Raw genomic sequence first — 72,089 nt, 5'->3', positions numbered from 1 at the left:
GACTTCCTAAAAATCTCTGTAATTGTCTTTTATCCTTGATTTCATCAGGGAATTTATCAGCAAAAGATATAACTCGTTCTATAGGTATTATAATACCTTTATTAATATTATGACCAAGGAATCTAACCTGGGTTTGGAAAATTTTCATCTTTTTTGCAGATACCACTAATCCAGCCTGTTTTACTATCTTGAGGAAGATTGATAAGTGTTTAAAATGTTGTTCAATTGATTCAGAGTATATTAATACATCATCAATGTAAACAATTGTAAAAGTTGAATAAGAATTAAACATATTATTCATAATATGTTGAAATATTAATGGAGCATTTTTCAGACCAAATGGCATGACATTCCATTCATAATGTCCAAAGGGAACCGTGAATGCAGTTTTATACTTATCTTTTTCGGCGATTTGAATTTGCCAATATCCTGATTTTAAGTCAAATTTTGAAAATATGACAACATTATGCAATCTATCTAAAAGGTCTTTTTACTAGGAATTGGATACCTAATCCATCTTAATACTTTATTCAAAGGCTTATAGTTGATAACTAATCTCGGTACTCCTCTTTCTAATTGAGCTGCTTTTTCTACATAGAAGGCAGGACAACTCCAAGGAAAGTAGCTTTTCCTTATCAAGCCCTTATCTAGTAAATCTTTAATTTGAGATTTACATATTTCTAACAATCTATTATTCATTTGAATTGGTCTGGCTTTTGTTGGAATCATTTTTTCAGAAAAATCTGGTTCATAAGGTAATTCTACTATATGTTGTTTTCTTTCCCAGAATGCATTTGGGATTTCAGCACAAACTTCTTTTACCAAAAGATCATTAAAATCATTGATTTGTTTTTGAAGTTTTGGGCAGTTTAATTTTTCTTCTATTTTCTTATATTGGATCTCCTCTTTTAAGAAGAACAAAAAATTTTCTTTGTGCCTGATTTTATCTTGAACTTGGTTAATAAATTTTTGTCTAGGTTCAGAGACAAACTTAAATATTATTTATGTCCCTGAATAGGGCTTCAATGCCCGTAGTATTAATACTTAACGGGTATAACATATTCAAAATGGAGTCCTAATATGCAGGATTGAAGATAATTCTTTACCATGATAAATGGTGTGCTAGACAAATACCATTATTACATACTGCAGCATCAGACAATTTGTAATTAATTATCAATTTGTTTCCATCTGCAGTATTAAGAACTTGGGTTGTTTGCTAAAATATTTTGGGAACTAACCTTCATTTAAGCAGTTTAGATCTGCCCCGAATCTATGAGTGCCATGTTTCAAAACGGTATTCTTTCCTATGATTAGGTGACTAAGGTGTACCACTTTTGAGTGACCACTTTATCTATTATATTAATAATTGCATTTTTCGATATCCTGATTATCAGTAGGTGATTCTGGTTTGTCTATATGTGTAGTAATATGAGTGGTAGTTTTGTAAAATTTCATCAAAGAGTTTTCTTCTTGAGTCATAATCACAGTCCACTGGTTTATGAAGTTCCAATATCTGGACCTTTGTTAAGACTCGTAATTCTTCTTTAACCTGATTAACTTATGCCCTAAGATCATTGATGATGGTTCTTTTTCTAATGTATGATTTTCACTCTTGCCATTATTCCTTAAAACTATAAGGTTTGTAAGAAGTTTCATTTTTCTCTTGTTTTGGTGCTCGTTTAGCTACCTCAATATATTTTTCCAAAGCTATTCGCTTTGATTCTGGATTTTCAATTTTATCAATTAATCTAATATGAAATTTTCTTCATTTGAGGACATTAATTCCTAGACTATATATTTGTTTATGAAAACAATTTTTACAAAAAACCATTTATGTACACTCATCCTCCAATCCTGAAATTGTCCTGAAATTTTTCTGAAGGATGATTCATCCTCTTCAGATAGATCAGTCCATTAAGAGGACTTGTCTAATTGACGTTTGAGACCTTCGTCTAGATTAAGCTCATTTATTTTTTGTTTTGTACGACACTTATTGCTATAATGCCCAATTTTCCACATTTAACAGACCGGAAGACTTATTATCTTTTTATTAATTGTTGTGTCTTATTGTTGTTTTTCTAAAATTGGGTCGTTTAGATTTCAATGGATACCTATTAGGATACTAGTAGTCTTAGGATTGTTATGGAAGGTGGTCGAGTACCTTTCTCCTAGACAATAATGCGATGGGTATTAGTGTAACCAAATTGCTCACAAAAATCACCAACTCTTGCTTGTTAGATAATTTATTCTTTTGTATTTGTCTATGCTTTATGTCTGAGCATAAAGCTAAACCTTCACATACAATTTCGAAGATAGTTGGCCAAAAGTATATTCGCCATACTCAAGACGTTGTTGAATTTTTTTTTTTATTAGTCTATTTCTAACCCTTTCAGCAACAAGGGGGTAATCCTGAGAGAATTTCTCTTCCAAAAATCAGAATTAGAGGAACAATCTTCTCTACTAAACAATTTTGAGAAGAATACATCTTGTACCATCTATAATGGAGAGGGTAGGACATTTAAGATTAATAAGTAATTCCTAGATCTTTCCATTTGTTGGCTATTACTTCCTACAAAGTGTAGGCCAATGGTATAAATAGGGTACTAACAATATCTTCCTGGGTATTCAGTACCATCTTCTAGCTTATGGTCTTTTGCCATATAAATGCTATATTTTGCCTGGTCGACATATGGAAATCCCACCATCCTTAAGTTGGAATAAGATGTAACTATGGATTCAGCAATTTGTTTTTCTGGGTTTTTAGAGTCTAGAAGCAGAAGCATACATCGAATTTGTCTTATGATATTTACTATTTGGTACTGTCATACCACACTCAACTATAGATCTTCCATCAAACGAAGTCTGATTCCAATTATAATCTCTTCCAGTTGTAAATCTACTGGTGTTGGTCTAGGGTAATAATTTCTGTAGGAGTGTGGTGTATATTTATTTTTTCCAAAAGATATTTTATTATGTCATCAGAATTTTTATTACCAGAATTTGCTGCATGAAAAATTTCTTCTAGTTCTTCTATATCTATATCGTTGTTTTGTTCTTGTTTGGAAAGAACATTTATTCCTTGTTTGGAAGGTCTGGGTACTTTAGATGTTCCTGGAGCAGATAAGCTTAACTTTCCTGGTTTATCCACTAGTGAATCTATAAAGTTATGGTCTGGGTTGGACAACTTAAATACATTTGGATCTATTACCGGATTTTGTTTAAATAATAGTCCGCTGGACGGTGCCGGATTAAGTTTAGGATCGCTAGGTTGTATACCTTGGCTTTTGTCTCTATTTAATAATCCTTCAATTCTTATTGTTTGTTTCCCTATTGAATGTAAATATAAATTGGTGTAATTATTCTGTTGTATTAATTGACCAATATCTTTCTGGTTTGCTACTTTATCAATTTCCTTATGTTCTAATTTATATGGGGCTTCTATCGCACCTGTGATATCAAGAACTACTTCTGGTGGATGGATTGAATGAATAACATTTCCATCCTTTGTCGCGTAAGATTGAAACTGAGTTTCCAACATATTAAGCGATCTCTTATATCCATCCAAATTATAGGTTTTGATAAAATCTTCAAACCAGGTAAAGAATGGGTTTGGATCCGTACTATGACTTAAGTATAGACCATAAGCTTTATATATTTTTGCTCTTCGATTAGAACTGAAGTTGGATTCAAACCAATCCCTTTTAGATGTGTTCTCTAAACTATGATACTCTTTTCGAAGTTCTTGTAGACTTAATAGTGGTTTTTGGATTACATTTATCTCAAATTCTAGATCGGAGAATGTCGGTTCTACTTGTTCTGGAATGTTTCTAACAATAGATTTTGGTGTTTCTACTCTATAGTAAGGTTTATTAACCTGATGCGAAGTTTTTCTAACTCCTTCTATAGTAATATCATTTGGGTCATTTATAAAATTATGGATAGAATCTGTATAAGAAGAAGATGCTACAGATGGTCTTGGTGCACTTCCCTCATCTTCTGATATCTTAAGCCTAGTTTTTCTGAAAGATGTAAATTGTATTTCTACATCTCCATCTTCATATTCAATTATTTGTTGAAGATTTTGGTTTTGGCATGGTTTCGCTGGAACTTCTACCTGTAAAGTCCACTTTTCAGGGAGGGTGACCTGATCCCACTTTATAGTTCTGGGAATAACTGTATGGGTTTTTCCTATATTGGTATGAAAAAGAGTAGTTTGACATTTTGTATCATAAACTTTAGCATTAGGAAATAAGGTATTCATAACCTTATAATATATTCTATACACAACTTCTAAGTTTCGTGACCCTGCGACCATATCAAACCCCTGAGTTCTAACATTTAAAGTCAGAGTTTTAAGGAGTCCTGCATCAGACAGAGATACAAAAAAGTTTGGGAAACAATTAAAATAAATTGGACCTTCACATAAGGTGGATTCAATAATTCCTAATAACGAATTGGTGAATTTATTATGTCTACAATCCCTGACACATAGGAGTACAAAATTATTTAATCCTGTCATTGTCAATGGTTTTACGGCTATTTGGATTAAGCCTATATGTAGATAATTAAATCTTTTTTGTTTATGATCTTTTATCATTATTGGAGAGAAAAGTTCAAAATTATCATTCGAATCAATTATAGATATGGTTTTTTCAACAGTTTTAATTGCGTAATCGCTCTTAAATTGAATAGATCCTTTATTATATACTTCGTTAACTGGAACTTTAGGAATATTCCAATTCTGTAATTGTTTTTCAATGTCATGCATTATAACCTCTTCGGAATTAAGTGTTATTTTAATTTTCAAACTATTTTTCTTTGAAAACGATCTGACAAAGCTAGCCATAATCAGGGCTAAAAAAGACTAAATGGTCAACATGAATCAGTGCTCTACCTATTTAAAGAGTTCTTAAATATAATAGGTTTGTGAGCTCACTGCGGCTAATACTTAACTCTTTATCTCCCCATCTAAATGGCTTTGATACCAAAACATTCCCAGGTTTTATATATTTATTTTTGTTAAGAATAATAAACTATTAAATAGAAATTACGACTAATAAATAGAAAGATTGATTAAAAGATAATTTAAGAAATGATTAATAGAAAATTAAAAGGAATCTTCATAATTAAAAGAAACTTAAAACATAGATAACGAATATAGATACTTACAAACTAGTCTTTTATTCCTTAATAGATAGCACACCAAACAACTTCAAACTCACACTTAGAACATGAAAACACTCACAAACTATCACTCTCAAAGTAGGAAACACTCAGAAACTTTCACTCTCATACTCATATACAATGACTCTTGAAAACTAAAAACTTGCTCTTTCCCTTTCACTTAACAGATATTTATATAAGGGGAAAGTTTGCAAAAAACAAAAGAGATAAGATTTTCTTTTTTTTGAGAATCCTATCTATAAATAAAACAACCTATAAGTGGTAGACAAGTGGGAGACATAATCCAAGGTGGCAATCTTAGATAAGATTTATCTTTTTCCCTTTTTTGGAATAATAATTAACTTTTTTCTTTTTTTTTTTCTTTTTTCCTTTTACTTTTACTTTTTTGAAGCAAATACGTGTCCTTGATGAATAGTGAAGTCGATCCTGCTTCCTGTTGATAAACGTTGGCCAATAAATTTTCTTTAAATAATATAATTAGGATTTTCCTAATTACTTCCAACCAGTTAAACCTTAGATTATTCCAAAGCAATCATCACCATTTGCATTCGGGTCTTCTGCACTTTCCGATTTTATTTCTTCTTCGTCACAGGTTTTTGACGAGGATGGTTGGGAACTCAAATATTCATTATCAAGTGCCTCTAAAATTTGTTTCTTGAATTCCTCCTTTGAAAAACTCCCGTGCCTGTGCTTCAACGCGAGTATGTGGGTTGAGAATTCCATCGACATTGAGGAGGTCGATGCCGATACCATAAGCTGGGCTGCAACAAACTGTATGTTAAATGTAGTTGGTTGTAGATGTGCAACATTATATCTATCCCACCATTTGATATATAATTGCTTTTCCAAGTAAGGGATATAATCCCATTCAGGATCATTGTCTTGTGGAATTGAATAATTCCATCTTAGAATCCATGGGATTTCATAGAGTATAAAGAACCACTGCATTAATCGTCTTATATCATATGATTGGCTATTAGCCTTGATAAATTTATTTAACATTTCTACAATATATGCAGGTAAAATCTCCGGGCACGGTCCCCAGATACTCAGCTAAGCTCTGAACTAATTTGGTAGCTCTTTGATTGCATTTAGTTTAAAACCAATATACCATGAATGAGAGAATCTCTGATTTTGATAGCAGAATGTATGCGTCCAAGCTTTAATATAATCAGTATAACTATATGATCGAGGTTTGATATGGGGATGATCATTAAATTTTTTCAACGCATGAGGGTTCATTCCCCAATTTCGGTATGATAATACCTTAAGAATAACAAGCTTGGAGAATTGAGAAGGACCATTACCATTACCATCTCTTGTATTATGTGTTAGAAGGATAGATCCTGTCTCTATGAGTATGGTTTCATAAAATTCTCTAGTTTTACCATAATGTGGTAAAATATGATCTTTTAAGTACATGCTTGCAACTTCTGCAGGATCTCTGGTGGAATGCTATGTTTCTACCGCCAAAAGAGGTAGTGATGTGGACATTAGAAATGACAATTTTTCTTCTGATGCAGAATATTGTTTCCCCTTATGTGGGTTTCCTTTAATCGTAATAGGATTATTTTTATTCCTTTTATTAGGAGTTGGGTAAGAAATTTGAGGAGCTTTTCCCCTAGTTATCTGGCAGTCCATGCTTCCCCTGCAAAAATTCACGAGTTAAGAAATCGGGTAGAGAATTAGTTTCACCTTTTATATATTCAATTTTGAAATCAAATGCTGATAAAATAGCTTGCCATCTTGAAAATTTTTTCCTAGAGGCTAAATTTTTAACATCCTTTACCAATACCTCCTTAGCTGCCTGGCAATCCACTCTAATAAGAAATTCCTGGTTTAACAAATCACTTTCAAATTTAGTAACACAATGAATTATTGCCAATATTTCTTTTTTAATGGTTGAGTAGTTTTGTTGTGCCGCTTTCCACACACCCGATGTATATCTAACTAATTGTTCCTTATTATAAATCCTTTGTTTAAGGATTCTTCCATACCCGACATTTGAAGCATCAGTTTCAACTATTTTATAGGTTGTTGGATTGCTATAGTCAGCATGGAAATTCTTTGGCTTTAGCTTGATTTTTATAACACTTGTATGTTCATTGCTCCAACACAGGGTTTTTCCTTAACCTTGCATATAGAGGTTTGCTATCCTTAGCTAAATCCTTATAAAAGTCTGCTATATAATTTGACTTCCTAAAATCTGTAATTGTTTTATCCTTGATTTCATCAGGAAATTTATCAGCAAAGATATACTCGTTCTATAGGTATTATAGTACCTTTATTAAATATGACCAAGGAATCTAACCTGGGTTTGGAAAATTTTCATCTTTTTGCAGATACCACTAATCCAGCCTGTTTTACTATTTGAGGAAGATTGATAAGTGTTTAAAATGTTGTTCAATTGATTCAGAGTATATTAATACATCATCAATGTAACAATTGTAAAAGTTGAATAAGAATTAAAATATATTCATAATATGTTGAAATTGATGGAGCATTTTTCAACCAAATGGCATGACATTCCATTCATAATGTCCAAAGGGAACCGTGAATGCAGTTTTATACTTATCTTTTTCGGCGATTTGAATTTGCCAATATCCTGATTTAAGTCAAATTTTGAAAATATGACACATTATGCAATCTATCTAAAAGGTCTTTTTATTAGGAATTGGATACCTAATCCATCTTAATGCTTTATTCAAAGGCTTATAGTTGATAACTAATCTCGGAACTCCTCTTTCTAATTGAGCTGCTTTTTCTACATAAAGGCAGGAAACTCCAAGGAGAGTAGCTTTTCCTATCAAAGCCCTTATCTAGTAAATCTTGAATTTGAGATTTACATATTTCTAACAATCTATTATTCATTTGAATTGGTCTGGATTTTGTTGGAATCATTTTTTCAGAAAAATCTGGTTCATAAGGTAATTCTACTATATGTTGTTTTCTTTCCCAGAATGCATTTGGGATTTCAGCAGAAACTTATTTTTACCAAAAGATCATTAAAATCATTGATTTGTTTTTGAAGTTTTGGGCAGTTTAATTTTTCTTTTATTTTCTTATATTAGATCTCCTCTTTTAAGAAGAACAAAAAACTTTCTTTGTGCCTGATTTTATCTTGAACTTGGTTAATAAATTTTTGTCTAGGTTCAAAGACAAACTCAAGTATTATCTTATGTCCTTGAATAAGGGCTTCAATGCCCGTAATATTAATAGTTAGCGGGTATAACATATTCAAAAATGGAGTTCCTAATATGCAGGATTGAGATAAATTCTTTACCATGATAAATGGTGTTGCTAGACAAATTCCATTATTACATACTGCAGCATCAGACAATTTGTAATTAATTATCAATTTGTTTCCATCTGCAGTATTAAGAACCTGGGTTGTCTTGCTAAAATATCTTGTGGGAACTAACCCTTCATTTAACCAGTTTAGATCTGCCCCTGAATCTATGAGTGCCATGGTTTCAAAACGGTATTCCTTTCCTATGATTAAGGTTACTAAGGTGTACCACTTTTGAGTGACCACTTTATCTATTATATTAATAAATTGCATTTTTTCGATATCCTGATTATCAGTAGGTGATTTTGGTTTGTCTATATGTTTTTGTGTAGTAATATGAGTTTGGTAGTTTTGTAAAATTTCATCGAAAGAGTTTTCTTCTTGTGAGTCATAATCACAGTCCACTGGTTTATGTAGTTCCAATATATGGACCCTTTGTTTAAGACCTCGTAATTCTTCTTTAACCTGATTAACTTATGCCCTAAGATCATTGATTGAAGGTTCTTTTCTAATGTGATGATTTTCTACTCTTGCCATTATCTCCTTAAAACTATAAAGTTTGTAAGAAGTTTCAATTTTCTCCTGTTTTGGTGCTCGTTTAGCTACCTCAATATATTTTTCCAAAGCTATTCGCTTTGATTCTGGATTTTCAATTTTATCAATTAATTCTAATATGAAATTTTCTTCATTTGTCAAGACATTAATTCCCAGACTAGATATTTGTTTATGAAAAGAATTTTTACAGGAACAATTTTCTGTACACTCATCATCCTCCAATCCTGAAATAGTCTCTAAATCATCTTCTGAAGAAGATGATTCATCCTCTTCAGATATATCAGAATACATTAAGAGAACTTGCTCTAATTTACGTTTGAGACCTTCGTCTAGATTAATCTCATTTATTTTTTTGTTTTGTACGACACTTATTGCTATAATGCCCAACTTTTCCGCATTTATAACAGACCGGAAGCGACTTATTATTCTTTTTATTAAATTGTTGTGTCTTATTGTTTTTTTTTCTAAAATTAGGTCGTTTAGATTTCACTGGATACCTATTAGGATACTTAGCAGTCTTAGGATGGTTATAGGCAGGTGGTCGAGTACGTTTCCTCCTAGACAATAATGCAGATGGGTTATTAGTGTAACCAAAATGCTCACAAAAATCACCAAGCTCTTGCTTGTTAGATAATTTATTCTTTTGTATATGTCTATGCAATTTTATATCTGAGCATAAAGCTAAACCTTCACATACAATTTCTGAAGATAGTTGGCCAAAAGTATATTCACCATAATCAAGACGTTGTTGAATATTTTTTGATTTTAGTCTATTTCTAACCCTTTCAGCAAACAAAGGGGGTAATCCTGAGATGAATTTCTCCTTCCAAAAATCAGAATTAGAGGAAATCCCACCATCCCTTAAGTTGGCCTGAAAAGCCTGTAACTATGGATTCAACAATTTGTTTTTCTGGGTTTTTAGCTAGTCTAGAAGCAGAAGCATACATCGAAATTTGTCTTATGATATTCACTATTTGGTACTCCTTCATACCATCTATGTTCCACTCAACTATAGATCTTCCATCAAACGAAGTCTGATTCCAATTATAATCTTCTTCCAGTTGTAAATCTATTTGTGTTGGTCTAGAGTAATAATTTCTGGTAGGAGCTGTTGGTGTATATTTATTTTTTCCAAAAGATATTTTATTTATGTCATCAGAATTTTTATTACCAGAATTTGCTGCATGAAAAATTTCTTCTAGTTCTTCTATATCTATATCGTTGTTTTGTTCTTGTTTGGAAAGAACATTTATTCCTTCTTTGGAAGGTCTGGGTACTTTAGATGTTCATGGAGTAGATAAGCTTAACTTTCCTAGTTTATCTACTAGTGCATCTATTAAGTTATGGTCTGGGTTGGACAACTTAAATACATTTGGATCTATTACCGGATTTGGTTTAAATAATAGTCCACTGGACGGTGCCGGATTAAGTTTAGGCTCGCTAGGTTGTATACCTTGGCTTTTGTCTCTATTTAATAATCCTTCAATTCTTGTTGTTTGTTTCCCTATTGAACGTAAATATAAATTGGTGTAATTATTCTGTTGTATTAATTGACCAATATCTTTATGGTTTGCTACTTTATCAGTTTCCTTATGTTCTAATTTGTATGGGGCTGCTATCACACCTTTGATATCAAGGACTACTGGTGGATGGATTGAATGAATAACATTTTCATCCTTTGTCGCGTAATATTGAAACTGAGTTTCCAACATATTAAGCGATCTCTTATATCCATCCAAATTATAGGTTTTGCTAAAATCTTCAAACCAGGTGAAGAATGGGTTTGGATCCGTACTATGACTTAAGTATAGACCATAAGCTTTATATATTTTTTTCTCTTCGATTAGAACTGAAGTTGTATTCAAACCAATCCCTTTTAGATGTGTTCTCTAAACTATGATACTCTTTTCTAAGTTCTTGTAGACTTAATAGTGGTTTTTGGATTACATTTATCTTAAATTCTAGATCGGAGAATGTCGTACTACTTGTTCTGGAATGTTTCTAACAGTAGATTTTGGTGTTTCTACTCTATAGTAAGGTTTATAAACCTGATGCGAAGTTTTTCTAACTCCTTCTATAGTAATCATTTGGGTCATTTATAAAATTATGGATAGGATCTGTATAGAAGAAGATTCTACATATGGTCTTGGTGCACTTCCCTCAACTTCTGATATCTTAATCCTAGTTTTTCTGAAAGATGTAAATTGTATTTCTACATCTCCATCTTCATATTCAATTATTTGTTGAAGATTTTGGTTTTGGCATGGTTTCGCTGGAACTTCTACCTATAAAGTCCACTTTTCAGGGAGGGTGACCTGATCCCACTTTATAGTTCTGGGAATAACTGTATGGGCTTTCCCTATATTGGTATGAAAAAGAGTAGTTTGACCTTTTGTATCATAAAATTGAGCATTAGGACATAAGGTATTCATAACCTTATAATATATTCTATACACAACTGCTAAGTTCTGTGACCCTGCGACCATATCAAACCCCCCGAGTTCTAACATTTATAGTCAGAGTTTTAAGGAGTCCTGGATCAGACAGAGATATAGAAAAATTTGGGAAACAATTAAAATAAATTGGACCTTCACATAAGGTGGATTCAATAATTCCTAATAACGAATCGGTGAATTTATTATGTCTACAATCGTTGACACATAGGAGTACAGAATTATTTAATCATGTCCTTGTCAATGGTTTTACGGCTATTTGGATTAAGCCTATATGTAGATAATTAAATCTTTTTTGTTTATGATCTTCTATCATTCTTGGAGATAAAAGTTCAAAATTATCATTCGAATCAATTATAGATATGGTTTTTTCAACAGTTTTAATTGCGTAATCGCTCCTAAATTGAAAAGATCCTTTCTTATATACTTCATTAACTAGAACTTTAGGAATATTCCAATTCTGTAATTGTTTTTCAATGTCATGCATTATGACCTCTTCTGAATTAAGTGTTATTTTATTTTTCAAACTATTTTTCTTTGAAAACGATCTGACAAAGCTAGCCATAATCAGGGTTAAAAAAAACTAAATGGTCAACAGGAATCAGTGCTCTACCTATTTAAAGATTTCTTAAATATAATAGGTTTGTGAGCTCACTGCGACTAATATTTAACTCTTTATCTCCCCCTCTAAATGGCTCTGATACCAAAACGTTCCCAGGTTTTATATATTTATTTTAAATATTAGTCGCAGTTAAATATTAGTCGCAGTGAGCTCACAAACCTATGCAGCTTCAACATTCTTGTCATTCCCCTCTCTTTTATGATCAGTTTTGTAGAGTCTTCTTGTTGTGTTTGCTTTTCAGCTTCTGGAGAATTTTCCAATTATTTTTCTTCTAACACCTCCAAATCATCATTTTCAGAATCTTTTGACTCTGGAAATAACCGAGGCAACATATGAAACCATGTGATGTTTAAGTATAAACAAGTAAGTACAAGGTTTCACACATTACCTGTTAAGTCTTCAAATCTAGCAGTGTGGAGCATATCTCCACCATCTCGTCATCTGATTGTACAATGTCATCATGACTCTCATCTAAATCCATCTTTTCTTCATCAGAATCCCCCTCAATATATGATTCCCTCCATTGGTCGTAATCATCATCTTGTGCCATGAAAAAAGCTGTGTAGGTACGTGCATCTCAGTTAGGAATTTGAGCTTATTTTGGAAAATATTAGCTAAACCTAACAGGATAGGCAACATGTGTTACACCTATTTTCTATTATATGAAAAGAAAACAAACATGAACTCAGTGATGCATGTAACTTGAGGCTAAAACATCACTGCAACACACAAAATCTCCTCATGATTATTGTGTTATCCACAAAGAGAAAGGTATCGGTTAAACGGTCTTATGTAACTTTTTGTTACAAAAGCCAAGATCAATAAAGCACCAGATAATGATTATCCATTTTTATCTTGAAGATATATTCAAATTGGCCAACCAGCAACATGGTATTATTAAAAGTGGCAACTTAACATACAGACGTTACAGGCTCGCCAAGTAACAGAGACTCAAATGATTAAATCTTGAGAAGCCTTGTATATAAATATGATTGACACAACATCGTCGATCAAAGTAGAGTTATTAACTCTCAATCAAAATCCAACCCAAACAATAACAAAAACCCTAGAAAAAAATTAACATCGTTAAGTTTTTTATTTTATTTTTATTTTGTAAAACCTAATTAACTAGTAAAGCCTAACTAAGTAACATGAAAGAAAGATCCTTACCTAAATCTTATAATAGTTCATGCATGTAAATTAAGCCTAAAATATTATTGTTGTAACAAAATGAAATCACATCTCATCGTACAACCCGTGATTGTCATTAACCTGTTCTTTGATATAGCTGAATAAAAACCCTAATCATGCTTTAACAAGTAAACCTATAAGATCTAACATATGATTCCATGAGATCAAACAAAAAATCTAACATAAATTTAATATTCATTCGATAATGGGTTGTAGAAATATTACCAGCAACAAAGATCGAGTTTAAAGAGGTATATTCCTTGTAAAGATTAGAGATAGTAATAGAATAAAAACCCTACTCATGCTTTAACTAGTAAACCTATAAGAAGTGATAAAATAAAAACCCTAATCATGCTTTAACTAGTAAACCTATAAGATCTAACATCTGATTCCATGAGATCGAACAAAAAATATAACATCAATTTAATATTCATTCGATAATGGGTTGTAGAAATAATACCAACTACAAAGATCGAGTCTGAAGAGGTAGGTTCCTTGTAAAGATTAGAGACGATAGTAGTAGAATTATGATTTCATAGAGAGAATGAATCGAGTAATAAAAACTGAAAAAGTAGATCGAACTCATCTTTCTTTTTCTTTTTGGAATTTAACCAAACCATCAGGAGGGAATTGATTTTCCTTTTGAAATCATCCCGCCCAGTAAAATCCATTTTCATCACCCGCCAAACAAAAGATTTTTGGTGTTTTTCTTTTTTTATTTCCAAATTTTTGATGTGTAACCAATATGGTTAGTTTCCTTATTTTATGAGAGAATATATCGTAAACAGTTACGATAAAACTGTTTCCCAAAATTTTCGAAATTTTGTTTCCTATCTCTAACCAACTCGAGAAGAGGCTATAGAAAAAAAGTACTTTCCTATTTCGAATAATATTTACCTTAATAATTTTAAGCTGGGTTGTCTCCCGTATTATTCTTGGTTTAGGGAGGAAATGTATGAATTATTAGTGGCACCTATGTAGGAAACGTATTATTCTAATCATACATTAAGCTAATAAAGATAAATAAACTAAACCCATCCATTTTCATGTTCATCATTTCCAGAAAACATAAAGTTCAGCGTGAATCATTCATCACATAAATGTCAACTTATCTATCAGCGTAAAAAGCCTCCATCTAGTGCAATACTTAAAAAATAAATAAAACCACCATTGAAAACAAAATGGTCATCAAAAACCCTGTTTAAAAAGCAAAGAACTTGTTAGATGAGTCTGGTTCTTTGTCAGATTAGTCTGGTTCCTCATTCTCATCCAATTCCACGGAAAGATCATTATCATTAACATCGTCGTATAGCAGTACTTTACTTTCAATAGCACTTTACTTGTTCAAACTCGTATTTTTGTTAAAATTATTGGCAAGGAGATAATAAGATCAGACCTAAAGTGATAAATTGATTCTTATTGTTTACAGGGGGGAAAACTGTATTTTTCTACATTTCCTGCGTTCTTTCAGCTAATTATATTTATTTTTCCAAAAGAACGCACACCTCATAAATAAATAAATTTGCAAGAGTATATTGCATTCTGTAAACTCTATGAACTTGTAAATAATTATCTGATTTATTTCATGATTCCAATACCTAAATAATAAAAGAATTCATAAACATCACCTTCTTCTAAATGACAAAATTAGCAAACGAAACAAGAAATGAAAACAACTTTCAAAGCGTCCACAAAATGAAATCGATAGATCAAACCATATCATCAAAAAAAAAACATATCAAATGAACCATCCCCCATCTTCAAATAATTATTCTTGCAATGCTGAGGTGAACCTGATCACTCCAACCAGCAGGCTTGGGTGCCTTGTCATCCTCAGATTTGTCATTTTCTGCTTCATCAGGCTCCATATGCTTGTTAAGATCATGCTTGTTAACTTTTGGATTATCTGCCATATCCGGAACATCGGGACGATCTTCATCAATAATTTAAATAATAGAAGCAGGAGCATCATCATTTACAGTAGGAACATCAGCATAAGCAGGAACATCAGCATCCTCAACGCTACTGATTACAGCGTCCAGAGGAACACCTGGAATAACATTAGCATAAATAGGAACATCATAATTGTCAACACTACTGACAACAGAACTAATTACAGCGTCGAGAGGAACACCAGGAACAATAGTTATTCCGTCCACAGTAATGATAATCCTCAATTTACGAGGACCAGCCATCAGTCGAGGACATTTTTGGATCCTCTCTTCAGTTTTATCTCTACAGTCCCTCTTAGTAGAACTCATTATCTTAAATCACCTATTCTTTAGTATTTACATCGAATATTCTATCAATATAAGGAGATATGGAATGAATATTTTCATGTTTATCCAATTTCGTTTTTAATCTAATATACATAACGAACATAACAAACTAAAATAAATTATTATCTCATGAGATATATGGAATGAATATTTTCATATTTATCTAATTTCCTTTTTAATTTAATTACCTAGGTCGGTTGGGATGGACCGGCCGACTGGACCATAGGTGTGACGCAAGAAAAGAAAAAAAACCAAATGTTGGCTAGTTAAACAATGACCCAACATTTAGCGGCAACACTTTCATGTTGATGCACGAAATTGAACATTTCAACATAGAAAATAATCCAAACACCAAAACAAAAACAAAAAAATACAAGAAAAAAAAAGCAACATAAATAACCCCAGGAATAAATTGTACATTTCAGCATAGAAAAAATCCAAATACCAAAAAAAAAAACACAACTGCAAGAAAAAAAGCTACATAGATAAGCTTAGGAATGTGTTAGTGGCATGGACATCATGAGTACACGTTTCCGATTGTCCACCAAAATTCTTCAACGAAACAGCTCTCCTCATGTGAGGAATAATTTCAACCCTTGTTTCCCACGGTAGTGCCCCCAAAATTTCCGTCCAAGTTCTGGTGAGTGTATTGTAACGCAATAAACACCTATTCTGCCAAAATAAGAGTTCCTTGTTATTTATAAAGGCTATCGGGTTATGAGTCGGCCATTCATCCTCTTTAAAGAAAATGCTTATCTCATAATTCCAATTCCATTCCTCGCCAGGTGCCCATGTATGATTATTTTCTTTGGAAATGGGAGCCCAAAAATCTATCCGGGGCCGATCAATTCTCTCATGGATGTAGTAAAATAAAATGCGAACTCCGAACATGACCATCCCAAGTGATGGGTAAGTATTTATCCAAAATTCACTCCCAGGAATATGATGCGGGGGTGGAAAATGTTGATGGAACGTCTCGGTGTCCAAATTGAAAGATATTATGCCAATGTCTTGCTGACAACAATCTATCCAAAAAATACAACCGTGTGCGTATACACCTGAACTCCGAAAAGTATAAGGAATCTCCCATGCTATGTTCCTCCATCCCCTCTTATCTCCTAAAGTGTATATTTGGACTTTACCATCCATGTGAATTCGAACTACCTTGTACTCATTAGTACGTTGACAGTATCCAAAACCCCCAATTACGTTGTATCGTGGATACCACTAAAGTACTTGATCCGTTGCAATTGGGATGCATAGTTGTGGCAGATGGAGGTGGTCACCAGTTTCTGGATTCATAATATATACAGGATCTTGTATGCCGTGGTGTGAAACATAAAAACAAACCAGACCATTTCAAGATCCAACTATTGGGTGCAACATAGTCCAATCATCATGGGTTCCATCATTCGGGGCATCATGATTGTTGGCTGTTACGATCGGGATGAAATCTTCCTCCCTATAAAAGAGTTGGGTAACTTTATCTTTCCCTATTCTTGGTGTGACACCAAAAAGGAATCCAATTCTTTTGTCCCCAAGGATAGTATTCCATTCTTTGCATACACATTTGCTTGCTAAAACGATTTCTGTAGTTTGGAGGCGCTGAAGTATCTCGGTACTTAATTCCGGCAACATATCCATCACTATTATACTGATGAAAGATTATAAAAAAACAAAAATTACAAGCTTTTAGGATTTTCTTATTGTGAATGCTACAAGCAAATACGAGTATAAAGCTTATATATATATACATAAACATCCAATATACCTGTTGGCGAATGGTCGCGTCAGTCTAGGACGTCTTTGGATCCTCTCGTCAATTTCATATCAACAATCCCTCTTAATACTCTATGTTAGTTTTTTTTCTATGCTTGGTGTAATTTGAAAACTCAATTTTTTTAGGTTTTCCATCATTATCTTAAATCACGATTCTTTGGTATTTACACCGAATATTTCAATTTCCATATTACTAAAAAAATGAGATATTGTAGCAGTATAATGAGATATGGAATGAATATTTTCATGTTTATCTAATTTCCTTTTTAATCTAATATATACACTCCGAACATAGCAAACTAAAATAAATCATGATCTCTTAGGAAATACCCAAATAATTTTTCTACTTTTCGACTAATTACCTAGGTGGGTTGGGGTGGCCCGGACGGCTGGACCATAGGTGTAACGCAAAAAAAAGGAAAAAAAAAACAAAGGTTGTCTAGTTAAACAATGACCCAAACTAAATTGCACATTTCAACATAGAAAATAATCCAAACACCAAAAAAACAAAAAAACACAACTACAAGAGAAAAAAAAGCTACATACCCAAGAAATAAATTGTACATAGGAAAAAATCCAAATCCAAATACAAAAAACAACACAACTACAAGAAAAAAAAAGATACATAGATAATCCAAGAAATGTGTTAGTGGCATGGACATCATGAGTACATGTTTCCGATTGTCCACCAAAATTATTCAACGAGACAGCGCTCCTCATATGAGGAATAATTGCAACCTTGCTTGTTTCCCACAGTTGTGTCCCCCAAATTTCCGTCCAAGTTCTGGTGAGTGCATTGTAATGCAATAAACGCCCATTCTGCCACAATATGAGGTCCTTGTTTTTTCCAAAAGCTATCCGGTAATAGGCCGGCTACCCTTCATCCTCATCCTTTTCCAAGAAAATGTTTATATTATGATTCCAATTCCATTCCCCGCCAGGTGCCCATGTATGAATATTTTTCTTGGAAATGGGTGCCCAGAAATCTATCCGGGGCTGATTAATCCCCTCATCACAGCAGGCCTCATGGATGTAGTAAAATAAAAGGTGAACTCCGAACATAACCATCCCAACTGATGGGAATTCACTCCAAGGAATATGATGCGGGGGTCGCGAATGTTGATGAAATGTCTCAGTGTCCAAATTGAAAGAAACTATGCCACTATCCCACTGACAACAATCCTTCCAAAAAATACAACCATGTGCGTACACACCTGAACTCCGAAAATATAAGGAATCTCCCATGCTATGTTCCTCCATCCTTTCTTGTCTCCTAGAGTGTGTATTTGAACTTTACCATCCATGTGAATTCGAACTACCTTTACTCATCGGTACGTTGACAGTATCTGAAACCCCCAATTACAGGATACCAAGAAAGTACTTGATCTCGTGCAATAATTGGGATGCATAGTTGTGGCAGATGTAGGTGCTCACCAGTTTATGGATTCATAACATATACAAGATCTTGTATGCCGTGGTGTGAAACATAAAAACAGACCAAACCATTGCAAGATCCAACTATTGGGTGCAACTTGGTCAAATCTTCATGGGTTCCATCATTCGGGGCGTCGTGATTGTTGGCTGTTACGATCGGGCTGAAATCTTCCTCTCTATAAAAGAGTTGAGTAACTTCTTTCCCTATTCTTGGTGTGACACCAAAAAGGAGTCCAATTCTTTTGTCCCCGAGGATAGTATTCCACTCTTTGGAAACACATTTTCTTGCTAAAATGCTTTCTGCAGTTTGGAGGTGCTGTAGTATCTCGGTAGTTAATTCTGGAAACATATCCATTACTATTATACTGATGAAAGATTATCAATTTTTTTTAAAGCATTTAAGATTTTCTTAATATTGTAGAATGCTACAAGCAGATACGAGAAATGCTTATATAGACATCCAATACACCTGTTGGCGAATGGTTGCGTCCTTGATGAGCAGGCATTATTTGAAAGGTCATGTCTTTAATGAGCAGACAAGTAACGCATATTTGCATGTTTTATCTTTGAAAGGTCGCGTCCTTAATGAGCAGGCAGGTAAAGCATATTTTCCCGTTTTATCTTATAAGCGGTTATAGCTTAAACCTATAACTGAGTTTTTATTTAAAAGGAAACAAAATCTAAAGGATAACCATTACGTCATGAAGTAGGTATGAAAAGACACCAATTCACTAATGATGACCTCCTGGAATTAGAATGCCCGTCACGACAACATCTTAATATTTACAACGACATTGGTTGATAATATAAAACAGGAACTATCCGTAAAATACAAAACGTGAATTTATCACTACAAATATGGGCTAATGGTACCATAATTTCTGTATCTCTCTTTTTGCCCATTTATGTTCTGGTTTTGTGTTTTGGTGCCAAACACCAGTTTCAAATCAATAATTCGTCTACAAAAAGAATCCCGATTAGTCACAAAATCTTTTTCATTCGTGTGCGTTTTCAAGAATATCATCATTGATTTGTCTATCAATCACTTATACCATTTGCATCTCAAATTCTCACTTCTTTTTACATTTTTCTTTTCCCCTCTCGGATTTTATTATAATTGTTGAAGAATAAACCAAGATACTATGAAGAATAAACCAATATGGTTGAGTCAACTGGTACAGTTGACATGAAGAATAAACCAATATGGTTGAGTCAACTGGTACAGTTGACATGAAGTGAATGGATCAACAACTCTTGTTGACATGGTACGATTTATAGAAGTTTATTTGGGTTGCAAGTATTACTGCTTTTAAGAGTTTATTTACGTGAGAATTTTCTAGAAGTTTCTTTGTTAGAGTTTGATTATGTTTGGAAAGTTATTTTTCTTGAGAGTCAAGTTTGTTACTCATATAAATAGGTTGTTGAGCCATGAGTCAAATACATCAATCCATGAGTCGAAATACATCAATCAAGAGAAGTTTGTTTGAGTTTTAGTTTTGTGTTCCTTTCATCAAGTCTTTGATATCAGATTTTCTACAATAATGAACACATAAAAGTCTCCCTATAGATTCGCAAAATTTATAACCATAAATACAACTGGAATACAGAAATGCCTCCCTATATACCAAATTGACCACCATAAAAGAAAATCCCCCTCTAAATTAGTCGGGAATATGTTTAAAATCATTAACTCCATTAAATAAAATACCAACCATTATTACCCAAAATAAGACCAACTCTGATTCTTCAGATTTCAAAAACAACTTTTAGTCCAAACAAGATACGAAAAAAAAAATCAAAGATGTGAAATAGTACTTTTAAAAATATATAGTATATATATATATTGAACACCAAACTACATTACTCTAACAAAAACAAAAACAAAAACACTACACTCAGAATATGTTTGTGGCATGGTCATCGTCAGTACATTTTTCCGATTGTCCTCCAAAATTCCTCAACGGGACGTCGCTCCTCATGTGAGGAATAAATCTAACCTTTGCCCACCTTATCTCCGCAATTTCTGTCAAAGTTCTGGTGAGTTCATTATAAGGTGCTAAACAACGGTTGTTTTGCAATAAGACGTCGTTGTTCTTTCCCAAGGCTATAAGCTTATAAGGCGGCCACCATAGATTGGAAGGCTCTTCCAAGACAATGATCCTCTTAAGTTCCCAATTCCATTCTACACCGGGTGCACGTGCATGAATATCATTATCCAAAATGGGTGCCCAAAAATCAATCCGGAGATCATAAATATCGTGAATGTCGTAAAATAAAAGGCGAACTCCAGACAAGACCATTCCAAGTTTTGGAGTACTGAAACCACCATCATCATAAATATGATGTGGGGTGTAGAATGTGACTGGAATGTCTCATTGTCCAAATTGAAAGATACTATCTGAATATTGTCATAAAAATAATGATTTATCCAAAAAATACAACCATGTGCATACACACCTGAATCCCAAAAAGTAAAAGGAAAATATCTGATGTTCCTCCATCCCCTGTTGTCGCCTAGAGTGTGTACGCCCACTTTACCGTCCACTTGAATTCGAACTACTTTGTATTCACCGGTATGTTGACAATAGCCGAACCCCCTACGACGAATCGTGGATCCCAACTAATTTGTGGCGTTGGTATTGGATCGCATATTTGTGGCAGATGGAGGTGCTCACCCGTTGTTGGATTCATAATATAGATAGGATCTTGTATGCTGTGGTGTGAAACATAAAAACATTCCAGACCATTACAAGATCCGACGATTGGGTGTGACATGTTTTCATCATAGGATCGGATAATATTCCAGGTACCATTGTTTCCAAATAACATCTGATAGAAATCTCCCATCATCGTGTAGTAATCTTCCTCCTCAATTTGTTCTCTGTAGAAGAGTTGCGTAACTTTTTCTTCTGTCACTTTTTGAGTGAAACCGAAAAGGAGTCCAATTCTTTTGTCTGCAAGGACAGAATTCCACTCTTTGCATACACATTTGCTTGCCAAAATAACTTCTGTACTTGGGAGGAGGTGTAGTATCTCGGGAGTTAAATCCGGTAACATTTTCATTACTATTACTGGTGAAATATTTTTTTTCTAATGTAGAAGTATTTAGGATTTCGTTTTTTTTTGAATGCTTATATAGACATCCAATGGATGCAATATATGTCCCCACACAACACACCTGTTGGAATTTTCACGTCTTTTGGTGTTTCAAAATCTATTCGGTTAATGTGAAGCGTAATACGAAGGGGTGCGAACCATTACACCGTTTGGCCAATGGTCGCATCCTTAATCAGCATGCCTTATTTAAAAATCCATGATCCAAACAAGAAACAGATATTTTCACGTGTTTGTGTGAGATTTATTCCATTTTATCAACATTCTATTTATGTGTCCATTGCAAATTTAAAAATTAGGGTTATGACCATAGTATATTAATCTTTTGAAGACAAGAAATTAGGGTTATGACCATAGTATATTAATCTTTTGAAGAAAAAAATGATCCCAATATATATTGCTATTGCCAATCATATATAGCTGTAATTTATGGTGTTGACCAATATACGAAAGCCAAAAGAGAATTTGGGCATGGTTATAGCGCTTGGCTGGACGGAATTGTTGCGCATGGCTTTGAGTAGGTGTGAATTACCGAGGGAATTACACCAAAAATAGAAATTTGTTCAGAGAAGATTAGGCATGGCGAATCATGGAGAGAGATACTTCAGATACCTACAGATTTGGCAAGAGTTTAGCCAAGGCATGCACATTAGCGAAGAGTACATGATTATGATCTACTGTAAGATAAAGCATATATGTACTCAATCAACATGGTTGTGTTTACGCAATTTTTTCGTGCTATTTTTCCGTATTTAGATAAATCATACTATATACTAAAATCAATGTGGTGTTGTACGCGTATATGAGAATATATTTATCAATATGGAAACTGTTATATTTTGTTTATTTGAGAGTGATATGCGGAATACAACTAAATTAGGTAATTGGAGATAATGCTCCTAACCTAAAAAAATTAGGGTTTTTCTAATACATATATATATATATATATATATATATATATATATAGGTCGTACAAACCACACTAGCATAAAAGATAGATTGATATATTAGACGAAGAAAATGAGTTCCAATAAGAACAATACCGAGAGCATTAAAACAATTCCAAGGATAGTAATGGTGTCCCTAGAAAGCTAAGGATCACCATAACTATTGATGGCGTGTGTAAGGTTCCTGGCATGCCCCTGTTAGCTGAAGTTCAAGCTCATGTTGACAATCTTACTCTTCCTGCTTCTGCTTCTGTTGAAATGGATAGTGTCCATGCTCCCATTCCTTCGAATGAGCCTGTTGGTGAAACTGTGTCTGGCACACCAGAAATACACATGGAGACACCTCTAGAAGAAAAGGTACTTGAAGTTCCAGCACAGCCTGCTAACGCTGCAACACGAGTACCAGATGCGATGGTTTTAGTTGAGCAGATTATCAAAGAAACTTTCGAATAATGTGGTTTTTGTTTTTTAATATTGAGGATGTTGGTATTATTTTGCTTCGTTTAGTTTTAGAATGAATAATATAAAAATATTGGTTCTCTAATATATTCTCGTGTTCAAATTCTTTGCTTGATATTTGTTTGTTAATCAATCAATTTTCATTATCTTAACTCGTCGAGTCAACTCAATTTTCCATAAATATACCTTATATAAACATAATCCCTTATAACAGTTATCAGATTTTTAATTTTAATTTAGGCACAACCAAAATGGAAGAAATATAGCATTAATTTATGGAAAGATTGGACCACAAGGGATCTTGCCACTAATGCCAAATTTGGGTCAAGCCAACCCAATGTGACAGACATTTTAGAAACAAAAAATAATCGTCTCTATATTATTTGGCAAAACAGAAGAAGAGGAGTACCAAAGACATCTATCTTTTCTTTTGCATGTACCCAAAAAGGCCGCACAAGATACTCATTATGGCTACCTAGATCTTCTTCTTTTGCATGCGCACAAAAAATCAGAAGAAGAGGAGTACGGAAGAGATCTATCTTTTCTTTGCATGTACCCAACCGCACAAGATACTCATTATGGCTACCTACATATTCTTCTTTTGTATGCGCACAAAAAATAAGGGAATTATTGTGATGATTGAAAAAAATGAGAAACTGAGTAATGATGATTGAAAAAAGCAGTAGCGTTGTGATTGACATAACACTGCTTCTGAAGGAGAGAATAAACTCCAGAAGGTCACACAATACAGGCTCTTGTTATAATACTTCTCTTTCAGTCATACATGACAAGAAGTCCCAAAGTACAACTACCATATGAATGTACCCCTCAAAGCCAAAAATCAATCATAGGAATGTTCCATATATATACTCCTAGTATTTAGTGATGGGGATGGTATTTAGGACAGGGTCCCACTAAATATTCTACACAGATTGTTAAAGTAGAAAAGATCAAAGATAAAAAAAAACCACTGCAAACTGGAGTACTTAAGTTATTGTTGGAGTACTAGCTAATTCCTTTGTTACTAGTGACTTGGATAGAGTACTATCTATTCCTTACTACTGAGTCAACTGCATTACACTATTTTATTCACAATTCACATATTCTTAGAAGTAAAATAATAAATTATTAATATAGTACTAACTAGTGCCTTGGAAGATCATAAATGCTTTTTTGGTGCAATTTTTTTTTTGATTAAAATCCCAATTCATAATCTTAGAAGTAATTCTAGCTAGCTCTTACAATTAAATTTGTATTAAAAGAACCGAGATCAATTTTTATTTTTTAAAATACTTGTCAGTAATGTAGGATTTTATCATGTATGTGCCTTTAATCTGGACGAAACATGAAATATCAGCGATACATATATATATATGAATATCCGATAATATCGCATTATTGGTCGTATCAGACCGATCTGCTGATAATATTGTCAAGGATGTTTGGGGATGTTAGGTTATCAGGTAAACTAGTTTATTTGATTGGTCGGAATTATGAATTCACGAACGACTATGATTGGCTTCATCGACAAGACTCGATATCCAAGTTTTTTACCAATGTCACTCTTGGACATGGCTTATTCAGCTAAACCAAATTTTATTTCGATGTCACGATCTTAGAAAGTATAGTTCATCCAAATCTAAGTTTCCGAGAGTATTTCCACCAAGATAAATTGATTAATGGTAATTTTCCATTTTTTACCGATGTCACTCATGGACGAGCTTGTAAACCAATTTATATTTCGATGTCACGATCTTAGCAAGTATTTATCGTCCAAATCTAAGTTTACGGGGAATACCTCCACCAAGATAAATTGATTGATGATAATTTTCAATTTTAACCGATGTCACTCGTCGGGAATATGCTTCTAAACCAATTTTTAATTTTATGACAGTTATCAGCGATAACTGGACGAAACATGATATATCAGCGATACATATGAATATCCGATGATATCGCATTATTGGTCGTATCGGACCGATCAACCGATAATATTAGCAAGGATGTTTGGGGATGTTAGGTTATCAGGTGAAACTCGTTTATTTGATTGGTTAGCATTATGAATTCACGTACGACTATGATTTGCTTCGTCGACAAGACTCGATGTCACTCTTGGAGGAGCTTCTAAACCAATTATTATTTATTTCGATGTCACAATCTTAGCAAGAATTTTTCTTCCAAATCTAAGTTTCCGGGGAGTATTTCCGCCGAGACAAATTTCTTATTTAATGAACTTCTACCGCTGTTAAAATCCATGCTCCCTCCAGGAAATGAGATGATGAAAAGTACATATGAAGCTAAGAAGGTGATGAGAGATTTGGGTTCAGCTTACGAAAAGATACAGGTATGCATCAATGACTGCATTCTCTATAGGAAGGATTACGAGGATCACATCAAGTGTCCCACCTGTGAGGAATCAAGATGGAAAGTTGACGACACCACCCACGAGGTTTATGAAAAAATTCCGACAAAAGTCTTGTGGTATTTCTCAATTACCCCAAGACTGAAACGGCTGTTTCAATCAAAGAGAATTGTCGGATATTTATTGTGGCACGACACCAGAAAGAAAGAAGAGGGTGTTTTACGGCATCCGGCGGACTCACCAGCATGGAAAAATATAGATGAAAGATATCCCGTAATTCGTGATGATCCTCGAAATCTGCGGCTAGGCATTTCGGCTGACGGGGTTGACGTAAACAAAGGCATGCAAAAACAACACAGTGTGTGGCCAATTCTGACAGTGATTTACAACCTTCTTCCAGAGTTGTGTATGAAGAGAAAGTTCACCATGCTGTCATTAATTATCGATGGGGGGGCCTTGTAAGGACATTGATATTATGTTACAACCGTTTGTCGAGGATCTCAAGGAATTTTTTGAGGGAGTCCAATGTTTTGATACGCTGAAATAGGAGATGTTTACTCTACGTGCGGTTGTTTTATGGACAATAAATGATTACCCTGCTCTCGGTACACTGTGTGGTTGCCCCTACCAAGGACGAGACGCCTGTAAGGTGTGTGGGAGAAATACTTACTATGTCAGGCTAAAACATTGTAGAAAAGAGGTTTATACCGGGCATGGAAGATACCTACCATACGATCATCTATTCAGACGTCAGAAGGGGTTCAACGGAAAAGAAGAAACTGAAAAGGATCCGGAACTTATGACCCCGTCAAAAATATAAAATGAGGTAAAGATTATAAAGAATAAATGGGGAAAGGGAAGGAAGAACATTTTGGTGGAATTCGTGCAGGATAACCCTGGAAGAGGTGGAAAGATGAAGAGAATCGAAAAGACCATCGACCCAAAAAAGGGGAAGGAGACCGAAAGGCGCTATTGGAAAAAGTTCAATATATGGTTCCGGCTCCTCCCCTACTGGCGGTATCATGTTGTCCACCATTGCATATATTTCATGCACGTCGAAAAGAATGTATGCGAGAGTATCGCTGGAACATTGTTGAACAATGAATTTAAGTCGAAAGACCACCTTGCTGCTCAAATGGACCTGAAGGAGATGGGTTTTAGAGACGAGTTGCAACCTCGGGAAAATGGCAAAGGGGGATATATACTAAAGGAAGCATGTCACTCATTAAGCCCGGAGGAAAAGAACAAGTTCTGTGCAACATTATCCGAGATAAAGGTTCCACAAGGGTATTGTTCAAACTTTTCAACACCGGTGAATCGAAAAGATCGAAAGCTTATCGGACTAAAATCGCATAATTATCACATACTAATGCAACATTTTTTTCCCATTGCGATTAAATCAACTATGTCGCAGCCAACAAGATATGCTATTATCAGGTTTTGTTTCCTTTTCAGGGCAATATCTAGCAAAGAAATCAAGGTGGCAGAGCTAGAAAAATTGCATTCGGATCTCTTTGTGCTTGCTCGAGAAATACTTTCCTCCATCCTTTTTCGACATCATGGTTCATTTAACTGTGCATCTTACCAGGGAAGTGCAAATTTGTGGTCCTGTATTCTTTCGATGGATGTATACGTTTGAAAGGTTCATGAAGGTCACAAAAGGGCATGTGCGAAACAGAAACAGACCTGGAGGAAGCATTGCTGAAGGGAACCTTGCAGAAGAGACAATTGAGGTTATCAGTGAGCACCAATAAAGCATGAATGATACAGTCGGAATTCCACCAGACAAACTCAGCGCATCTGACACTGGCGAAGATTCTTATTCTTTCAGGGGAAAACCAATATCAAATCCTAAGTTTTCTAGTGTTGATGAGGATCTGTTTGATAAAGCGCATTTCTATGTATTGCGTAATTCGCCTGAAGTTGCTCCTTACGTTGAGTAAGTATAACTAGATTTAACTAGATAACCTCATTTTTTATTTAGTTTTTGATTCTGTGTCCGAATTTCCGTAAAGATAATAACATTAATCATTGCACTGTCCAGCCGACACCAGAATTTTTTGAAGGATAAATATCTTGGTATGAGTGATAGACAGCTAGATCAAAAACATCGTGAAGAGTTCGCCAAATAGTTACAAAAAGTGGTAAGAGTTTGCAGAAAATGTCACTCTTGCTATGTAACTTTTGCGTTGAGACGGAGGCTAATCCTTATAATGTATTTCAGGTTGACAGTGAGTGGGCAGACTCTAGGGAAAACTTCAATCAGGACTTAAGGTGGCTATCAATCCCACCGAATGCACAAGTAGAGACATACGAAGCATATCACATCAATGGATACATGTTTCGCACAAAATCTCATGATGGTTCCGTTAACCAGAATAGCGGGGTTTACGTAGAGGCAACTGACACGCACATTAGACAAGCGGGGATTACCCTTAATCTGGCGGATTATTATGGTGTTTTACAAGAGATATGGGTGCTGACATATCATTCGCTGAAAGTGCCACTTTTCAGGTGTAAATGGGTTACCAAAGCAGGGGTCTCAAAAGACAAACTTGGCTACATTTTGGTTGAGCTTGATAAGTTGGGACTCCAGGATGATCCTTTCGTTGTAGCCTCCCAAGCTAAGCAGGTATTTTATGTGCCAGACCAGGAAAATAAAAGAAAGTCTATTGTGTTAGGTGCACCTACCCAAATCTGGAAATATGCTGGTGATGAAGTCGACGAGGAATTCAGTACGGCAGTTATTTGTCGGAATGAGTATAAATTGCCAAAGGTAGATAAACTTGACCTGCAAAGGACATCCAGGGATGATTACTATCGGGACGACATTAAGGGTAGAACTGCAAGGAAACCACCAGCACCAGCACCAACACAGTCCCTGCTTCTCAAACGACTGCATCTGAGCAACCATTTCCAAGGACTAAGCGACAAGCCAGGTGATAGAATGTAGTTGTTTGGATTTTTCTGTTAACTAGAGAATGAATGTATGGATTGTTAAAAAAAATTGATTCTTAAATCATGGTGGGGTTTTGTATGCAGATGGGTTTTAGCAATGTTGGATGAGTTTGGATTTGGCTATACTGATTATTGAATTAATATTCTGTCATGCTAGGATTAGTAGTAATAGTACTAGGCTTGCACATAGATTTTTTTTTGGAATTGGGCCTAAAATAGTCTTTGAATTAATCTTACTCCAACATTTTATAAACTGGAGTAATACCCACCATCTTAAACACATTTTATATACCCTATTGATTCATTAATTCAGTCATTCCTACCCATCTCTACTTAACAATCATTGGAATTTTAGAATCATTCACCAAGAACATTGCTTGTTTGTACATTTACAAAAACAAGAAGACAATAAAAAAACAAGTCCAATACTACAAACATTCCTTTAACATTTATCAGCTCATTGAGCATTATATCAAGTTTTTTCAATTTCCGCATCAGCACCACAAGTTCACACAACTATCAAACCCTCAAAAGATCAAAGCTTTAAACTACCATTACAACTACCATTACATATTCTCAAAATACCTTCACCAAAAGGCCATAACCCAAACCCCTTTCATTACAAACCATTACTACAAACTTGAAACAACGACTACCCCTTTCAACTTTACAATCCAAACACAAGAAAATTCCCTGTATCTTACTACTTGCCCACAAAATCAAAATAAAAGGAAATCCAAAACCGTCCGCATCAACTTTCAAAATACAAAGAAACTTACCATCTTTCGCACCAACATCAGGAAGAGTAGAAGGAAGGAAAATTACCAGAAAAGCTGTTTTGCAAAAAACTTGTTGATCGTTTTCAGGATTTATGCAATGCCTGAAAATCTAGCCTTTCCTGGTAACTCTGATGAGCTTACCACCGTTCATCCTCATCAGTATCCAGACCCTCTTCACCATAGTCCTCGCTATCAGATGGTGCAGGAGAAGTCCCACTGGATGATGATTCATCATCACTATCCTCATCCCCTTCTTCCCTTTCTTCCTCACTTGACTCATCATCGAGATCAGCGATTCGACGGCTCACCTTCACTGCAACAGGTTCACCCTCACTCATGGTGCGAGCAAAAATCTTGGGATTGGCAAGTTCATATTCAAATCGCCTTCTCGCCTTCTCATCATGATAAGAATTCATCCTTTGCTTGTCCTCCGCAGCATCCGAATCTAGGTCACTGGTATCCACTTCCCTTCATACTCATACCCTTCTGAGGCCTCGGAATCACTTTCTGTTGAACTGCCAAACTTTGGGGTCTTGGCCTGCTTCTCAGCCTTTTCCTCATCCTTCCGTTCTTGCCATTCTAAGAACTTGGGTAGCCATGCATTGTAGAGAGCCTCAAATCTCCTTTTCTTCCGCTCCTGAACAGCCTCTTCTGCCTCTCTCTGACGAGTTTGCTCTTGAATCCGATGATCAATTTCAGACTGTGCATCTTCTCTTAACTGCTGCAATTCCTCTACTTGCTTGTGCAAATTCAGGTGTTACTGGTGGTGCATTTGGAAGATTTCCGATGGAATTGGTTGAATTCTGGGCAGGATCAGCCATACTCTCAATTTAGTTTGCTAAACCTAAACCTTTCCTCTTCTGTTAAAGATCTCTCTGAAAATGGTAATCTCTCTGCTAATTAACCCCTCAAATACCCCATTGTGCCAATTCAATTCCATTTATGGCGCTTAGTTAGCCGTCATGTCACTTTGTTAACTACGCCCATTCAAAGCCATCGTGTCCCCTTCACTCTAATAACCATCATTACCCTATCAAGACCTATTTTCAACACCTAATTCCCATTAAGACTTTTACCCTCTTTGGAACTGCCATTAAGGGAGTATCTGGTGGGTCACCAAACTTTGATGTTTATCTTTGGGGTCTAATTAACTCTTTTTTTATGCATACTAGGAGATGGCAGCACCAGTTGGGAGGCTTCATTGCAACCTGCTAAAAATGCTCTTCCTGCTAGAACAGTCCTTCATATAATAGCGTGTCCAAAAAAGGAAAATTTTGGCCATATTACGTTTCCAAAGTAATATTAACAATAATTAAAAAATACTAATTAACCACTAAACTCAAAATGGATATTAAGAGAAGTAATAAGGGAGAAGGGAGAATTTCTTATTCACTTAAGAAATTGGGATACAAAATACAATAGCCTAAGGGAGCTATTTATACAAGTCTTAAGGTGTTAGCTTGTATACACCACCTAGTATTACATGTCACACTACATGTAGGATGTTATGTAGCAATAACACCTCTAGCTTGCAAACCATGCAATTCAACACCCACTAGCTTTAGGTGTTAATCTCATCCAAAAAGTAGCTTACTATTGCTTAAGTGCTTATACAAGGTGCTTGGTGTAACAAGGTGCTTATGCAAGGTGCTTGGTGTAACTAATGGTGCTAAGTGGATAGCCACCATATCCCATGCATATTATAACAGGCCACACTTTGATTTGGCGTGTTTATTAAAATGTTGAGTAGCTGAACCAGTTTAGTTTTTTCAAAACACCCTATAGACACGTCTAAAGATGGGCAGCTTGGTGGATTGATACGTTACCTAACTTCTTTGAGGTCATGCGTTCGAATATTGCGTTCGAAAGCTTTTTATTAATTTTTTCAGAAGGATGGGCTTGTTCAGAAGGATGACACGTCTTCTTCTAGAAGTTTTAAGGTAATTGGGCTTCCACTTGCCACTTCAAGCCCGTCTCTGACGAAAATAGTTGAGGGCAGCTGCGGTTCGGTACTGGGTTTCGACTTCGGGTCACGGGTAGCCCGCTTAGAGAGTCCGCTTGCCAAATAGCTGCCAAGTGTTTGCTGCCGCCTCTTAACGGCCAATAAGTTGGGGTGGCGTTCAATAGGTCTTTGCATGCACTTAGTAGGCATGTGCCTCCACGATATCTCAACTAATTGATCTCGAGGATTGAAAAAGGATGGGTGAGATGTGTTAACTGTTGGTCTTCTCGTCCATAAGGCCTGTTTGGAAGAAATCAGTTTTAATTTCCAATTCTGTAACTCTGTAACTTCCACATTCCATCTCCGCAAAATCCCTTCAGTGTTCCAATTGTTGAAGCTATGTCTAAGCGAGGTTATAATGCATATCTAAATCTGAATGATCGCCCAGCCATGTCTACAAATCAGGAATCCATGGGTAGACCAGAGGAAAAGAAGGCTAAGATGAATATGCAAGAAAACCAGGTATTGATTTTTGATAATCATGGAAGAATTGTTGGGTTCAAGGTGTTGAAAGTGAATTTCATAGTTGTAATTGGCTTTATTAGTAACTGTGATGGTGTTATTGATTGGGATTCCCCCATTTCTCCAATTTGACAGGTAGTAGAGATAAGCAGTAGCAGCAGTGAGGAACCAAAGCCAAACATGCAAGTTGGTACTGGAGGTGTTGGAGAAGTCAAAGAGGATAGGGTTGTTATGCATGATAGTGCCAGTGTTTATGCGTTGGATCCTCAACTTCCTCAACTCCAAGGGGCTGATGAAGGGTGGGTGGTGTATGTCGTTCATCCTGACAAAGGTCGGTTTGTGATTAATGAAGGTGTGGTGCTTGTAGGGGAGCAGCAGGTGGTTTGTGGTGGTGCTATACAGGGGTTCTATTCTGCACCAGTTCCAGTTGTATGCAAAGCTAATATTCGGGAGAATGACACTCATGATCTCCCCAGTGATGTGGTAGTATTCCCCAATATCTTCATGCTGGCACCAGTGATGCGACAGTTGGCAGAGGACGCTTATGATATTGCAATATTCGGACCAGGGGAGATAACTGATTCTAATGAGATTCCCGAGGATGTAGTAGTTCCTATGCCTCCTCCTAGGGGACACTATTTTGTGCCAAGGAGGAGGGCTGCACCAGAAAGGAGTGGAGCTAACAAGAAGGTTGTTGGAAGTAGTGTGGGGACCTCTGGGGTTGCACCAGGAGCTTGACCAGTATTCAACCATCACCTTCCAGATGGTAAAGTAAGTATTCCTGTAAATGTTTTTTGACTGAATATTGCATATGTTTCTCATGGATAAACAATTAATGCCAGTGGTGCTGATTTTGGATTTGATAGTGTTGGTTTTAAAGACAATGATGTTCAATTGAATGTATATGTGGTTCTGGGTTATTGTATTATGCTTGGTTGAGTGGTTGTTGTGTTTAATTTTGGTTTTGAGCTTGATATGTTGACTATAGTAAATAGCAGGGGAAATTTGAAAGGGGGTTATGCCCAAAAGCGTTTTCTACAGAAAGTTATTTACTAAAAATGTCTAGTTTTTTAAAAATTCCGAAAAAGGTATAATGTGTACACATTATAGGCGTGGATTCTTGATATTGTGTACACAATATCAAGCAATGGGTACATATTCAAACATTTTTGGTAATTTATAACATTTTTGGGAATAACTAAAGAAAACTAGACACCTTTGGAAATTTTCTCGTTATCATGAAGGTTTGAAATTGTTTTATGGGGTTAATAGTTTTATCTGGGCATTCATATGAAGTACTCCAACTGGTAGCATAGGCAACTTTGAAGTTATAAAGATAGAATAACATATTAGTACATGAATGCTTGAGAGAGCAATTAAAAATCTTACCAGAAATGCAGTGTGGTAGCTGAGAGGAAATTTTGATAGCACACATAGTCCAGGAGTAGGATCTTTTAGAAACCAAATTGCAGACTCCCAAGTTATTTATAGCATTCCAATGCAACGGACTACCAAAGAAATTTTTATTATAGGTGTTTAGAAGATTTTCAGAAATAGTTTTGGAGAACCCAATAACTTGCAGAACATGCAAGTCAGAATCTATTCCAGAGAAAGCTAGGGAATTAGTCTTGAGGGTTTTGGGTGTACTTTTTGGCCAAACTTTCAACTTGGCGTGTTTTTTTAAATGTTGAGTAGTTCAACCAATCTAGTATTTTCAAAACACTAATCAAAAACATCTAAAGATGGGCAGCTTGGTGGATTGGTACGTTATCTAAATCCTTCGAGGTCATGCGTTCGAATATGGGCGAAAGATTTTTATTAAATTTTCAAAACGAACTTTTTAGCCACGCTATAAAACCGGCGTGTATATAGAACGCACACTATGGACACACATATACTAGCGTGTCCAAAGAAGAACTTTTTGGCCACACTTTCAACTTGGCGTGTTTATTTAAATGTTGAGTAGTTCAACCAATCTATTATTTTCAAAACACTAATCATAAACATCTAAAGATGTCCAGCTTGGTGGATTGTTACGTTATCTAAATCTTCGAGGTCATGCGTTCGAATATGAGCGAAAGATTTTTATTAATTTTTTCAAAACGAACATTTTATCCACGCTATAAAACTGGTGTGTCTTTAGAACGCACACTATGGACACACATATACTAGCGTGTCCAAAGAAGAAATTTTTGGCCACACTTTCAACTTGGCGTGTCTATATATCCTACACTATGGACACGATATACTAGCGTGTCTATAAATCGTACACTATGGACACACATATACCGGCGTGTCCAAAGAAGAACTTTTTGGCCACACTTTGAATTTGGCGTGTCAATCAATCATACACTATGGACACGCATATACTGGCGTGTCTAATGAACCAACTTTAAAACCACACCTTAAATGGCGTGACTAACCTTTTGGACACGCCACAACTCCCTAATGTGGCCATAAACTGGTCTATAAACACGCCCAATACCTAATGTGGCCATAGACTGGTCTATAAACACGCCCAATCAAAAATTTGAAGTTAACGTGACTAAACGGTTAAAATTTTGACACGCTAGTAGCCCTGGCGTGGCTGAAAGCACTTATATGAACACACCCATTGAACATTGTGTGTCTATAGGGTAGAACTATACCCTATAGACACGCCAAAACCAAAAACTCGTGACATGCAAATTTATATTTGGCGTGGCTAAAGGCCATTTCTGTACTAGTGCGGGATCATAATGAAATTCTCATAAAGTTACTTCATGCCTAAAAGAGAACATATCAACTTTGTTTCGATGATTTCACATAGTCGAAACTTAGTGTATTCATCAAAGAGTTTATAAAAATACAAGAAAACTCCTAAAATATTCCACAACCGCACTCCCCACAAAGATTTGGCAATTAAGCACAAGTTCAATTAAGAACTCTCCCCCATAAAATGTCATTCCCGAAAGAACAACAAGAGCGACCTTACTTTTACAAGAAAAGAAGGATTTCTTTGGACATTAGAAATTCACATAAAACATGAATTTGTATCCAGAAAACTCAATTAAATTAACCACAAGAGAACCCATGATTAATTTAATCGGAAATGCTCAACATAAGAGAACTTATGGAGCCATAAAGTACTTTCACATAGAAGTGTATCACGGATCAATACTGCGTAATATACAAAGATTCATTCTATTTTTCATCAATATTTGCATAATGATATCATAGACTTAATCTTTGTCATCAAAAGTTCATTCTATCTTCCATCAAATATTTGCATAATGACATAATAGACTTAACTTTTGACATATATTCAACCAAACTTCTTATGGATTTAACACATTTAGCAGTTTAATTGAAGGATAAAATCATTCAAGGCTAAAATACCATTAAAGTTATTGCAACCATTAACAATTTTAATAAGTCCAACGCAAGAAGTCAACAGAAAAGACATAAGAAAATGTCTGAAATTGACATAACAATATGAAGAAAAGAACACTAATCCAGATTGTGATAATAATCCTCAACAATCTTAGATATTGGTTCAGCTAAGTCTGGATGAACCGTCATAGCATAAGTCAACTGTCACTCCAAGCATTCATTCCTTTGTATAATAAGAGCAACTTCAGGATTTGAAGGTTTCTTCATCTTGTTAACGTTTGTCTGGCTCAAGGGAGATGGAGTACCAACACAAGTTCCAAAAATAATAATATTAAATTGACTACAGATTCGGCTGATGAGGCATGAAAAACCAGGGTTTTTCTTCTGTGAGACCATATGTATCATTTGACGAACAATTAATCCACAGAAATCAACCTCTTCACCAGAAACAAGATGGTAAACCAACTCAGCCAGAGTTCTGCTCCAAATATTTTTGTCGAGCGTATTGGGTATTAAGTTAGCCACAACTAGCTTACCAAAAATCTTCAAATGAATGCTTATATTTTCCACAGGCACATGACACATTCTTTCCTAAAAGCAGTTCAGACAAGTGATTCTTATTTGGTCGTCGACCTTCTGGTTGAATGATGGAGAGGCAAGTTTAATAACTCAGAAATAACACTACGGTTAACCTGAAACATTTTTCCTTTGACCATAGTCTTAAAACAACAGTTGGTATTGTTGGGAGCATGTAGATTAGCATAAAATTCATAAGTCATTTCAGGATATGATTCACCCAAACCCTTATGAAAATCACCCCACTCAAAATGGTTCATGAACATGTGAAAATCCGGTTCTTGAACCGACCGATCATATGTCCTTTCCATGACAAAATGACCAATAAAGTTTATTATATTTGTCCCAAGCAGAAATGTTGATAAAACTAATTCGACAGCTAGCATCAAAATAAGGTTGCTGAACGTTTATACTAATATCATCATCATCATATTCATCATCACTATCAACCACCCTCCTACTTGAACTAGCATTAGTACCCGAACTCTCACCATGATTCAATCTTTTCCTAGGAGCCATTGAAACCAAAGAGAATCAAAAAACGATGAAGAACTTACCGGGAACGTGAACTTTCCTTAGTGGTGAAGCTCTGAAACTAGAGAATATGAAGAATTAAAGACAATCCTGTCGAATGATTTCATGTTGCACACACAAAAGTACCAAGAACACCCAAAAAGATTGAGAATTGAGGTTATGGTGATTGAGAGTTTACAAACTCGTGGGTTTTCTTTTTCGTACTGGAACTGTAGGGAAGAAGAGGTGAAAAAAAAATAATTGAGCTCATCCTCTTTTATATGTCAAACGGTGGCATATAAACCGACTAAACACATTATGGAACGCGGTTTAAACACGTAACGGTTACGAGTTTAGGGTACTGAACCGTACGTGTGCGACAAGGGCTCGTTTGTTTTAAGAAACGTCATATTTTTATTGAAAAAACTATGAAAAAGAAAATTGTAGAAAAACTCAACAACCCTTTAACGAGAAAATCATTGTGAACACAAGGGAAAACCAGCCTTTCACACCATGACAACAAGAGAGAGTTTCTTTCCAACTACTCTTACATCTTACAATATTGAGAGAAACCCAAGGGACTATTTTTACAAGTTTTTAAAAGAACATAAAAAAAGCACATGATAATTTATGTTCCTGATTTCTTCATTTACAACTTATAACACACAGTCTCTGCAAATAATGTTCTCACAAAAGGGGCCAATAACATTATCTTGATAAGGTGTATCAGGGTTTGACTGATGAACTGAGTCAAATTCAGAGATGAAACTGACTGATAGATGAGGTTTAGATACTTCTTGTATTATATCCAGTTTGTCTGGGATAAAGGAAAGAGAAGGATTATCCTTACTAATAAGAAGATCAATATCAACCTCAACATGAAGATTATTCATCACAACTTGATTTATCTTATTAAGAGATTCTTGCTCTTTCTGGAGGTATAACTCAACATCAAGAGACAAGCTTTTTAGTTTCTTTTCAAGCCCTGAAAACACTTCAAGGGATTTAAAACCTGGTGGAGGTTTAGATAGAAATTCTTCTGCAGATTTTATTAAATCAGTCATGGAAGAGAATTCTGAAATCCCTGGATCTGGTGGTGCGTTTATTGAGATAACACTACTGTCTATAGAGTCAGATTGCTACAAACACAGACTTATGAGGTCTTAAACGTGTTTGCTTGCTCTGATACCAATTGAAAAAGCGTGGGTCTAACAACCACACCCAATATTTCATTTAGGTAATCTGTATGGACTAACTCCAATATATTTCCAAGAGAATCAACTAGACAGTCAGACTCAATCAAGGAAATACATCCAAGAATTATATCTCTGTTTCTCAATATAATCATCAAATCAAACAAATAAAATCCGCAAGCCCTATTATTATGAGAAACAACTTGAACGGTACCAAAGACCAATGCTCAAGCGTTAATCAATTTATATCAACAACCAAAGGTTGGATAATCTAATTGATCGAACTACACACAACCTGTGATATTTCAATTATATAGAAAAAATATAATCCGGAAAAGAAATAACAAAGAAACTAGAAATTTTGTTAACGAGGAAACAGCAAATGCATAAAAATCTCGGGACCTAGTCCAGATTTAAACACCACACTGTATTAAGCCGCTACAGACTCTAGCCTACTACAAGTTAACTTCGGACTGGAATGTAGTTGAGACCTAACCAATATCACACTGATTAAGGTACATTCGCGTCCCTTACTCCTATGAATCCCAGCAGGACTCTACGCACTTGATTCTCTTAGCTGATTTCACCCACAACTAAGAGTTGTTACAACCCAAAGTCGAAGACTTGATAAAAAAATCTGTCTCACACAGAAAAGTCTATTGAATAGATAAATCTGTCTCCCACAGAAATACCTACGAGTTTTTTTTCTTCTGTCTTTTGATAAATCAAGATGAACAAGAACCAATTGATACACCAAACTTATATTCCCGAAGAACAAACTAGTAATATCAATCACCTTACAATGATCTTAACCGTATGGTAGCGGACCAATATATTGTGGAATCACAAACGATGGGACGAAGATGCTTGTGAATACGTTTTATCTTACCTATCGGAGATTGAATATCGAGCAAATCTTAGACAAGATAGTACTCAATACTACAGAGAAAATAGTTGGGTCTGGCTTCAGAATCCCAATGAAGTCTTCAAGTCGTTAACCTATAATGGTTTTAGAAAAACCTAGGTTAAAGGAGAATCGACTCTAGTCGCAACTAGTATCACACATGAGGTGTGGGGATTAGGTTTCTCAGTTGCTAGAGTTCTCCCTTTTATAGTCTTCAAATCAGGGTTTGCAATCAATGTTACCTTGGTAACGAAGTATTCAATATTCACCGTTAGATGAAGACCTGATTAGATTCAAGCTAATATCTTTCAACCGTTAGATTGAACTTAGCTTGTTACACACAAATGAAATGTGCCTTTATTTAGATATAGGTAACCGTACCTAAACGTGTATACTTTGTTGTCTCAACAATAGTTAACCGAAGTTAGCCATATTAACACTTTCATATCAACCTTGTTCATCTTAATCACAACTAGTTCAAATGACTCAAACGAAACTAATTATAGAGTTGCTCAATTGTTTATATTCTCATAGAAGTATACAAGACACAATTGAAGCAAAATCGATTTTAGTTCACTTGAATCAATTCATGAACATTATAGCCACGGTTTACAAAGACTGTATTCCTTATTATATAATATATTTGTTCACGAATAAACTGATTTAAAAACTTAACCCACTCAGGTATGCAAACGGGTACGCATACCTAGAGTTCCCGGATCTGGTCAGTTCGACAGTATGCAAAACGGGTACGCACACTGTCGTTCACTACCAGCATCAGTTGAATTAGTATGCAAACGGGTACACATACTAAATTCCCGAACTTGAATTGTTAAGTCAGTACGCATATGGGTATGCATACTAAGTTCCTGGACTTCAACTGTTAAACCAGTACGCATACGGGTATGCATACTATGGTTCCCGGACTTGGAATAACTTGCAACAGTTAGCATACAAGTATGCATATTGTGCTATATCCAATCAATGGTAAATTGTTCTAAACTCCATTTTAATCATTGAAACATTCTTAGAAGACGGGAATAGCTGTCTCACACAAACTATTAGCTTCAAAGAAATTTTCAAGTGATCAATAAATCAATACGAAACATTCCGAGTCTACATCAAATGACTGTCTCACACAAATCATGTAAGATGTTACCAGACGATTTTCATATGCTCATCTTTTGACTTTCGTCAAGAATAAAAGATGAACTTGGTTAAAGTGAAAACTTACCAACACATATTTCTAGATTTATGTAAGCGAGATAAACTTAGCTCGAAATACCAAATGTTTATAAATTAAAGTCTATATAGTTATACGACTTTTGTCTCAATAGGAGATAGAATAGAAATAGACTTCTGAGTGATAGATGAGTTCAAGTCTCCACATACCGTTTATTGATGAAGTTCCACAAGCTCCCCTTAGTAGTTCTTCGTCTTCAATCGATGAACGACATGAATTATAAAGCTCAACTACACATTCTATCCTAATCCGAGACATAGCGATAAGTATACTAGAAATCAAGACTTATAGTTTTGACAACTAAACTTAACAAACAAGCTTGAGATAGCAACGCTTGCGAGTTCGACCTAGCACGCTCTAACAATAAGTAGACTAGAAATCAAGTATATAGTTTTGATTAACTAAACTTAACAAACAAGCTTGAGATAACAACAGTTGCGACTTCGACCGAGCAGTGCTCTAACAGAAAGAGAGGCATATCATATCAAAAATAAATCTCAAAGATCCCAAATTTAGGTAATACAACCCAAAATAAAACTAATTTTTATCTTTTATCTGAGATCAGCTGTAAATATAATATTTACACCAAAACGAAAGCCACATCTCTTCTAGCTGTAAAAAAACGATATGAGCTGCTGCAGAGCAGAAAAAAATAATCAAAGTTTACATAAAGTACAGTCAAAGACCAAACTTTAAGTAAACCGGGGGAAAATATGCAGATGATAAAATACAACATCTACCCAATACTAATAGTTGTACATGTCTTACGTTCTAGAATGCTGAGAGATAACCTAGGTCGAGGTCGGTCAGACGAGTCTTTAGTACGTGCAAGACTTAAAGGACATCATATTCTCGTAACCACAACCTGAAGACTAAGACTAAACTACATGCCCGATCTGAGTTCTGGAGACCGCAATGAAGATAAAGACCATAAACACAGCTAGAAGTCAGGACTAAGAGCCCATGACCTGGAGTAAGAGTCACCTGAAAAGGAGAGCTACCCAGGCCGAGGAGATCATTCGATAAAAAATTAGTATTTGAGTGAATAATGACGTCATCTCCAACTAGATTAAGGCGGTTTCCAATTAGGCATACATCCTTCATGATATCTACGCTAGTATAAATAGCCAGAAACACTATGCTTGTAAATCGAGTACAATCTGCACAACTTTTACCGATCAATAAGAAATATTTGTCAGTGATTCTCTCTCTTGATACCATAATCCCCTAACTCGCGCGAATCGCGATAGTCACTTGTAAAAGTACCATAATTGATCAGATTTGGTGATCAACTATACGAATCATCAGATCATAACTCTGTGTAAGTACGTAAACGAAATCTCTACTCCCAGGACACGAAATATGCATCTTCAATTACAAAGGTGCTCATTGATAAAAACTTATTCTTGTTAAAATTACTCTAATGTTTCTCCTGCGAGAGGCGACTTATTTTAAAGATGCTTGATAGCTAAACCACTTTGTATTGATCTATCAAGTTCGCTTTTATGCTTGTTTCCCATGTATTCGCTCATGTTAAACTCATTTTATGATCCATTTTAGGTTTTTTTACTCTTTCTCGTTTGCTTAGAGTTCTTTTGGCCCACACCTTTTATTCATTTATTTATTTATTTTTATTTTTTGTGGTATTATAATGAACATTGAGATTGGAATTTGGAAATACAATAACACCGCCTATATCGGTACTAAGAGGTTGGGGTAATGTAAGGCTTGAGAAACAGGTAATGTTGAAACAACTTTTGTATTGGAAACCCTAGATGCGTAATCTTTGCGACTCCTTTCTACATCTTTATTCTTGTAATTTGGAATATACAAATTAAGGATCATAACAATATCAATTTCACAGGTTGTTTTGTTCGAAGTCATTTGCACGACAACAATTACATATTCACTCACTTATTTAATGATAGTTTGTATTGAAGTCCGTGAGTCTAACTAACCTCGAAAGCCGGATTGCAAGGTTAGGGTTGTTCAAGGACATAAACCACGGGATATTAGAAAACCATATAATGTGAAACTAATCTCAACACGACCCCTCATGTGTAGCCTAGAGTTAGCTCTAACAGGTGGATATGATGACGCATAATATGGGCAATGATATTAGACTCGTCACAAATATTGTCTGCTCTGATACCATATTTAAGTCCATGGGCCTAACTAACATCGAAAATTGGATTGCAAGGTTATAATCTTTAGGGATTATAAACCATAGGATCTTAGATAACTTATATAATTGGGGAAAAATCTCAGCAATATGAAAACAACTCCACAACAGTGTTACTAATATCTAATTAGAATTTCTCAAAAAAAAATGATCTGCAAGGTTGGGTTGCCCAAGGCTTGTAAACCATAAGATCTTAGATAACCCATATAATGTGGGACTAATCTCCACAATATGAAAATGACTCGAAAATCCTTCCAAATCATGACAAGTATTATTGTTGTGTTTTTTTTTTTTTTTGTCAAGTCCAATAGTTTATTAAAGCAAAAAAAAACAACGTAATTACAAGGAGGGCTCAAGGCCCCCACCCCCATAAACCAAAAGGGTTAAAAAAATAACCGCAAAGATAACTCAAAAATCTCCAAAAAAGCTAACACAAAATAAATAACATCAAGAGAAAACTCAAGGAAGTTAATAACGTCTACATCCTACTCCTCTCAAGCGTCCCTTATTTCCAATTCTAAATGTGCACCACTAATAGCATCCAATGTAAAATATATGTAGGAAATACCAATAGGTCCTAGAAATAACATATCAGAAAGAGTTTGGTTCAGTTGACTGAGTCAACTGTCTGTTTGGTCCATTTTCAAAATATATTTTACAGTTTGGTCCTAGAAATTATGGTTTGGTTCTAGGATGACGTCATGGATGATGTAGTTGTCATTGTGTGGCGACAGAAGTATCATTTTGGGACCACATATATAGAAAAAGACCTTAGAAAATATCTTATTTTCAGATTTACTTTCTCTCTCTTCCTGTTTTCAGATCTAGTTTCTCACCTTTTTCCAATTTTTTCCTGCTAGTGATGAAGAAGAAGATGATGAATGATTTTCTCTTCTCTCCATTTTTTTTTCTCTGCTAGTGATGAAGAAGATGAACGGTGATGATGAATACGATGCAATTTTGCGGGGTTTTTTTTTTGATGTTTGCTGCTGTTTTGATGATGAAGATGGTGATGTTAAAGATTCTGCTGCTATTTATGATGATGATGAATCTTTATCATCTTCACATGCTTGGGTCAGTTTCGGATCCACAAAAGAACCCTGAAATCCTTTGATTTCTTCATCTTTTTCTTTTTCTTCATCATCACTTTGGATCTTTTGTTCTTGATTTTTGGATCTGCTGTTGTTGTTGTTCGTGTTGCTGTTGAAGACGACCAATATGATGAAGATGAGTTGCTTCTGCTAATGAAGAAGATGAAGATGACGAAGTTAATTTCTGGAATGAACTATGGTTTGTGATGAAGATTTTGATGTTTTTTCGTCTGTTGTTGCTGCTGATGATGGAGACGATGAAGATGATGAAGATGAGTTGTTGCTGCTGATGAAAAAGATGAAGATGACGAAGTTCATTTCTGGAATGAACTATGGTTTTAATGTAAAAAATGAACTCTGTTTTTAGATCTTGAATTACTAGGTGTTCATGTAAAGAATGAACTCGTGTTGAATTACTAGGTGTTCATTTGAAGGAATGAACTCCGAAGTTCATCAGACAGAATGAACTTTGCACAAAAAACAAGTAGGAATTAACACGAAAGGGTACTTTGGTCCATTTAATATTTTTAAATAATTATGTACCAAATGGAAAAGGTGATTTCTGAAAGGACCAAACTGACTTGAGACCACTTAAAAAATGACCAAACGATATTTTCCCCAAAATACTCTTACAAGTAGATTCATCTTCTTTTAGAGAATAAATTAGAGAAAGTTTGGGATGATCTAGGCTGAGACGGTGATGGAATTTTTCATAAACGTTTAGATCGGAAGAAATTTTCATGTGATTAGAAAGTAAGTGTGAGCCAAGATGAGAGTTGAAGTGCATATATACATATAGGGAATGGGAAACTTCAGTTGTAGTCACAGTCGTTGAGTGTCAATGGGGATAATGTGTATCTGAAGCTTTGCCGCTGCGCAACAGAAGCATTGTCGCGAGGGACAAATGAGCATTTGCCCATCCGCCCATCCGTTTTTAAGATTTGGTCATCCTATCATTCCCATGGTGGGCGCAAATTCCTAACAGTAACCATGAGATAAAAGTTACATGGGAAAAATTGGCTTGCACCAATAACAATTGCATTTGCTTTGAGAACTTACATTGATTTAGAACCGACATCGCATTGATATTTCCACACTTCCACCCAAAGTGAGATCTCCATGAAAAAATAGCCAAATATGTTCCAGCAATCCTGAAATATCTCCACAAGTACAGGGTTGGTAATGGTCCACAAATTGCCTACAATTCAGAGGATTTATACTTTAAATCATTTTAATTCCCTATAGGCTTCTTTCTTTCCTCTTTGCACTCTTAACTAATAATTTTACACAATTCAGCAACAATCAAAATTCAGGTTTAAAATATCCTACAAAAATTTGGAAAATGAAGATTGCAACCTCAGTAATGATATCCGACAATATGACGATGTTCTGCGGCGTGGATATTGTAAGCGCTCAACTTTCAAGCATATGGCAAGGAGATGATCCTTTCAATTACATATATCCTGTTTTCGTCATGCAGATAGCCGTTGCTTGCCTATTTACATCAACCGTAAAGTCCTTGTTAGAACCTATCGGTCAGACTTCTTTTATCTCACAGATGATTGTATGCTTCTTGATTAATTCTTTCACATTTCCTCTCCTTGAAAATACTCATTCACATGCATTTCTCGCACCTTTCTAATGAACGGTTTTGAATTTGCATGGATCAGGGTGGGATAATGGTAGGTCCTTCGTGTTTTGGCCGCACCGGGCTCTTCAAATATAGAATATTCCCTCCGAATTCCATGTACATATTTGATAACTGTCAGTACTTTGGTTCCATGTTTTTTCTATTCCTTATAGGAGTGAAGACAGACTTAACCATGCTTCAGAGGTCAGGGAAGAAGGGATGGCTTATAGGTCTATTTTGCTTCTTCTGTCCTTTATGCCTTAACTTATCGGTTTCTAAGATGATACATCATAACGTAAAGTTAAATAACAAAGTGGCTGAATCCTTTGACAACGTAGCTCATCTAATGTCGCTAAGCTCGTTCCATGTCGTGGCTTGCTTCTTAGATGATTTGCAGCTCCTCAGTTCGGAGATCGGGCGTCTAGCAATGTCAGTGTCAATGATAAGTGGACTTTTTAGCTGGTGCTCTCTATTCATTAATTATACAACTATGACGAGCATACAAGCCAAGAAATCAAATGCGTGTATATGGATAATTTTGAGTTGTTGCTTCCTGGTGCTAGTCATCACTTTCATTTTGCGGCCGATAATGTTTTGGATAATCAGAAACACACCAGAAGAGAAATGCATAAAGGAAGGCTACATATTTTCCATACTTGTGATGGTTTTGTTGAGTTCCTTATTTGGGGAGATTGTAGGTCAGCATTTCTTGCTTGGACCTATAATCTTAGGTCTGGCTGTTCCTGCTGGACCGCCATTAGGAGCTGCTATAGAAGATAGACTCGAGTGTTTCGTCAAATCAATACTCCTGCCAATCTTTATTATCTCCTCCACACTCCAGGTGAACGTTTTTGAAATACAGCGACAAGAGTTTCTAATCTTGGAGTTCATAGTTTTTATTAGCTTCTTAGGGAAGCTCTTAGGGTCACTCCTGCCTGCTCTATACTGCGGAGTGCCTTACCAAGATGCCTTATGGCTAGGGATAATCATGAATGTCCAAGGAGTATTAGATATCGAGTTCTGGGTATGGGCAGTCGGTCTTAAGGTAAACATATCTATAGTACTACAACTAAATTTTTCATGAGTTAGGATCCATCGACACCACTGTCCTGCCATTATTCTCCTATAAGAAGCAGAATATGGGCATAACAGTGGCGTCAACGGATTCTACCTCGTAAGGTTATCACATTAATTAATTTTTGCTAAGTGTTACTATACTTGCAGCTTATTAGCCAGCGCATTTACACTTGCCTGGTTTTGTCAGCGGTGATTGTAACTGGAACAATCTCGCCATCGGTGAAATTCCTGTACAACCCTTCGAGAAGATGCAATGCATACAAGAAAAGAACTATCAAGAACTGCAGCAAACGGAATGTAGAGTTTCGGATACTTTCCTGCATCTACCACAACGAAAATGTCCCCACCATCCTAAATGTCCTTGAAGCTTCTCATCCAACAACATATGGTCCTATCTGCATTTACATGCTCCATCTAATACCACTTCAAGGTCGAGCATCACCTCTACTTGTTACTCATAAGAACAGCCAAAAGGAAGATTCTTCAAACAGTTTTAACCCGTCTTCTCACATAATCAATGCCTTCAAACTCTACGAAAAACAAAACGAGGGGACAGTTTCTGTAAATTCGCTCACTGCAATCTCACCTTACAGTACAATGCATGATGATATTTGTTCGGTCGCGTCCGAGAGAAGAACATCTTTAATAATCTTACCTTTCCATCATCATCCAAGTTTCAGTAGTACGTCCCACTTGCCCACATCAATCAGAAAAGTGAACCAGAACGTTCTTAAGACGGCCCCTTGTTCTGTTGGTCTCCTAGTAGATCGAGGGTCACCACAGCGAGCGCAAGCATCAAATAAAAACGACAAATCTCCGTATCTTGTTGCAGTAATCTTCTTGGGTGGTGAAGATGATAGAGAGGCACTAGCTTATGGTGCTCGCATGGGAGAAAACAGTAGCGTGAAACTAACGGTATTCAGGTTTTCTATTCGCAGGGAGAACCCGGATCCAGCTTCAAATGCGGACATGTTAGACAATCATAGTATAGATGACTTTAAGAAGTATAGTGTAGGTAATGAAAATGTAGTGTACCGAGAAGAGGAAGTGAAAGACAGTATAGGGATCGTTACGGTGATCACATCCATCGAACACTCGTTCGACCTTTTAATACTGGGAAAAGACCATGACCAAAACTCATCATCAGATCTTCTTCGAGGTCTAGAGGAGTGGAGTGAGTTCCCAGAGTTAGGGCTGGTTGGAGACATGCTTGCTTCATCTAACTCAAATTGTAATGGATCGATATTGGTGGTTCAGCAACAATCCTCAGTTGATTCAACCTTGCTCGATAGCCCTAAATATTATTTTGGTGAATTAGCCTAGGGTAGTTAGTATAGCTAAATGGGGTTACTCGGACCCGTTGCAGTATAATAGCAATTCTTCTTTCTGTTGATGTGCACATTCAACCAAGTATCGTAAGAAAATTGTTCCATAGAAACGAAACTAAATTCTAGTAGACAAAATCGTGAAAATTTCATATTTAAATATAAATTTGAAGTGCAGATTCCTCTTTTAGATGAGTTCTATATGCATTGTGGGAGAGTCTGAGACCCTTCTGCACTTTCCTTATGAATAAGCTTTCCGCAGACCTGCCCTTGGCCAATTGCAAGGCCGGTCCTTGCAGTTATGACATTAAAAAAACAAGAGCTCTGAAAACAAAATATTAACTTCGGCACAAACAAATGATCAGTGTATCCTTGATTTCTCTAGAAATCTTTTGACTCTTAAGACTTGGTACAAACCGCGTAAATTAACCATCCACCTGGCTAACACTGTAGAAAAAAACATTACACGGTAGAAGTTTCTTGCAAAGAAAAACTGGCCGCCTTAATTGAACTTAGACAAGTTAGGCTGACACTTAACTACTCAAGCTAATAAGTCCCTCAAAGTCAAAAGATCATCATAAGTGGTGCGATGAGCCAAATGAGAACCTAGTTCAGTAATACCGAAAGTACATCATCATATTTTAGTTCGTTTCTATGAAAGAGAGACAAGAAAATGGGTAACAACCATCGTCCTTTAAATTTTTTCTCTTGGTTCACATTTTTTCAATTTCTACAGAATTAATGGATTCTTCCGGTTCATATGCAGCAAATTTGATTAGAAGAAGTACAAGTATTGTTCTTCTAGTAATGTTGTTTATGATAATATATGGTGTAGTAGAGATCAGAGAAAACACTGTTAGTAATTCTTCTTATGTTCATGGAGAAGCCATTAGTAGTGGTCATCCATATCCTACTCGAAAGTTGATGATGGTTGTCCGTGATGGATCAACAGTGGAAGCAGAGATGGGACGAGCACGGATGCTACGTGTGTCTAGGAACCGGTTTCCTCCTCCAAAGGCCAATACAACTCCATACTTCTCTCCTCCTCCTGTTCCGGTACGACGGTCCGCTCCTCTTCATTATAAATAAAATGGAAGTCCACGGAATTTTCATTGTATGTTAAACTCCAAGAATTTATGTAAATTGTATTACTAATAATTAAAATAAATGATATTACATAGATTTCTATGAATCAAAGATATGTACTTTAACTTGATTAGATTTTTCCAACACAGAGATTAACGTTTCACTAAGCTTGCTGAGTTGGAGCGTACATGGGTTAATCTGTGAACACGAATTCTAGTCTCATCCAAGGGAAAAGAATCCTAATTTAATTGGGGGCCATAAAATCCAATTGGGGGCCATGATATTTTATTTGCACCCCAAAATTTTCAGGGGCGTATTCATCTGATTATGAAAATATTATTTTATCCTTGAGTAATTTTTTTTCTTCAAATAACGACCCTAATTAACGACGCTTCAAAGACAATAACGACTTTAAGGGTCGTCATATACATAATAAAAAAATAACGACCCTTTGTATTGATCTTTTATATGACGATTCCAAACTGTCGTACATTTCCGCCATTAAATACTCTTTGAAAAGATAACGACTCTTTTATAAGAAATAACGACTGTTTACAGTCGTCCTAAAATTGTCGAAACATTAACGATTGTTTAGTGTCGTCACTGAAACATTAACGACTGCAGCAGTCAGATAACGACTCTTTTATAAAAAATAACGACTGTTTAAATCATCGCTGAAACAGTCTAAACATTAACGACTGTTTAGAGTCGTCAATGAACCCCTTCAATACCATGACTATTTTTCATACTGATCTGGGCAAAAAAAAATAAAAAAAATATCCATGATCTCAGTGGTTTTTCATACACATATGGATAAACAAAAAATTTGAAAAAAAAAAATGTTAAACTCTAATTAAGTAAGATTATCACTAATTAATTAAGATTATAACTAATTATGCAGGGGCTTTTTAGCCATTTAGAAAAAATTGATAAGGGGTGGCCCAAATTAGGGTGGGGTGACCTTTTTTGTCCTCTAGTGCATGGCTCCCAATTAGATTTCGTGGCCCCCAATTTAGCTAGGAAAAGAATGTGTGGTCCCTAAATGGTGTAACGAGACTAAGTTATCCTGGCTAAATTGTGGCTATGGTGATTAATTGGGGCCTATGGATTTCTTCATCCACCCGATAGAGAATGATAACGGGTGTCTAAAGTGTATTAATATACTAGATTACCCTTATACATTCTTAATAATTCCTAAAACAAATTCTAAAATCTAAATCATTTCTATTAACAATCTTCAAACAAAAATTAAAATCCAATTCATCAAAAAAAAATAATTAAAAGCTAATCACAAACAACAATTCAATTCTCTATTTTTTGGTTTTTGAAAAAAAAAATCGGCGACAAACAAATTCGAGTGATTGAGTTAACTCCCTTTAATCCGTTGCTTTAGAGAAACTCAACAACAATTTAACCATGAATCTCTGAAATTTCTTCATCTAATTTTCCGAAAAATCAACCCAGAATCAGTTTATTAGTGGACTAGAATAAACCGATTGTAGTTGATGTTACCAGGAATCAGTTTTTGGTGTACACATACATAAACCGATTCTGGGTTGATATGATGAACATCAACCACAATCGGTTTATGCTAATGCACACATAAACCGATTCTGAGTCCAAGTTTGGATTTGAAGAGAAACCAAGAATCGGTCTTTATGTGCCTCACATATAAACCAATTATGTGAATATCTAGTCTTTTGTATGTTTTTTTTTTGCTAGAATCGAATTATGTGAAAGACCATATAAACTGATTCTAGTTAACCCATTTTTTTCTTCTAGTTAATACTCGATCACAAAATGAGTATGAAATCATACTCGATTTCAGTTCGAGTACAAGTGAAAATAGGGTTATATCCGAATTGAAAATGCATATGATTTTGCACCCAACTTGAAAACGAGTATAATTTTATACTCGAATTGAAAACGAGTATGACTTCTCAAACGATTTGAAAATAAGTATGAAATCATACTCATTCTTAACTCGAGTATATGTATGGAGTAGAATAAATGTTAGTTGTATTTGATGTTTAATGTTGAGAGGTGAATTCGTGTTTAGGTCCTACCCGTCCTGGCCACACCAAATAACCTCACTATACTAAGAATAGCAAGAGAGAGAGTTGTCTTTCCATTGTATCTTGTCCTTCTTTATATAGACTTTCCAAAAGCCCCTTCCTTTTATGACATCATGCCATGTGTCCTAAACTTCTTTAATTACTACTAATGACATTCCTTCTCTAATAAAACCTCCTTCTTTCCTATTAATTCTCCCCTTGTCCTTTCCATCTAATAGACACTTTCTTGGTGTACTTGGGCTTTAGTCCCCATGTCTCATGTTGGTTTTTCCTCTATTTTAGGGGCACACTAGCCCGACTAAGGGGTGATATTTTCATGTATCAACATTAGTCCCCTAACTATTGGGTCAATTTTTAAATGACCCGATAGTCAAATCATCCTTCATTCTCGATCACCACGCGTCGCATGCAGCGGGACGGTTATTATGCTATTTATAATGACACTTCCTCTATATATAGGTATCGTTCCTTCTATTCGATCATCCGCTTCAAACACCTCGTTTTTCATTTTTGTTTCTTCCTGTAGGATACTTTACTTAAATGGCTCATTCCCTTCATTGGTATGTTTTATCCTTAGCGCCTATTCCTGCACTGGTCTCAATGTTCAAGGATGCGGAACTGGAGCGCCTGTTGCTAGTGAAGGCCGAAATTAAGGCGCTTCGCGAACACAGATTAGCAAAAAGGGACTCCGTGCGTGCCCAGTTCGCGGAACGTCATGAAGCGCATCAGGCGGCTCAGAGGGCCGGACACATGACATCTACCATTCAGCACGCTTTTGATGACGATGTTACATCTCGGTACGCTGCCAATTCACTTCTCATGGACTCCTCACTAATGACAGCAACTATAGATCATGCCATCGCTGATTGTCGTTCGTGTACCTCTGACCAAGTGACTACGCGGCTCCCGGGGAACACTCTGTCCCTAGCGGCTGTCTCAGCGCTTGTAAACTTGCTCTATCCCAAAGATGAGCTCGCGCGTTTACTAGCGTTAAAAGAAGAGGTGGGGGCGCTGTGGGCTCTCAGGAGGACTCGCTTAGACAAATCACGTAGGGAGTGTGATGAACATGAAGGCACTCAGGCCACCATTCAGTTTGATGAGGAGCGTTTAATGGCGGAAGCCGTGGATATGAACATTGCCCGTTGTCGCGAGTTGATAGTTAGTTAATGGTGCGTGTCGTTTTTGGGTGGCTTATTTTGCTATCTTTTTTTTTTGTTCACTTGTTTTGGTATTCTGTCTCTTGTGGATTTTCTTTGATGTTAGTGCTATTTATTGTTTGTTTCTTTGCTTTTTTTCCCTATTTCTACTTTCCCTACCCCTCTGTCTCGTGGATATTTCCCTGCTGGTCTTTGATCTCTAAGTCCCCGGGACTCGTTTCGATTTTTCCTTCCCTGTAGAAGGTATCCCAGAGCTGCCTCGGGAGCATCGTCTCCTGTACTCCATTGTCAATGTGAATCGACACGTATCTCCACATGTAACGAAAGGGGGGGGGGGGTATGGACGGTAACTGCATCGTGAATCACACCCTTCACCTTTATATACAGTTCTTCACCCTAGTATGTTTACTAGTTTCTTTTCAATTTCATTTTCTCCTTCTCTTGGTCAATCATATTGCCTGCATGGCCGACTCTCTTCACGGATATGTATTATCCTTGGCACCTGTTCCCATGTTGGTTTCGGCGAGATTCAGACGCTGTGAACTGAAGCGACTTCTGCTTGTGAAGTCCAAAATCGAGGAACTTCAAAAGCAGAGGAAGGTAAATAGAGATGCCAAGCGCGAAAACTTTAGGTTACAACATGAGGCGTACCATACTGCTCAGCAAGTCGAACCATCAGTTCGCGTGCCATTAGGGATCCAGCAAGCGCTGGACGAGGCTATTACCGCTCGCGACGCGTCCAATCAATTATTTACAGATTCGACGATGCTGATGGCTACAATAGATCGCTCCATTTCCGATTGCCATCTATGGATTTCCGATCAGACAACTTCACCACTTCTTGGACATACTCTGACCTTAGCGGCTGCGTCTACGCTCGTACCTCACTTCCATCTTGAGGACGAACTGGCGTGTTTATTAGTCCTAAAAGAGGAAGCGGGTTTGTTATGGACGCTTCGATTGATTCGTCAGGATAAATCTCGTAAAGAGTACGATGAGCATGAGGACACTCTTTCGCTTGCTCGTGAAGCTGGAGCTGAGGATGGGGTTATTCAAGACATCCATCATTTGGTGCATGAAGCTGATCAGGATCTTCGTTTGGCCACTGCCCAGTGTAATAACGGACGCTACACTTAGTTCCTATGTTCCCTTTTGTATTTGTTTTGAATCAACATGAATAGTTTTTGCTTTTAAGTTGGAGTATTTGTTTCTCTGTTCTCTTCCCTTTCTTTCTTCTCTTTTTTTTAATGCGCTTACTTCAATCCTCTCGCGTTTCTCTCTCTCTTTTTTTTCGTGAGAGGGGTATGCGTACTCCCTTCCTCTTTTATGAGGGGTTACCACTGATAAAAGAGGGTTAACTCCCTAGTAAGGTGCCTACTCCCCCTTCTTTTTGTTGAGAAGGTGCCGGGTGTGGGCGTTAGTGAAACGCGCCTACTCCCCCTTCTTTTTTGTTTGAGAAGGTGCTGGGTGGGGTGGGCGTTAGTCAAACGCGCCTACTCCCCCACCATTTTTTTTGGTTAAAAAGGCGCTAGGTGGGGTGGGCGTTAGTGAAACGCGCCTACTCCCCCTTCTTTTTGTTTAAGAAGGTGTTGGGTGGGGTGGGCGTTAGTGAAACGTTCCTACTCCCCCTCCTTTTTTTTTTGTTAAAAAAGCGTTAGGTGGGGTGGGTGTTAGTGAAACGCGCCTACTCCCCCTCCTTTTTTGTTTGAGAAGGTGTCGGGGGTGGGCGTTAGTGAAACGCACCTACCCCTTTCTTTTTTGTTTAAGAAGGTGTTGGGTGGGGTGGGCATTAGTGAAACGCGCCTACTCCCCCCACTTTTTTTGTTTTGTTAAAAAGGCGCTAGGTGGGGTTGGCGTTAGTGAAACGCGCCTACTCCCCCTTCTTTTTTGTTTGAAAAGGTGTCGGGGGTGGGAGTTAGTAAAACACGCCTACTCCCCTTTCTTTTTTGTTTGAGAAGGTGTTGGGTGGGGTGGGCATTAGTGAAACGAGCCTACTCCCCCTCATATTTTTTTTTTGGTTAAAGAGGCGCTAGGTGGGGTGGGCGTTAGTGAAATGCGCCTACTCCCCCTCCTTTTTGTTTGCGAAGGTGCCGGAGGGGGCGTTAGTGAAACGCGTCTACTCTCCTTTCTTTTTGTTGAGAAGGTGCCGGTGTGAGGAGGGGGCGTTAGTGAAACGCGTCTACTCCCCCTTCGAAAGAGTCGGGTAGAGTAGGCATTAGTGAAATGCTCCTACTCCCCCTCATTTTTATTTCGTACGGGTGATGTTGTCGGTAGAGGAAAGTCAATCGGGCGCCTTTGGCTTTCCGAGACCTTTTGCGGATTTGTCAGGTGATCAGGTGCCTTTGGCTTTCCTGAGACCTTTTGTGAATGTCAGTCAATCAGGCGCCTTTGGATTTCCTGAGACCTTTTGTGAATTTTTCAGTCAATCATGCGTCTTTTGCTTTCCTGGGACCTTTTGTGAATTTGTCAGTCAACCAGGCGCCTTTGGCTGTCTTGAGACCTTTTGTGAATTCGTCAGTCAACCAGGCACCTTTGGATGTCTTGAGACCTTTTGTGAATTCGCCAGTCAACTAGGCACCTTTGGCTTTCCTGAGACCTTTTGTGAATTCGTCAGTCAACTAGGCGCCTTTGGCTTTCCTGAGACCTTTTGTGAATTTGTCAGTCAACCAGGCACAGGCGCCTTTGGCTGTCCTGAGACCTTTTGTGAATTCGTCAGTCAACCAAGCGCCTTTGGCTTTCCTGAGACCTTTTGTGAATTTGTCAGTCAATCAGGCGCCTTTGGATTTCCTGAGACCTTTTGTGAATTTGTCAGTCAACTAGGTGCCCTTGACATTCCTAGGAACTTTTGTGAACCTGTCAGTCAATCAGGCGCCTTTGGATTTTCTGACACCTTTTGTGAATTTGTCAGCCGATCAGGCGCCCTTGGCTCTCCTGAGACCTTTTATGAATTTATCAGTCAAGTAGGCACCTTTGGATGTCCTGAGACCTTTCTGTAGATACGTCATGTTGGATAACTTACTTTTATTGCTCTGGGCAGATGTTTACATGATGCGACTTCACGCATAAATTTTTTTCAACCACTTGCCGTTAATAGGCGTTTTGACTTTGGTTCCGTTCATACGCCTAAGCTTGTAGTATCCACTTTCTACCACTTTCATTACCATAAACGGGCCTTCTAAATTTGTAGCAAACTTTCCATCACTGGCGTTTCTTTGTACGTGTGGGGCGATCTTCAGGACTAACTCATCCACCTTAAATGCTCTTTCCCTGACGCTCTGGTTATAGTAATTAGCTGCGCGCTTTCTGTATGCTTCCGCGAATATTTCCGCTCGCGCTCTTCTTTCCTTTATTGTGTCTAAATGGGCGAGGTGGCTTATTTTGTCAAGTGTGGTGTGGCTAGCCATTTCTACTCTTGCAGATGGGATCGTTATTTCTGCAGGCAATATCGCATCTTCTCTGTAGACTAGAGAATAAGGTGATGCTCCCGTGGAGCTGCGCTTCGAAATCCTATATTCCCAGAGCGCTAATGGCAGTTGTTGATGCCATGCTCTATGATGATAGTGCACTGTTATGCTAAGGATCCGGATGAGCGTCTTGTTAGTCGCTTCCGCCTGCCCATTCCCTTTGGGGTAGTAGGGAGTTGACGCGTGGAGCCTTATATTGTAATGGCGGAGAAAGTCAATCACGTCATTATTCACGAACGATTTTGCGTTGTCTTCCCTGATTATCATAGGTGCGCCGAACCTGTAAATGATTCGCTCCTTGATGAATGCATCTATTGTAGCTCATGTGTAATCTTTAAGGGGTATTGCTTCGACCCACTTGGATGCACACTCCGTGGCTGTTATTATGTATTTGTGGCGTTTTGAAGACATCGGGTTAATCGGTCCTGTGAGGCCGAGTCCCCAGCTATGGAACGGATATGGTGTCACTATGTTGCGTAGTAGAGTGTGAGGTGCTTGGATCATATTTCCATGTGTCTGGCAGTTTAAGCATTTTCGAACATGTTCCGCGGTATCGCTTTTCATGGTTGGCCAGTAGAAGCCTCCCTCATAAAGTTGTAAGAACAGTTTCCGCATCCCCTGATGTTCAGCATCGTGAGACCGAGTCATTACCTCTAACGCCTCCCGATCCGACATGTACTGTAACACGACGTTACCATAGCTTCTGCGATAAAGGACGCCCTCGTGTATGAAGAAACGCGTTGCCTTATTTTGGATTTTTAGAGTCGCCTGCCTGTCACTGGGTAACCTCCTGTGCTGGATGAAATCGATGTAGGGTTTCCTCCAATCTTCTTCTTCGATAGCGCAGAATTCCGCAGGCTGCGGTGGAGCTTGACAATCGGCGCAGCTGTCTTGGAGTGCTGCCGCTTGAGATGACATGCTTTGCCAATACACACCCATCCTTTGAAGTTACATGTAGAGGCGGACGTCGCCGGTTTTCCCACATGTTTCCGCGTGCAGCTCCTGGAGAAGCTTCTCAGCTTCTCTCTTATTCACACACCTCGCAAGGGATCCTCCGTCTGCCCTATAGTACAAGGCTCCTTGGATCACTAAGAATTGCTTCAAGTCTTGGGTGGAAATTACTCTTCCTTCATCCATCCTGGTCAGGTCTTCAATATATACCCGCCTCCAGTCGTCTGTTTCCTCGAAAGACCGGTCCTCTTTCCAAGTGTTGGGCAGCTCTTTTCTTCGTATCGTGAAAGTGCCTTCTTCCTCGCCATTCAATTTTACTTTGCTCGCCAGGGTTTCCAGGGCATCCGCGTGATTATTTCGGCCTCTACCAGTATGGTCTAGAGTCGACCCCGTTTGGTTCATCAATCTTTGGGCCTCTGCCCGATAGGGCGCTAAGTGCGGTTCTTTGACATGAAAGTCTCCATTCACTTGGTTCGTCACGAGCCCCAAGTCACCCTTAACTTCTAGGCTCCCTAGATTGATCTCCTTCGCCATTCGGAGTCCCAAAATCAGTGCTTCATACTCCCCGACATTGTTACTACATGGGAAGTCCAATTTGAACGAGTATGAGAGCAGATCCCCTTGTGGTGCTTCAAATACTACTCTGGCGCCTCCGACAGTACCATATGATGACCCGTCAAAGAACATGGTCCAGGGCTTGTCAATGTCTGTGGCTGCCACTTCTCCGGGTATATATTCGTGCACTTCATCATCCCCTTCTCCAAAAAACGTTGCTATGAGATCGGTTATTGCTTGTCCTCGAACTGCATTTGGGCGTTGATATTTGAGCTCGAACTCCGACAATTGTAGTAGCCACCGGGAAGTTCTTCCCGTTAGGACAAGTTTCGAAGCTAAGTAAGCTATAGGTTTCGCCGCCGCTACTACGATGGTTTCATGTATCAAAAGATAAGGCTGTAACTTCTGCGTTGCGTATATGAAAGCTAAGCACGCCTGTTCCACGCGCAAATATCTTAATTCTGCATCTCGCAGAACCCGGCTGACATAATTGACATGCGATAACTCGTTCCCTCTCATATCTTGTGCGAGGACTGCGCCTATTGCCGAGCTGGTAAATGTTGTATAGAGGTAGAGAGGGACTCCACGTATTGGGGGATTAAGGATCCTGGGGCTGACAAGGCATTGCTTTACTTTATCGAACACGGCGCAATATATTTCCCCCCATACAAAGGGCACGTCTTTAGTAGGGGGAGGAATGCAGTCATTAGCTGCGCTAGACCGGGAAAGAAGCGTCGAATGTACAATATCCGTCCTATGAAAGCTTGCAGCTCTTTCGTGCTTGATGGTGGTGCCATCGTCGTGATCGCCTCAACTTTGCTCGGATCCACTCGGATTCCCTCGCTAGTCACGACGAAGCCTAGGAATTTTCCCGATGCTACCCCAAAGACACACTTGAGGGGGTTCATTTTGAGTTTTTACTTTCTGCATCTCTCAAAAGTCGTCTTGAGGTGAGATGTGTGGTCCTCGGCCTCTTGTGTTTTAACCACGATATCATCGACATACACTTCTACCGTCCGATGCAGCAAGTCGTGGAATATGGACGTCATGGCGCGTTAATACGTGGCGCCAGCATTTTTTAGGCCAAATGGCACCACCACGTAATAGAAGTTGTCGTACGGAGTTTGGAAGGAGGTCTTATTTGCGTCTGAGAGGTCCATCTTTATTTGGTTGTATCCGCTGAAGCCGTCCATGAAGGAGTACCTCCCTTTTTCTCTTGTTGCGTCTAGCGTCATATCGATGTTTGGTAGCGGAAAATCGTCCTTCGGGCATGCTCGGCTTAAGTATTTGTAATCTACACAACATATGACTTTCCCGTTTTTATTTGTCACAGGTACGATGTTAGCTAGACAAGTGGGGTGCTAGATAGGCTTGATGAATTTGACCTTTAGCAATCACTCCACTTCTTCCTTTATTGCAAGATCAATGGCCCTAGGGAACTCCATGTTTCTCTGTTTCACGGGCTTGAATTCAGGAGATACCCCGAGATTGTGTACCACAAGATCGGTGTCTAGACCCGGCATCTCGTCATAGTCATAGGCGAAGACGTCCTTATAGTCCTTGAGTAGCGCGATCAGGGCTTCTCTTTCCTCCTTATCTAAACTCTTGCTTATCGTGATAAGGCGCTTGTCTTCTTGCGTTCCTATATTGACCTCCTTCATTTTATCCACAGTGAGGTCCCCTGGTGTTCGTTCTTCGGCAACCTTGGCGGTAGTGTCTGTCATATGGTCTTGTAACTCCTCATCATCAATTGTGCTATAGGGAAGCTCGGATACACTTTGCTCTACGCTCTCATCAGGAGTCTCCGCTTCGTACATTAGTATATCGGTGTGATTCTGCACATTCGCGGACACTCCCTCGGTTAATTGCTACAAACGATACACGTACCCTCCATCTGGCTTGGGAAAGCGCTGAAAGCTGGGTTACTCCTCTTGCTTCCTCTTCCTTTCTGTTGGAAACACCAGCCTGGATGGACTAAACATGGACTTGACCGGCTCCGGTTTTTCTTCCTCTCCCCATTTTGGTAACGGGATGAGTTGCACTTCCGGCACTTCTTCTTCTTATTTTGGTGTGTCATAGAAAATTGTGTCCGCCATATATGCTTCCTCTGGGTCGGAGGGGTTACTTGTGGTAGGGATTCGGTAATGCTTGCCTCCTATGTTAGTCTTCACGTACTGGTGGTATGTTGACGCGACCACCCTATGATTAAGCAACCATCCCCGCCCAAGTAACACATGGAACGTAGTATCTTCTTCTAATACATAAAACGGTGTAGGCCCTCGGATGGTACCAACCTTCATGACCAGGTTGCCATCCCAATGGATGTCTGGGCATGTCCTCCAAACCCTTTCACCGTTGTAACTCGCATTTTGATTGCAGACCGTTGCACACCCAGAACGTCTAACGTATGCATTGAGATTAGATTCAGGTACGTGCCTCCATCGATGAAAGCACTCTTTAGCGGTTTCCTGTTGATGTACGTCGTGAGATATAAAGGTCTAAGGTGTTCCCCCGGATAGCAGATATCCTCATTTGTGAACAAAATCTCCTCCTCGGAGAGGAGTCCACAGGGTTTTCCCGCTGCTATAGCCGTTATGGCCTTGGACGCTTCCTTGACCTGATCTTCGCTGAAGCCGAGTGAGTCTAAGAAATGTTGGGTTAACACCGTTTTAGAGAACTGGCTAGCCACACTGTCTGTGTTTGCAAATGTTGGGTTCTCCATATCGACTTCGCATACTTCTTCCTCATTGTCATCTCATGGTTTCCAGACGTCTCTGCTTGGATCATGGGCGATCATCATGACTTGGTGTTGTATTGTTTTTCCACCTTCCGGATCGTTCATCTTAATATCTCCTATTGCCAATTTTCTCTGGAACATCCTCCGAAGGTTGAAGCAGTCGGTCGTAGGATGTTGTATCCTGCGGTGGAAATGGCAATACCTGGCATCATTTGTGTCGATGGCGCTGGGGTCTGTCTTTGTTGGGGGAAAATGAGTTTCTTTGTTTGCTATCCATTTCTCCAATAATCCCACAATTTTTTCTTTGCTGCAGGGAAAGGGTGGTGGAAGTGTCTGCGTACTCCAACCTTCCCGACCATTATTTGCACAAGTATTTCTAGGCACGGTTGATACGGTGTTAACTGAGTTCCGCCAGATGTAATCTGAATTTGGTTCCTCAATGCAGTTGGCGATTCTTGCGGTTGCTTCTTCCAGTTCTACGAATGTGGGAAAGCGAAAATTGACCAATCTCTTCTTAAAGTATGGAGTCATTACTCTTACAAAAATATCACTAGCGCTTCCTCCCTGACATCTTCGTGGCAATCCAAGGTGAGAAGGAGAAACCTGGAAATGTACTTTCCTATCTCCTCGCCTGGGCGCTGATTACATTTGCTCAAGTCTATAGTTGTGACCTTCCTTTTTGCTGAATAGAATTTTCTAAGGAAGAGTGTGGACATGGTCGAACACGAGCCAATGCTTCCCGGTTTTAGGTTATCGTACCAAGTGAATGTCGTATCAGTTAACGACTTTGGGAATTTTCTCAGGCATAATTTCCCATCAGTTGAGCAATCGTTCATAGTGGATAGGAATCGACTGAGGTGTTCCCTTGCATTGCATTGGCCATTGTAGACCTTGAATTTTGGCGAAGTGTAATCCTCTGGGTACTGATATTCTGTGATCTCGGAGGAGTAAGGACTCGCCATGAAGTTGTAGTTGTCTTGCTTTACAATTCTATAATTCATCTCTAAGTATCTTGCCATCGCCTCCTGCGTCATAGCTACAGGCTCTTCTTCCTTTTCCTCCGAGTTCTCCGTTATTTATTTGGCGCTCTTCTCGGCGTTGGCTGCCTTCATGAGTTTTCTCAATTCTTGTTCTCTGTGTATGTGGTCTTCTAGATCCTTCTGCATATATTTGAGAGAAGGATGGATTGGTGGTGCTTCCTAATTTTCCTGTTGTTTATATTCTTCGCTCGTGGTACCTGGTTTTCTTACTTGTGTGATTGGGTCCGACACTATCCCTACTCTCTCACCTTCTGGGTTAAGTGGGGGGATGTTTGGACTCTCCGTCGCGCCTGAGCTGGCGCCTTCTGATTGTGTCATGGTGATCTAGGCACGAGCCTCCGTATGTGGTCTCCAAATGTTAAGAGGTGAATTCTGTTTAGGTCCTACCCGTCCTAGCCACACCAAATGACCTCACAATACTAAGAATAGCAAGAGAGAGAGAGTTGTCTTTCCTTTGTACCTTATCCTTCTTTATATAGACTTTCCAAAAGCCCCTTCCTTTTATGACATCATGCCATGTGTCCTAAACTTCTTTAATTACTACTAATGTCATTCCTTCTCTAATAAAACCTTCTTCTTTCCTATTAATCCCCCCTTGTCCTTTCCATCTAATAGACACGTTCTTGGTGGACTTGGGCTTTAGTCCCCATGTCTCGTGTTGGGTTTGCCTCCCTTTTTGGGGGACACTAGCCCGGCTAAGGGGTGATATTTTTCATGTATCAACATTTAACAACACATAATTTCCCCATAAAAGAAAACAATTACCAAAATCGGTTTATGTTCATGTCCATATAAACCGATTCTGGATAATCGGTTGATTTTCATGTCAATATAAACCAATTCTGGGTAAAAGCAAATTTCAAAAACTTTCTGTATGTTTTTGAAGTTACAATCGGTTGATACTAATGTGAACATAGAACGATTCTTGGTTGGTGTTCTTAAAAAAATTTCATATTTCTAAATTTTTTCATGTTTACATGATTCTTAACACGTGTTAATATCACACCTAACACGATTTTTTACTACTAATCAATTAAATTAACACTAAGTAATCAAGGGCAACTTAGCCATTAACTAAAATAGTTGGATAAGGGGTTTTTAAAGATTATTTCTTAATGACCTTTTTTGGTTTTTAGTCATAAGCCCCAATTAATCACCATAGATACAAATTTATCCAGGTAAGTTATCCTTCTAGTTCACCGAATTGAAGCATACATGTATAATTGAGTTTATGTGTTTTCGTACCTGCCGATTCTGAGTAACATTTTGTCCCACCAGCATACAACTATAATTGGCGGTTTATGTACTCTCCTACTTGCTGGTTTTCAGTAAAATTTTCCCCATTCGGGATCAGCGGTTAAAAACTAATACAATATCGATTAATTTTTCATCAACAAAAATCGGTAGGTTTTACATATATGACCGTCGATTGTTTTTTATGTTCTTTATTCGCGAATAATATCAAGAATAATCAACAAGTATTAAGTAACTTACCTGCCGATTCTGGGTCATACGAAGCCCATAAAACAAAAAATGATAAGTTTTTATTTTTAATAATTATAATGTATGCTCTGTGCTCCAACACGCATCCCTAACTCACAACATCGTAATCTTTATTTGCTTCAACAAAAATTAACATTTTGGATTTGTTTATAAAATGTTCGTTATCCCTGACAAAAATCTCTCTACTACAATTGTAAATTTTTTTGTTTTTTTTTTGTTTTTTTTTTTGTTTTTTTGTGTTAAGAATTACTACAATTGTAATTCTTAACACAATAACTTAATCTAATCTAAAGAGTAATACAATTAATTAACACTAATTAATTAAGAATATTTTTGTCATTAACAAAAATTGGTGGATATGAGATTTTACAAATAACTCCAAATAATCCTTTTTGTCTTATTCAATATGCCTCAGTTTGTCCGTGTATGCCCACCACCAACTGCATCTTAGAAGTACTGTATTATAAGTTGCTCGATGATTTGGTGATGTGGGAAGCTTGCCAATGACTCCAAATAATTGTAAAGAGTTTCACCAATGAATTTGTAAAGACCTGCATGCTCGTCAACTCTATTCGACCGGTTAAGAGATGATTTAGCCGCTCATGACTTGATTTAACTAATTATTGCAAATTAATTAAACGATAATCTGGAGATGAAGCAGTAACGTTGGATAGATGTCGAAAAGTTATGCAAAATGGACTACTCGAACGTGTTATTCAGATACCAGATGAAGAAGAAATTATTTCATTTCTATGAAGGGCAAAATTTAAGTCTCGGACTAGGTATAGAAGTTGGTAGTTGAGTATCAGACATCACCCTCGAAAACTGAAGATCGACGAATACATTTGTAGAACTTCATCAAGAATGTATGTGAAGACTGAACCATTCTCTTTACTCACAAGCTTTACCATTCTATCTATTTGAGACTATGTCGTATGACTTCTTTTATTGCAAAGAAGAAACTTCGAGTCAAGCTTGTCTTGTTAAACATCTCGAAATATGATTCAAGTAATGTATGTTCATTGGTCCTTTTGAAACTTAGTTTGAAACAATTTATTGTTCAAGAACTAATGTTTTGGATGATTTGAAAATTTTCCAAGCAATGATTTTATCATTTGGGAAGGTCTCAAACATCAAAGAGAGAAATTTAGAACTTCTGTAATTTGGATTATGGGTACGTTGGCGAACCATCTCGAAAACCCTAGATATATGAGTTTCTGGAATACAGGAAGGTTGGCGAACCAGTTCCCAAACCTTAACTTCATAGTGGGACAGTTCACGAACCGCGATGATCTGAAATTGGTAAAGGCCAAAGGTTGTCGAATCCATTTCACGAACCGTAGCGCCCAGATTTCACGAGTCATTAACGATTGGCGAACCCGGTTGATGAAACTGGTTCACGAACTGTATCTGTCTGACTCATGAACTGTCTTAATGGTTCATGAACCGATTCACCAACGGTCCCAGTGGATTTTTTGCAGATCTCAAAGAATTATTTTTTTAAATATGTTTAGCATTGCTATGACTCTCATAAACATATTTAAGACATCCATGATCACTTAAACACTTTGTGTATATGCATCAAGATTAAATTTTTAAGTGTTTTAATGGACACGATATTGCTTATTAGTTCAAAAGGCATATTTGCTAAGAACTGTCATTATACACGGTTCAGTACCCGGAACACTGCGTGTATTCTTCTATGTGATTTCAAGACAAACTTTTCAGAAGTTAGAGTTTCATCTAAACAGAGAAAGTGTTTGCTTGAATCTCAAGTTATCTGAGCTTGAATTCTAAGCAACCCTCAGTCTTGAACATCTATAAATAGAGAGAATCATTCAACTGGGAAATTTAATCCCTGACACTTAATTTTTGTCCCAGTTGATTTCTAGAGTCGTCCTCTATTGACCTAGGTTTCCTCTAAGAAACATAATTAGGTCTACGACTTAAAAACTTCACTTGGGGATCCGTGAAGCCAGATCCGACTATCTTTACCTTGAAAATTTGTGTAGCCTGATCTTGCTTTTCTATTATCGAGGTTCTTGTAATCTCTTTCAGTAATGATATATAGAAATCACAAAGTTATCTTCGTCTAAAACTTTGTGATTCCTTAAGATAAAAATCTGAAAACTACTCTTAATTGATTAGTTCACGATTATTCTTGAGAGGTGGTTAAGAACTCAGGCTTCTTAGCTAACTGAGTGTAAGTGCACTGGATTTGTGAGGTTTGGTAGCTTTGTCTATTGCAAACAAATTTCCAAGCCTTGATATTTGATCTAAACAGAAATCAAATAGGCTTATCTGTTAGAGGCACATTGGTAACAAAAGTATTCACTTCGGCTGAAACAAGTCTTAGGAATTAAAGGACGTCAGCTAAGGGAATCAATTACATAGAGCCTTGCGAGGTTCAAGAGATGTAAGGAGCGCGATTGTAACTGAATCGCTTGGAGGGTGGATTCGTTCTCAACTACATTCCATTCCAAAGTCTGATAGTAGGCTAGTGCTCATAGCGGCTTAATACAGTTTGGTGTTCATTCTGGACGAGGTCCCGGGGGTTTTCTACTACTGCATTTTCCTCGTTAACAAAACTTCTGGTGTCTTATGTTTTTCCTTTTCCGCATTATATTGTTTATCTTCATAATTGGATTTACACAGGTTTGTATGTATTCAATCCAACTAGATACGTCCGCTTAATTGTAATCAATTATGATAGTAGTTTCTTGTAGAATTCTTATCTTGAAAGATAGATAACAAGTTTATTACTTGGAATAATACCGATTGAATTATTTGGATACGGCTAGATTGATCTTGGATATTGATTTTTGAGATCGTCCAAGTACTATTCTTAGAGCAAGTCTTATGGTGGAATCCAAGCTATTCCAATCATGGGAAAAGTATGGAATGTCAAGTCTAATGGATTCCAAGTTGGATTATTCCACACTTTTTCCAAGGGATGTTCCAAGGTTCTGTGGAATGCAGCGTGGAATCCAAATGAAACCGCTAAAAAGAATAGCGTAAAACGCTAAAATGAATAGCGCCCAAAAAATTAGCGGATGATTAGTTTTTCATTTAATAACAAACGATTTACACATGTCATGTTTTTATTAGTGGAATCCCATTAAATACGTTTTTATAGAATTTAAAAATCAAAAGAAGATGTGGGACTCTTGCTAATCCTGCCACGTGAGTGGTAGTGGGTCCTTTGTTTGTTATAAAAAACTAAAGATATAAAAATGCTATTTTATTTGGCATTTTGGATCTTTCTGCCGTTAGAGTTGCACTTCCATGATCAATTCCAAATAGTGAGGTGGCATGGAATTTGGAAGATGAAAGTCTTCCACCATAAGACTTGCTCTTAGAAATCAGGTTCACAGACTCTTGTCTATATACATACTGATTGAGAAAGGGTTAGATATATAAACTCTATATACATATTTTCAAGGATCATTCAGTTGGTCTACTTGCAATTGCATTAAATTTTTCCCATACAGGTTGTCGAACGAAAAAGTTTGTGGTGTACTTGGTACCCATGCGTTTTCAATTGGTATCAGAGCAGGAAAACACTGTTAGACTTAATAAGTCTGTGTTTGAAGCGATTTGTATTATAGACATGAGTTCAATATCTATTAATGTACCACCAGCCTTCGATGAAACAAATTATTTATGGTGGAAAACTGTTATGTGTTCCTTCTTACAAGCTCGTGACTTTCAAACATGGGTTCTTGTTGTTAGAGGATACATTATTCCAATAGTCGGAGAAAAAACTAATGTTGTTCCTAAAGGCATAAAACATATAACGAGACTGAAATCAGTGTTGCTAAACAAAACTATGATGGATGGAATGCTATTATACACGCCATAAGCGTAAATCTTCAACATCATATGTCTATATGCACTAGATCAAAAGATGCTTGGAATATCTTAGAAACCGTATTTGAAGGGAATTCTGTAGAAAAGGAAGCACGACTTCGAAACCTAACTTCTGACTTGGAAAACTTTCGTATGGATAATGAGGATTCATTTGAGGAATTTAATCACAAATAGTCAGAAATATCGAACGCTTGTCATTCATTAGGAAAGACTATTACTGAACGAGATGTTATGATGAAAATTCTGAGATCTTTGTCATCTCGGTAAGAGCCTAAGAAACATCTCATCACTGAAGGAAACGATTTTACTTATTCTTTTATCGAAATTCTATTTTGAAAATATGTCTGAAAGTAAATGGTCCATGGGATCTCATCTGAGTTGTCTCATTTTGTATTCTTTTCGATTATGTAGTTGGAAACGAAGAAATGTGAATTTAGTCCTTGTTAACATAATTGCTTATTATCATTTTTCTTTTTAATTAGTTTAATTCTTTGTTGTCCAATATTCAAAATTATTTGCGACAAATGATTATTTTTATTTCTCATTCTTAAACTGGCCTTGTATCCATTGTTGGTTGAATTCTAAATTGAGTGTGTATTTTTATTGTTATTTGTATATCCGAGTGGCACGATTAGGGTTTAGCCTTGCTGGACGGGTTGAAATTCAACCCGTTGGGAGGAAAAATTCACCGGTCAGTCACACCATTGCTGCTAGATGATTTTCTTAAATGTAGGTAATTTTGTTCTTCAGATCTTGCTATTACTCATATAGTTAGGCTCCCTCATGAGCTCGAACTTGATTCAAACCTTCGCTTGCTTCGTTGTGTATGCAAGTACGTGAAAACCCTAAGTTAAATTCGTAATAGGAAGTCCTTCCTTGCGCGAACTTTACTCTGAAGGCTGTAGAAACTTCGTTTGACGTCCGATTTCAGTGGTTAACCCCAACTATCGAACAGAAAACACATGAATTTTATCTACTAGAGAAAAATTAGGATCTGGAGCTTATTTTTCCGATGATAAATCCACGTGAAGTTGAACTTGGGAACCCAGAATTTCAGCAACAGTATGTTCTAGATTGTGTCTTGAAATGCGGCGCCTTTTTTCACACGTTATAGTAGGAACACAACCTATATTTCGTCAATTGACCATTATCTAGTTCTCAACCTATATTTCTCGGTTCTTCGAGTTAGCCAGATGTGAGGAAATTATATATTTATCTTCAACCAGATTGCAAACCCTAGTTTATCCAATGCATGCGTCTAGAGTTAAAGGGTAATTTGAATGTTTCTTGTACTTTACATGAATCCTGGTACACGCATATAAAAACCTAAACATTTTTTAGAAATGAAACTATTCATATTTAAATCTTCATATATTCAGTCAGGATCTAAGACATGGATGTAATTACTGAATGCTGAGAAGATATTAACGTTGATAAATAAAAAGTGAGATGAAATTTCGATCTCTCGAGTCGTAGATAAATTCCCCTCACCACTTTGAAGGTCGATATCTAGTCCCCAAGTAATGGTATTTTGGTACGTTGTGATGTTGGGTGGAAGGGTAACTCGGGACGCTTGGAAGTTGATGTAAGGCCCTTGTAGCATTCGAGGTTGAGCCTTTAGGGCGGGAAAATGACACTCTACGGGTTGGAGACGTCTTTAGAGAATCAAGTTGAGGTCTTGGCTGCATGCGTCTTCGTGGACAAGAAGCTAGAAGTTATTGTTCTGTCTCTGCTAGATGTCTTGACATGGACTAATGTGAACTTTTGTACTAGAATTATCCGTCAAGATTTACTTTTCTTGCGAGGTTTCTTGACGTGACCCAAGGAAGTTGTAAGTGGTCGTCGTATCTTGTCTTTCGTCCATCACGTCTGACTCTGATACATGGGATAGCTTATCGATCCAGTTTTTACGAGAGATGAGGCTTCGACTGCGGAAATTGCTAGGAGCGTCTGGATGGGTAGCTTGTGGCTTGGGTGATAAATGGTTACAGACTTTGATCCTCCCGTATTTAATTCAGCGATAGTGGCTTCTTGTGGTTGTACATAGAGTAGTGAAGTCTTTATCTAAATAGTTGACCTCGTGAGTACAATTGAAGAAGCGGGGGCCTAACAACCACATCCAATATTTCACTTAGCAATCTGTATGGAAAAACTCCAATATAATTCCAACATAATCAACTATACAATCAGTCTCAATCAATGGAAATATATCTAAGAGTTGTGTCTCTATTTCACAATGTAATCAGAAAATCAAACAGATAGAAATCCGTGAGCCTGATTATTATGTGAAACAACTTGAACAGTACCAAAGACCAATGTTCAAGTGTCAATCAATATAATCAACAACCAAAGGTTGGATTCTCTAATTGATTGAACTACGCGCAACCTGTGATATTTCTATTATATAACAAAGTATAATGCGGAAAAGAAATAACACAGACACCAGAAATTTTGTTAACGAGGAAACCGCAAATGTTGAAAAACCCTGGGACCTAGTCCAAACAACACACTGTATTAAGACACTACAGACACTAGCCTACTCCAAGTTAACTTCGGACTGGAATGTAGTTGAGCCCTAACCAATCTCACACTGATCAAGGTACAGTTGCACTCCTTACGTCTCTAAATCCCAGCGGGACTCTGCGCACTTGATTCCCTTAGCTGATATCACCCACAACTAAGAGTTGTTATGACCCAAAGTCGAAGACTTGATAAACAAATTTATATCACACAGAAAAGTCTATTGTATAGATAAATATGTCTCCCACAGATAAACCTATGAGTTTTGTTCCGTATTTTGATAAATCAAGGTGAACATGAACCAATTGATATAACAAACTTATATTCACGAAGAACAACTTAGAAAGTCAATCTCCTCACAATAATCTTAATCGTATGGTGGCGAAACAAGATATTGTGGAATCACAAACGATGAGACGAAGATGTTTGTGACTACTTTTTATCTTGCCTATCAGAGATTAAATCTAGAGCCAATCTTAGAGAAGATAGTACTCAATCACGATAGAAACAGCAAGATCAGATCACACAATTACAGAGAAAATAGGTGGCTCTGCAACGTTTTGATTAGGCCGCGATTTTTTGGAAGACTTTCCAAGTTTTTGCTAAGTTTATCATGTAGATGATGAAAAGAGAATCCAATGGAAAAATAACGATGTCAAGAAGATACATAATGAAAGATTTATAAGTAAAATAGTGAAGTGTAGTAAACTTCCTGAGTCCCATGTGATCAAGTTGAGGGGGTCTTGACCTAAACGAATTTTGGAGCATTTATTCGTCAGAATCTTCAAGTTTATAGAGTCATCTGGTCTTTGAGAGTGATGAGGCCAGTCGGATGGTTACTCTTTTCCTATTCGCGTTCGTAACGAGCTTCATCTTTTCTGGTGAGGTCGATTGCAGACTGTATGTCATTAGTGATATTCTCAACATTTTTAGTACTCCTTATCTGGGGAACATGTACTTGATATATATTTATTGGACCTATCCCTATTTGGAATTCTAAAGAGGTTTACAGATAAATCAGGATGTCAATATGAATTTTTGCAAGATTCTGTTGACTCTTTAGGAGATCGCATTGGTCCTTCCCTAACGTTTTCAATGGTTAATATTAAATTTTCCGGTAACTAGGTCACAAAGCGTTTTTTTATAGAGGGGGAGATCAGGTCATCAAGGATGCACTAACCTATTCACTAAGGTCAAACACTCGTCCGAGAAAGAAAAGTGCAGGTAGGGATAATCCTCACGAGTCTGTCAGAGGCGGATTTACAGAGACTGAATCAAAGAGATGTTTTTGTGTTTTTATTGGTGGAATCAGCTTACTTCCTAATAGTGACCATGATTGAGATCTATAACTGAATGGACAACCTCCCACTGTGATCACCAAATTGTAGTTACCTAAAATCTCTGAGAAGCTAAAACTGGGACTTTAGGGTTTTGAAAGTGAGTTACGGGAGGTTGAGCACGAACAACCTTCGCCTAAACCACGCACAGTGACCATTCAAATGCTGATTAAGTCACATGAGAGGTTAGGTACCGTCTCAGGAAGGGAAGCATATGAAGAAATAGATCGGAGAATTGTAGGGTTTGAAGAAGAATTTCTTTGAGAGTTTATGATAAAGTTGTGTCTTATCATGGAGAAATAGAGAACCCGCTGAATTTTCTAATCTCAAGTCGATGAAGATAGGGGTTACTTGTCGTGCGGAACAAATTTCTCGTTTCTTCGAGAATAAACAGAGATAAACTCGGTTGAGTTTATCTCTTTATTCCACCACCTTTACTCTCTTTTGCGGTGAGAAATAGGCTGTGTATTTCTCAAATGTGTTGTAGACTGCCAGACCAAAACCCTAATTAATATTCACCCATTTGTATGTTGCTGAGTCAGCTTTTGTGATGACGTATTGAGAGAGATAGAGAAATATTCTTTGAAGCCGGTGTTGGCTTGGATATAGAGGTGTTCTATGATTTGTGAGAGTGGTTAGGACAAGCCACGTGAAAAGGCATTGAATGCCTCAAAAATTGTGGGTAGAGTGTGAGAGGAGCTGAGATTGGGCTCCCACTCTCTATGGATGGTCACATATGTCATGTGAAAACCGTATTATTGCTTGTGGGTCCCTTTGTTGAGCACGAGGAGCTCAGGGGAGCTTATACACGTTTTTGGATAGACATGTATAGTTCAGACCAATTTATTTGTCGTAAGTGTGTTTGAGACGCCAATAAAGTAGCCTAAGCCCTAGGTGAGGCTTGTGCCTGAGTCTTATGATTGTTTAAGACTCTTTAGATGAGCTGGTTCAACTCGGATTAGCATGAGGACTACTGAGGCTTAGCTCATGCGATAGATGACATCTGAGATTTGGCTTACACGATAAAGGTCGTCTGAGGTATAAATCACATAATTGAGTTCGTTTAAGGTTTGGATCGTGCGATTGAGTCTTTTCGAAGTCAGCTGGGACATGTTTGCGAGAAAGAATGAGGCTTACATGCGTTATAATGTCTCTGCGAGACCTTAGCTCACTTGTCTTTGACCATCGTATCTTACAGAGATGTGCTAGGAGTCAATTGTGTTTGTATAATGGGGACGACATGACCAGTGTATCCAGAAAGGATGTCTAGGAGTCTTTCGAATGGGCCCTGAAGAAGAATAGCCAGCGTATCTCCCGGGGATGTCCTAGGAATTATCCGGAAGCCTCGGTTAGTCGAGTCAGGGCCTAGAATAGACGTGACCAGTGTATCTCTCGATGATATACTTGGAATCAGTATTTGATCTCAAATTGGGTACGCGAGTTGTGCTTATAGGAGATACTTATTCCCGTATCTGGGTCATAAGTCCGTCGACCAACGAGAATATGATCACTTTTTTTTTGAGCTGGAACCTCTTATTAGAGTTCAAGTGTTTGTTAAAAGTAACCTGGCCAGATTTCAAATTGTTTTTATAGGGTTTTGGCTCCTCACTTGCCTCTTCTTTTTCTTTGTATGGTTTTTACTCGTTCCCACCTCTAGTTTCTCTTGCTACCTCCAAAGAATATAAATTTTATCAAAACCTCTTATATTTCGGAAATTATAACTTTTCTCAGGGATAATTGAAAGGGAAAATTAACAAACTGACCAGCTTCTGTCCATATAATTATTAAACCGACCAAATTTTTTGAATCTTTTATAAAGTGGCATTTCTGTTAGATATAACGCCTTGACCCACCAGAATGGTCTACCAAGTTGATTAAGTCAATTGTTCACGTAGACATTACTCAAATATCCTAGCCTATCTATTTCATTTTTTTTCTTCACTACTTTTATTTCCGTCTCTCTCAACTTCCAGAAGTTTTGAGAAGAATAAATATTCTCTAAGATCTTCAATCCCAACATCATCATTTCCACGATAAAAATTTTATTTTTCACTAAATAATTTCCGTCATCTTTGATATAGGGTTTCGATTTTCTTACTTTAAGGTTTTTATTGCTCGATTGTTCTTGCAATTTTAATCTATGATCTTCAATATTCAATCTCATGGTAATAATTTTATGAAATGGTGAGAATTATATGAATCAGGTAGTTTTGAATTCATTTAGATGATAAAGTTTTATTTTTTGTTTAACTACATGATTATGTGTAATTGGTTTTTGATTAACGGGTTTAAGTGTAATTGAGTTTGGTTAATGTAATTTTTTTTTGAAGAGATGTGATGGTTGCTGAAACTCAAACCTCTGCTTAAATCAAAGTTGTTAATGGAGATTGAAATTCTGCACTGATGCTTATCCATTTTGTGGGGCTATGGAGAAATTGTTTTGGAAGAGTCTGTGAACCTAAAATAGATGAGAGAAGAGGAGCTACTGCCATGGTTTGGTGGTCGGGTTTGAAGGAGTTAGGACTCGAATTTAGTAACTGGAGATAACATTAAATGTTGGGTGCAAAGTAATTTTCCTATTTGGTCCAAGTGTGTATGGTCTTGAATCCTTGAAACAAGCTGAGAACGTAAGTTGTTGCCATTCATTTCGGTGGTCAGTGGTAACGGATGGTGAAGCCTTTAGAGATTATGAATTATTAAAAATGTATGTTTTGTACGAGATTTTGCAGGGAATATATGTTTTATTTCTCGATTTCTCTTGTAATTTTCTATGATATTCAAAAATTAATCTCAGGGCACGACATTTAAGTCAACAT

At 37.1% G+C, this 72,089-nt stretch overlaps 4 protein-coding genes across 5 annotated transcripts; 2 read left to right on the top strand and 2 right to left on the bottom strand.

Moving 5' to 3' along the window:
* The first annotated feature begins 44,219 nt into the window (after positions 1-44,219).
* Positions 44,220-47,241, top strand: LOC113353959 (cation/H(+) antiporter 15-like). Of its 2 annotated transcripts, XM_026597426.1 has the most exons (4): positions 44,220-44,481; positions 44,617-44,628; positions 44,750-45,621; positions 45,801-47,241. In XM_026597426.1, exons 1-4 carry the CDS (start codon positions 44,289-44,291, stop codon positions 46,974-46,976), a joined length of 2,253 nt encoding a protein of 750 aa, XP_026453211.1. In that variant the 5' UTR covers positions 44,220-44,288; the 3' UTR covers positions 46,977-47,241. The 2 variants fall into 2 exon arrangements, with proteins under 2 accessions (XP_026453211.1, XP_026453210.1); XM_026597425.1 differs by having other exon boundaries at positions 44,220-44,510; positions 44,617-45,621; positions 45,801-47,239.
* A 303-nt stretch (positions 47,242-47,544) lies between these two features.
* Positions 47,545-48,170, top strand: LOC113353958. The gene is made up of 2 exons (XM_026597424.1): positions 47,545-47,655; positions 47,745-48,170. The coding sequence occupies exons 1-2, from the start codon at positions 47,652-47,654 to the stop codon at positions 48,065-48,067; spliced, it is 327 nt and encodes a 108-aa protein (XP_026453209.1). The 5' UTR covers positions 47,545-47,651; the 3' UTR covers positions 48,068-48,170.
* Positions 48,171-55,081: 6,911 nt separating this feature from the next.
* LOC113351972 lies at positions 55,082-55,699 on the bottom strand. The gene has a single exon (XM_026595864.1). The coding sequence runs from the start codon at positions 55,697-55,699 to the stop codon at positions 55,082-55,084; it is 618 nt and encodes a 205-aa protein (XP_026451649.1).
* Positions 55,700-55,708: 9 nt separating this feature from the next.
* On the bottom strand, positions 55,709-56,785 carry LOC113351971. Its single transcript, XM_026595863.1, has one exon. The coding sequence runs from the start codon at positions 56,783-56,785 to the stop codon at positions 55,709-55,711; it is 1,077 nt and encodes a 358-aa protein (XP_026451648.1).
* Positions 56,786-72,089: the final 15,304 nt, after the last annotated feature.

Source organism: Papaver somniferum, chromosome 2 (genome assembly GCF_003573695.1).
Source record: "Papaver somniferum cultivar HN1 chromosome 2, ASM357369v1, whole genome shotgun sequence".
NCBI classification, from domain to species: domain Eukaryota; kingdom Viridiplantae; phylum Streptophyta; class Magnoliopsida; order Ranunculales; family Papaveraceae; genus Papaver; species Papaver somniferum.
The sequence above is the reverse complement of the archived record's forward strand: the minus strand, read 5'-3'. Positions and strand labels throughout refer to the sequence as shown.

Bases quoted from the DNA above. Each gene is read 5' to 3' on its own strand.
- LOC113353959 (XM_026597425.1), top strand. From the start codon at position 44,289: ATGAAGATTGCAACCTCAGTAATGATATCCGACAATATGACGATGTTC. The intron at 44,511-44,616 runs GTATGCTTCTTG...TGCATGGATCAG, and splicing joins CTTTTATCTCACAGATGATT to GGTGGGATAATGGTAGGTCC. The intron at 45,622-45,800 runs GTAAACATATCT...CTATACTTGCAG, and splicing joins TATGGGCAGTCGGTCTTAAG to CTTATTAGCCAGCGCATTTA.
- LOC113351972 (XM_026595864.1), bottom strand. From the start codon at position 55,699: ATGGGTGTGTATTGGCAAAGCATGTCATCTCAAGCGGCAGCACTCCAA.
- LOC113351971 (XM_026595863.1), bottom strand. From the start codon at position 56,785: ATGAGAGGGAACGAGTTATCGCATGTCAATTATGTCAGCCGGGTTCTG.